Below are 72089 nucleotides of genomic sequence, written 5' to 3' on the forward strand. Positions count from 1 at the left end.
CTCTTGGTTTCAGCTCAGGTCTAGATCTCAACGGTTCCTGAGTTTAAGCCCCGCCTCTAACTCTGCACTGACAGTGTGGAGCTCGCTTGGGATTCCCTCTCTCTCCCTGTCTCTTTGCCCCTCCCTCTTTCTTTCTCTCAAAATAAATACACTTGATCTTAGCCAAAAGGCCGAGAAGCGATCTCTCAAAATAAATAAATAAACTTTTAAAAAAAATAAAGAGAAGATATTAATAACAGCCGGATAAAGGCATTATGTTCAGAGGGAAAAAAATAAGGATGATAGGAGACGTCTCCTCAGAAAGTGTGTAAATAAGAACCTACTCTACCAACATCTTTAAAGTACTGGAAGGGTAAAAAGAAAACTTCTCAACCTAGACTACCCAGACAAAATATTTTTCAAAACTGAAGGAGAAATAAAGACATTTTCAGACATAAAAAGCAAAGAGAACTCATCACCAGCAGACCCTACAAGAAATACTACAAGAAATCTTAAAGGAAGGACATCGTCCAGGCAGAAAGAAAATGATACCAGATGGAAGTAAGAATCTATACAAAGAATCTATACAAAGGTATAAAGAGTATCAGAAGTGGTAATTATGTGGGTAAACAAACAAGATTTTTCTTTTAAGTTAAATCTTTTTAAAAGATAATTGTTTAAAAAATAAAACAACATATGGTAGGATTTATAATATACACAAAAGTAAAATATGCAGGGGCGCCTGGGTGGCTCAGTCGGTTAAGCGCCCGACTTCAGCTCAGGTCATGATCCCGCGGTTTGTGAGTTGGAGCCCCACGTCAGCTGTGCTGACAGCTCGGAGCCTGGACCCTGCTTCAGATTCTGTGTCTCCCTCTCTCTCTGGCCCTTCTGCTCTCAAGCTCTGTCTCTCTCTCTCTCTCAAAATAAATAAACATTTAAAAAAATTTTTTAAAGAAAAAGTAAAATATGGAACACATTTTTCTAGAATAAAGTGGCTAATAATGAGGATGATACTTTTGAAATAGTATATGATAAAGAGAAAGAGGACGTTGAGTTTAATGGGCTCTTAAAAATTGGACACTGGTGTTAACACCACCCAGGTAAAAAAATAAAAGTTCACTATTTGCCCCTTCCTGGTTACACTACATGTTTTACTCCCAAACTGACATCACCACCGTTTGTGGAAATAATTTCCAAAATTTGCTTTGTTGTTTTACTACCTAAATATGACTTCTAGATTTTACAATTTAGTTTTGTCTACGACAGGCCTTTAGGAAATTAAAGTCATTTATGTGGGGTTTGGGGGAGTGAGGATTCATTCCTTTTATTTAAAATTATATTTATGTGAAACAATTATCCATGCGGTTGTATCTAATTGTAGTTTATTTATTTTTGTTGTGGAATAACATTGAATTGGATGAATTTACCACAGTTTATTTATCCATTCTACTGTCAATGGGATAAACGCTTACAATAATGTTGTCATGAATATTCTTAAGCAGGAATTTTGGTAAATATAAGCTCCATTTTTTAATCTTTATTAAAATTAGTTCATAATTTCAGGATTATTCAGGGTATATATTCATGATGACTCTAATTTGGCTGAAATTTTGAGGCTTTGATTTAAATAGTGATTTTGCTGTTGGTCAGTTCTAAATTTTGGATTGAGCCCAACATGTTTTTTGTTTTGTTTTGCTTTGTCTTGTTTTGCCCATGATTGAATTAGTGAGTGATTTATTTTCTAAATTATGGAAGATCATTACTATTAATATTTTGTTACTATTACTATTATTTTACTAAAATTTTGAATTGTGGTGATAAAAATATATTTTGTATGATCGCCATTTTTTCATTTATTGAGAAATTTTGGGCCTATTACATCATCTATGCTTATGAAAATTAATTGTTTCTTTGAAATGATTGTGTATTCTCTGCCGGGACAGGACTCTATCAGATTAAACTTAATTGTGTTACTTAATTCTGCTTGATCTATCAGCTTTTGAAATATTTAATATTTCACTATATACTGACTCAGCATTTTTGTTCATTTTAAAATATTGGATTTACCTTTATTTTTAAAAGCACTCATGTCCCTAATTATTATCTCTTTTGTATTGTTGTTTCCTTTTATTACTTTAAATATTTCTCTTTTTAAAAATTTTTTTCATGTTTATTTATTTTTGAGAGACAGAGAGACAGAGCGCAAGCAGGGGAGGGGCAGAGAGAGAGAGGGAGACACAGAATCTGAAGCAGGCTCCAGGCTCTGAGCTGTCAGCACAGGCCTCCAACTCATGAACCGTGAGGTCATGCCATGAGTTGAAGTCGGACGCTTAACCGACTGAGCCACCCAGGCGCCCCCTACATACTTCTCTTTGAACACTGATGAATTTCATCTTAAAAAGTATTTCATTGATATTAGTATCTTAAAAAGTATTTCATTGATATTAGCACTGTTCCACCAACTTTTGCTTGGTTGGTACATTAGTTCAGAATTCAGCTTCATATTACAAAGCTAAATAAATAAAACCATATTAATGATCTAACTACAAGTTGGTCTATTTCTCATTGAATAACAACCCAAAGTTTTTGGTTTTAACATTGTGGTAAAAAGTTAAATAGTTTGCCCATCAAGATGCACAAGATAATAGTAGGGATTTGTCGCTAACCAAGAAGGAAAGCATAAATATTGCATAGCATCTGGCAGTCCTTTAACCATTTGTATTCTTATATCTTTACGCATGCATTTTCAACCAGTCTTCATTTATTTCTTTTAGGGTTGACTCTTGTGTAGGATAAAATATATAAAATATATAAACATACAAAATAGTTAAGATTTTATTTTATAAAATATTATATATGCATACATATAACATGTTTGCGAATTTAAAATTTGAGTGTTTGTGCCTTTCAGTGACTAACTTGATTCGTTTAGCGATGTCTGAGAACTTTAGACTCGTTTCTAATGTCTGACTCGTGGCCTTCTGCCACGCTTTTCTTTTCTTTTCTAATTCTCTTTGCTTTGTCCTCAATTGATGCGACACCTATTATTCCTTTCTCCTACCTATCTGTTTATCCAGATAAACAGATCCAGGAGTTTATTTACATTTACTTTTTTGTTGTTGCTGTTAAATAAAACACACTTAATATATGTAACATGTTTCTTTTTCTAATCTGACCTGATTTAAACCACTGTCTCCTTTTAGTACAGGCAAAAGCCTTGGCATGTGTTAAAATCTCTTTGCACGTGCCCCTTCTTCCAGGATTTGTTATGTAGGTTCTTTCCATTTAATTAACCAACTTTACTGAGTATAATTTATATAGAATAAAATTCTGCAATTTTGAGCATGCAGTTCATGTTATTTAGAATTTTAATACCAGGCTGCTTTAAACTATGGAATATTAATTTTGTTATAACTTATACACAGCCAATGTGTGCTTTTTTTTCTTAACCTATTTTAGCCTTTTGTTTGCTCAGCTCTACTCCTTCCATCCCAGTTCTTCCTTTTTAACTTACTTTTTGTCTTTGCTTTAGTCTACTCAGGCTGCCATAACAAAATACCGGACTGGGTGGCTTCAGTAACAGAAATTTGTTGTCTCACAGCTCAGGAGGCTGGAAGTCTAAGACCAAGAAACCATCATGGGGCACTTGGGTGGCTCAGTCAGTTAAGCATCCGTCTTCGGCTCAGGTCAAGGTATCATGGTTTATGAGTTCGAGCCCCCATGTCAGGCTCTGTGCTGACAGCTCAGAGCCTGGAGCCTGCCTCAGATTCTGTGTCTCCCTCTCACTCTTCTTCCCCACTGGCACTCTGTCTCTCTCTCTCTCTCTCTCAAAAGTAAATAAACATTAAGAAAGCATCAGGTTGGTTTCTGGAGAGAACTCTCTTCCTCGTTTGCAGACAGCCACCTCCCACGGTGTCTCCGTATCGCCTTTCCTCCAAGACTCCTGCGTTTCTTCCTCCTCTTATAAGGACACCAACCCTATTAGATTAAGGCCCCACCCTCATGCATTCAACCTGAATTCATTTAACCTCCTTGAAGACCTCGTCTCCAAACACAGCCACATTAGAACCACATTAGGGACTAAGCCTTCAATATCTGGTTTTTGGAGGAACATAATTCAGTCCATAGCAATCTTACTGAAGTAGATCCATTAGTAGGCCATGTGTAGTAAACAGCCTGTCTTTTTTTTTTTTTTTTTAGCCCCAATATTTTTTACTTGGAAATATTATGATTTAATTAGATCCCCAGGATAAAGTTTTCACTAAGAATTAAGGATTACAGTTACACTTTTCAACACTCTGACAATAGGAATCAGTTGCCTTCTGACATCTTATTTTTGGATGAGATTTTTCATGTTATTTAAATTGACTATTCCCCTTTGGAGATTACCTCTCAAAGTAATTACTTGGTAATTACTTTCTGAATTTCAACTTGCCCTTGATGGTTGCAATTTTTCTACAATACATATAAATGTGACAGTGTATGTGATGTTCTATTGAATTCAGAATAGACTAGAAGTTGTACCATTGTTTTGTGGACCACTATTCACATGTATTATTTTAACTGGTCGGACAAATCATCTTAAATAACCAAACGCACCTTTGATTCTTTTCACATAGGTTTTATTTGAGTACCACACACGGAAAAATAGGAAGAGAAACGTTGTCTTTAGAGATGATTTTTAAAAGTTTTTACCCCAGAGCTAAAGTCAGTGTAATGCTTTGGTGAAACACTAGAAAACTCCTCATTTACACACAAAGATGCCAGTTGTCACTGCAATTATTTAACATTGTGAAGGTTTGAGGCATTTTATAACACAAACCAACACCAAAAAAAAAAAATTATTATTATAAATAATTAAAAGGAAGAAGTGAAATAATCATTACATGCAAAAGATATCATTTTTGATCTGCAAAAGACAAGAGAATAAGCGTTAAAAAAGCACATGTGACCGTTTAGTAAGACAACTGGCTTCTAACACAATAAGCAGGTAAATAAAAACAATGACCTTTTTATAGACATATTGAGCTAGTACTAAATATCACAGATAAAATTAAGCACATTAAATATAAGCACCAAGTGGTGAAGTCATGTAATGTGTCAGGACCTCAGTTTCTTCACACGAAAAACAGTTTTATGCACATGGGAAATATTAACAAGTTATGAGGTATACAGATTAACTGAGACATGAATATTATAGCTTCTTCTTTTTAGTGGGTACCTGTTACATACACTCATTGTTTATTTTATTTTGTAGCTTATGTCTTTTATTAAAATGTCTCCAAAATGCATATAGAAAACACATCCAACACATACTTGTTCAACGAATAAGTGAATGACTGAATGATCCCACGCTAGGGGAACAAGACAATCTATTTCAAACACAAAGCCTGTCCTTTGAAGATATTTCGTTGTGAATGTAAGCCATGAGTCAAGAATTTTTCATTTCTGTAAGTCAGAGAAAGACAAATACCATTACCATATGATTTCACTCATGTGGAATTTAAGAAACAAAACAAACAGGCAAAGGGAAAAAGAGAGAAGGAGGCAAAGAAATAGACTCTTAGTTGTAGAGAGAAAACTGATAGTTACCAGAGGGGAGGTGCAGGGGGATAGGTTGAATGGGTGATGGGGTTTAAGGAGGGCACTTGTGATGTGCACTGGGTGCTGTATGCAAGTGTTGAACCACTAAATTGTGCACCTGAAACTAATATTACACTACATGTTAACTATTGGAATTTAAAGAAAAACTTAAAAAAAGAATACATTTCTAAAAATATACAGTTTCTATCAAATTCAAGATTTAACAATATTCCACACAGAGTGCATGACCATGATTCCTTCTCTTTACTCCACCCATTGAACTTAATTTATTCTTGGGGCGCCTGGGTGGCTTGGTCGGTTGGGCGGCCAACTTCAGCTCAGGTCATGATCTCGCGGTCTGTGAGTTCGAGCCCCGCATCGGGCTCTGGGCTGACAGCTCAGAGCCTGGAGCCTGTTTTGGATTCTGTGTCTCCCTCTCCCTCTGCCCCTCCCCTGTTCATGTTCTGTCTCTCTCTGTCTCAAAGATAAATAAACGTTAAAAAAAAATTTAAAAAAAATTTATTCTAAAATGTTCACCTGTTTTATTTAGCTGTCATTGCTATCATCCAACCAATAATGACAACATAGACACATATTCAACGTTCATGCTGATTATGGGTTCGTTACTCAGAAAAGTTACTCTGAATTTCTGTACTGTAATCTGGTTGCTTTCCAGTCACCAGCTAAATAGGAGTACTTGATAAAATAGATCAAAAACACCAACCTCCCAGAAAGTTACATACAATTAAAAGATTATCATCACCCCCAAGATTTGGCAGTCTAATACATTAAAATTAATGTGAATTGTGTTACATACTTAAAAACTATGCTGGCAAATACAATTTTTTTCCAAATATAAATTATATATTCTTTTTTTAAAGTTTATTTATTTATTTTGAGAGAGAGACAGAGAGACAGAGAAAAGGAGGGAGAGAGACTGATGATCCCAAGCAGGATCCGCACTGTCAGCGCAGAACCCAACGTGGGGCTCGAACTCACGAACCGTCGGATCATGACCTGAGCCGAAACCAAGAGTCAGATGCTTAACTGACTGAGCCACGCAGGCACCCTTAAATTATATATATATTTTTAATGATGGTAAATGTAATCAAGAACTCTTGATTGTGAAGTTAATAGTATGGAAAGGATCATTTGAATTAAGCAGCTTCATGATTCTGAAAATCTTCTAAAAAAATTTTTAATTTATCTGTTGGCAAAAAAAAAAAAAAAATGGCAAGGGGCGCCTGGGTGGCTCAGTCGGTTAAGCATCCGGCTTCGGCTCAGGTCATGATCTCGCGGTCTGTGGGTTCAAGCCCCGCGTCAGGCTCTGTGCTGACAGCTCAGAGCCTGGAGCCTGTTTCAAATTCTATGTCTCCCTCTTCCTCTGACCCTCCCCTGTTCATGCTCTCTCTCTCTCAGTCTCAAAAATAAATAAATGTTAAAAAAAAAATTTTTTTTTTAAATAAAAAAAAAATGGCAAGAGCACAGCATCACACGAGGCAGGGGACCCCTCTCACCAGAAGCCCTGTGCCACTGCACAGGTCACATATTCAAAGAGCCGTCATGACTGAAGGGCATGAATACATGTGAGTGACACAGGGGTGGACTATATTGGACCCAAATTTGTGTGCTTCCTCAGAGTCCCTTCACTGTCTCCTATTCTTTTATTCAGCACGAAGTGTAAGCCAGGTTATGCTTCCATTTTGGACTTGACAACAACCCTACCCTGTGGGGGGGCGAGATTCCACTTTCCAAATGACCACTAAGGGGCTAGATGAGCAGAGGTATTAGTCCCACTTCAGTAAACCCTGGCCAATGGGAACTAGAAGACAGATAGGAGGTAATTAGATACATTCCTCCTCCTCTCTCTCTTCCGTGTTCCAATGCTACATGTGGTTTGTCATTGGAACCCTCCTGGAAAAGCTGTGTGCTGTGTGCACACACAGGATGACTACTATATTGCCTCTCAACATATCGTGAGTTGGTAGGCAGCAGAGTAACACAGCACAGCACCTCCTTCCACATCTTCTCTTGCCTCCTTTCTATATGTTCTCCCCATTGCTGCCCGAGACTTAACCTACCCACATAAATGTCATTACTTTTGTTAAGTGTATTTATCTATTTTTGAGAGAGAGAGAGACAGAAAGAAAGGGAGGAGAGGGGCAGAGAGGGAGAGAGAGAATCCCAAACAGGCTCTGTGCTGTCAGCACAGAACCCCGGGCAGGGCTCAAACTCAGATACCGTGAGATCATGACCTGAGCTGAAATCAAGAGTTGGTGCTTAACCACCCACCCCACCCCCCGAGCCATCCACGTGCCCTTAAATGTCATCATTTTGAGCTCTGACCTTCATTCAGGTTTTAGAGGCTCCAGGATAAGATAGTCAGTGAGTTATACCATTATTATTTATTTACTTTATGTGAGTTTATAACAGTAAAACTTGTATCTGGAAAGGATGCAGAAAATATTATATCAAAAATATTCTAGTAAGGCAGCTGAGTTAGTAAAGCAGTAGAAACTCAGTTTTTTAATAAATCAAATACAATTTTTGTGTCTACAATACCCAGCTAGAAAAAAAAGTCACGTAAAAAGATAACATTTACAATAAATAGAAAAAATATACATACAAATTAATAAAATCTTTTATATGCTTTTTAAAAACTTTTGTTATAAATGCCTTCTACCTTTGGTGTTACACTCGTTTCCACTTCACACGTGTGAAAGGGCTGTGCCAAGGCTATATTCTAGTGATATTTGCCCTAGAATTAGGAAACAGCCAGACGTTTGCTCTGAGAACTGCTTCTTGGATAAGCCTGTCGCCTCATCGTGAAACCAGAGCTGAGAAATTCATGGAATTTGCAGGTTTTGGGATACATTTTCTTTTCATTGGTTTCCCAGCTTTCAAAAAGTTCATTCACTCATTCATGCATTGACTTACTAAAAGATTGTTTTTTATTGATTCTTCTATGGCCGGCTTGCAGGTTTTGGGAGGCAGCAGTAAATATGATCCTCACTTCTTTGAAGTGTACTGGGAGAGACAGATGATAAACCAACAAATACAGCAGGTGTGGAGATGAATTGCCTTCAGATTTACAAAATTGTTAAATTGCCTAAAACCAAAATTAACAGTCGCGTAGAATTCGGTTGTTGAACAAGATTATGCATTTCTTTCCTATAATAGAACTTGCTATCAATGAATATGCCAACACACATTATTCTATTTCATTCTTATCAAAAGATTATAATAAAATATATCTTTGAGAAATCCCCTATGATTATTGTGTAGATGTAACAGATGCCACTTAATGTATGCAGACAGGTTTATTGTGTTATATACCATAATTCCTTCACTATTCTAATAGTGAGCATTTTTTTTAGATGGAAAAGATTTGAGTCTTACCTTATATTTTGAAAGAATTTTAAAAGTGGAAGATGTTTCAGATGTTTGGCGATTCGAGGCCCAGAGGTGGTTTAAGAGACAACTGACATATTTGAAATCAGGTCTCAATTTCAAAAATGGTCTATCTAAACTCAGAAACCAGAAGAAATGACGTTCCTAACTGCATGTGGAAACTTACAACAACATTCTAAAGAGTTCATGATCATGTTTCTTTCATCTTTTTCCCTGTTGTGGAACTCAGTGTTTGCTAAGCTTTCTGCCTACTTCTTTAAATCAAATATTCATCAGTAGAGTTTATTGTACACATATATAAAATTTACATGCAATATGTTGGTCATTTATGAATTGCATTGTGCACACCTTTATTCATCACAGCCCTAATCACTGTCTATTAACCGTGAAGTAGGAATTTATGATGGAATAATTATCTACCCCAAACATTCATCCTCAGTAGTGATTTAGAATTGAATACCATTCCCATGCAAAGACTAGAGATTCAAACAATGAAATCTAAGCACACTGTAATACCAATTACAATGGAAAATAACAATGATGTCCTGAGATTGCCTGTCAGTTCTGAAAAATGCATAAATATAGAGCACAAATTTTTTAATTGGAAGATGATACATAGCATATGTGACATACACACAGCTTCGTAATTCTCAGGAAATTCTTTCCATATTATGATAATTAGATTGTTTAACCTGATTAAGAAAACCGGTGAGGGTAGATTATTTCCAGTCTTCCTTATATTTTTCATACATACATGTATATAGTTTTATGAGCTAGGCTTAGGTAAGACTTCTGCAAGTGAAACTGAAAATTATTCAGTTACACACCCTAGGGAAAAACCCGCAGGAGGTATATAATGTTACCGTCTACATTAGTTAACTTTCTGCCAAGAAAGACACAATCCTCTTATTTATCTATGGAGTTGAGTGTTTCTGTTCTTTCAGCCAGTACTTCTCCTGGTATAAAACAGACAGAAAGGCCTGTTTTAGCTTCTTGTTTCCCCAAATCAACATCAGCGAGTGGATCGAAGGATACACGAAAGCAAGTACCTGGCAAAACATGAACAGTTCCTTCTGCAGCCCGTTAAAACTCCAAACTGTAACAATTAGATTCAGAACGTAACCGGCAAAGAACAAGAGAAAGGAGACGACCGTCTGCATGGCTCTTATGTGGACCTTGGTGCTGGGATCTTGGGATCCCTTGCCACAGAGCTGCATCCGCTTGAGATGTTTCCAGAGGGAAAAGATCAACAGCACAAAAGACGTCAGGGACATACCAAAGGGTATGAAGTTTGCTAGTGTGAATACAGTCATATTTGAGAGGTGTGCCATGTCCGTCCATTTGGTCCTCCAAGTGACATTCCCTTCGTATGCCTTAGTCTGCACTTTCTCATATATGCTCACTGCTGCAACATGAGAAAACAATAAGAACAAAGACCCCAGCAGCATCACAAGCACGACGCTTTTAACTCTCCACTTGAGGCGAAGGAAAATAAGGCTGGAGAAGTTGGCTATTTTGAACAAATAAAATATGCTGAGGCTAGTAGCCAGCCAGATGCTAAAATGATTGCTTACTGCCCAGGCAATTTGAAAAATAATTCTTACTTCTAAGCTATAGAAATCTGGATTGAACAAAGTTGCATACCAATTTATTATCATTACCCAGAGCAAACCAATTCTGGAGACAGCCAGAGCGGCGAGAATGTGATCAACCAAGGAGATCTTTTGTCTCTTGGTCCAGTCAATGAAGTTCACCAGTGCTATGAAGCCATTGGCAAAATTTCCTAGAAGAAATTCTATTATTACTACGATGGAAAAAATGCTCAGTAGTACGGTTACCATGTCTAAAAAGGAAAACAAACAAAAAATATCTAAGTCTAATGTCTGATGTCACTGGTTGTGCACCTGATCCCTAAGTGTGCAGTAAAGTTCTCGTTTCTTTTAAATTCTGTGACCAATGTCAAGCAGGAAAGCACCAGGGTATGCCAGTAGATGAGCTCAGTGCTGTCTTGATGAAAAACATTGTTATTCCTCAAACAGCTCAAATTAACTTCTATTCATTGACTTTATATACTTGCTGTGGGCTAGAATACTCATCACACATGCTGAAATTGAAAGCTGAATTCTCATTTGCTAGCATGCAAATAAAACCGTATTGTCTTTCAGTGTTTTGTGATTTTTTCCTTGTTTGACCTCTACGTAATTTGTATTATCAACTTTATTTGTTGTACAGAAAATTGAAAAATCCAAAACACATCTGTAGAGTGTCTTAATTGTTAGGTAGAGCTTGGCCAGAAGTAAGATCACCATCATTATGGATTTTTTTTTTTAAGATTTATTTTTGAGACAGACAGCGCAAGTGGGGAAGGGGCAGAGAGGGGGGGACCGAAGATCCAAAGCAGGCTCTGCTCTGACAGCAGTGAGCTCATTGCAGAGCTCGAACTCAAGACCCTTGTGGTCAGGACCAGAGCTAAACTCAGACACTCAACCCACTGAGCCACTTAGATGCCCTGGATTTTTTTTTTTTTTTTAATGTCGCAATTATGCAGAAAGAATTTAAGCTTTTCCAATCAAAAACATTCAGGGTATGGGGCGGGGAGGGGGGGTTGGGTCGTGTGCCAATACTCCCCAAAAGCTGGTTCTTGATGACTAACATTTATGCACACTTTTATTGTTTACAAGTGCATAAACACACACGCGTGTGCACAAACACACATGCATCATAAATACAGGAATTATTGTCCTATAATTTTCTTTTGTTTTTAAGTGAGCTCTATGCCCAGCACGGGACTCAAACTCACAACTCCCATATCAAGAGTGGCATGATCTACCAACTGAGCCAGTTAGGAACCCCGTGCATGTCTTATAATTTTCAAAATGAAAAAAATGAATCTCAGGGAGACCATCCAGCTCTTTTTTATAAGCAATTTAAAAAAAAAATTTTTTAATATGTATTTATTTTTAAGAGAGAGAGACAGAGTGTGAGTGGGGGAGGAGCAGAGAGAGAAAGGGAGACACAGAATCCGAAGCAGGCTCTGGGCTCCAAGCTGTCAGCACAGAGCCTGACTCGTGGCTTGAACTCATGGACCACGAGATCATGACCTGAGCCGAAGTCGGACACTTAACTGACTGAGCCACCCAGGCGCCCCAAAACCATCCAGCTTTAAACCCATCTTTTCTCTCATTGAGGTTTTTCAGCCCATTTTAGTAACTACTAAACATACCTCTCATGCTTAAGCCTTTAATAAAGTTTCTCTTTTCAGCCTACTTAATATTTAAATATTATTTAATTAAAACATTCAGAAACTTTCTAAACGTCCCTTGAAAACTTCAAAAGAACATGGTCTTCCATTGTAGAGTCTGCATTTCTCTATCCATACATATTGTTTCATTTTATGTTTAATTCATTTTTGGCTACTTAATATTTTAAGATTAATAGATATAAAAGTTAGCCTCTACCCATGGATTTTTTTCACTTCCAGTTTTTGTACTATAATTATTTCTAGCAGAGGATCTTAGAGCCAGACTGCCGGGGAAGAAAAACCTAGATTCTTTGCATTATATGTTTCTAATCTATTTTAATATTACTCTCTGCCTAAGTAAAATCATCAACTAAAATGCAGATGATCGTACCCTCTTCGGGTGGTTTTTGTGAGGAGTTAGTACATTATTTGTGTAGAGTGCTTTCGGTTTTAACCTTTCTGGTACAGAATAGGTGTGGAGGACTGTGGTTCATTTGATCCTGTGTGATTAGATGCTTCAGAGTTTGCCGACAAGAACTTCCATTGATGAGCACAATGTAGCAGGTTGAAAAAGGCAAGATTCCCTCCTGTAACACCTGGGATTAGGGTAAACAATTGTCAAAATTATGTTTCAAATACATCACAGAGCTGTGCAAGGAAGGAGAACCAGCCGAACTAAAATCCATCAAGAGGAGAATCTTTTCAGGTGAAGAGATGATCTATGTATTCAATGCAAGCCCTATCAACTCCTAGAAGATTTCTTGCAGGAAGTGAAAAACTATTCCTAAAATGTATACAGAAATGCAAAGCACCCAGAATAACCAAAAGAATTTGTTTTTTAAAAAAAGAACAAATTTGGAAAATTACAGTTCCTGATTTCAACGCTTGCTAGAAAGCTGCATTAATCAAGATAGTGTGGTACTCACAAAATTATATGTATGTGTGTATATATATATATATATATATATCAGTGAAACACAACTGAAGTTCAGAAATCAGCACTAATATTTATGGTTAACTGATTTCAAAATTCAATGGGAGAAATTAGGTCTCATTTGTCTAACAAATGATGCTGGGTAAATTGGATATCCACATGAATAAAACTGAGTTTAGACCCTTATTTCATACCATATGCAAAAATTAACTTAAAACTGCTGAAAGACTTCAATGTGAGAACTAAGCCTATGAAAGTTTTAGAATAAAATGTAGGGGAAAACTTTGGAAAGCTGAGCAGACCTTTTAGATGCGATACCAAAAGCATGATGCATAAAACTTAAATATTAACATATTGGACTACATCAAAATTGAAAATATTTGCTCTATAAAATACAAGTCTGATTTCATGATTGTAGAGCTACAGTAATTAAGTCAATGTGGTACTGTTGTTTGCTTATACAAGCAGATTAGTGGATTAGAAAATAGTATCTAGTGATAGACCCACACATGCATGGTCAGTTCATTTTGACAAGGGAACCAAAACCATTTCATGAGAAATAAAATTCTCTTTAACAAATGATGCTGGAAAACTGAATAACAGTATAAAAAAATGAACTTCGATTTTTACCTCTCACCATATAAAAAATTAATGTGAGGTGATCTTAGATTTAAATATAAAAGATAGGGGCGCCTGGCTGGCTCGGCCTGTTGAGCATCCGACTTCTGCTCAGGTCATGATCTCATGGTTCATGAGTTCAAGCCCTGCATGGGGCTCCATGCTGACAGCTCAGTGCCTGGAGCTTGCTTCAGATTCTGTGTCTCCCTCTCTTTCTGCCCTTCCCCCACTCGCTCTCTGTCTCTCTCTCTCTCTCTCTCTCTCTCAAAAATAAACATTAAAAAACTTTTTTAGGGGCGCCTAGGTGGCTCAGTTGGTTGAGCATCTGACTTTGGCTCAGGTCATGATCTCGCAGTTTGTGAGTTCGAGCCCTGTGTCGGGCCCTGTGCTGACAGCTCAGGGCCTGGACCCTGCTTTGGATTCTCTGTCTCCCTCTCTCTGCCCCTTTTCTGCTCATGCTCTGTCCCTCTCTGTCTCTCAAAAAATGAATAAACGTTAAAAACAATTTTTTTTAATTTTTTTGAATCTTAAAAAAAATAAAAGATAATGATTCTAGAAGAAAATTGGATTCTATTTCTGTGACTTTGGAATTTCTTAGCTAGAACATATACATGCACAATCACATGAACACACACACGCGAAAAGCTAAACAAAAAAGAATAAAAGTGATGAATGAAAAGGCACTATCAAGAAAATCAAAATGTTGGCCATAGAACGGGAGAAATATATATAATATAGATGTAACCAAGGACCGGTTTTTAAATATATGTGTATACACTAAACATTGTTGCAACTCAATACTAAGAAAACAAACATCTCAATTTAAGGAAAATAAGCAAAAGACTTCAAAAGACCCTTAACAAAAGAAGATGTGATAAACCACTAAAAACGTGTTCAACAACATTGCACATAAGGGAAGTGCAAAATAAAACTACTTCAAACCCTCTGGAATGTGACAGTTCAAGAAACTGACCACGCTAGATTGTGGCAATGATGTGAATCGACTAGAACTCTCATATTTTTCTGCTGAAAAATAATACAGCCACTTTGGAAAACTGATTGACAGTTTCTAACAAAGCCTCACATACATATTGCCAACTATTCAGCTATTCCGCTAGTGTGTTTATTTACCTAAAATAAATAAAAACGTATGTTCACAAAACGACTTTCACGAGAATGTTAATACCAGCTTTAGAGTCCATTACTGGAAACAGTTTAAATATCCATCAACAGGGAGATGAATGAACAAATCGTGGCATATTCATAGAATAAAATACCATTTAGCAATAAAAGAAATAAACTACTCGTATACACAACGATATGTATCTCAAAAAACTATGATTGAAAAAAAGAGGTGGACAAAAAAGTGCATGTAGTATGATATCTAAAACAAGCAAAAAACTAAGGCAAAAACCACAAAAGTAGTTGTCTGGAATCTGATCCAAAAAAGGACACAAAATAACTTTGGGGGGCTGGTAAAACTGTTCCATATTTTATCATGGTCATTGTTTCAAGGCGGTATATAATAGTTAAAGGTCATCAAATTACATATGTAAAATGAGCATATTATGCTATATGTAATTATACCTCACTAAGGTTAATGTTAAAAATAAAAAAAAAATAGGGGTGCCTGGGTGGATCAGTCGTTTAAGCCTGTGATTCTTGATTTGGGCTCAGGTCATGATCTCATGGTTTGTGAGATCAAGCACACCCCCCACCCCAACTCCCGCCCTTGGGCTCTTTAATTCTCTCTCCCTCTGTCTCCGCTCCCCCACCCAATCATGCCCACTCTTTCTCTCTCTTAAAACAAATAAATAAAGTAAACATGTGATAGATGATAGATAGATAGATAGATAGATAGATAGATAATAGATAGATGATAGATAGATAGATAGATAGATAGACGATAGATAAAAATAAGGGCAAAATAGATATTTTCAGAGAAACAAACCTCACCAGTGGAAACTCTAAAGAGTACTTTTCGGGGTGACTGGGTGGCTCAGTCGGTTAAGCGTCCGACTTCGGCTCAGGTTGTGATCTCGCAGTCCGTGAGTTCGAGCCCCGCGTGGGGCTCTGTGCTGACAGCTCAGAGCCTGGAGCCTGTTTCAGATTCTGTGTCTCCCTCTCTCTGACCCTCCCCTCGTTCATGCTCTGTCTCTCTCTGTCTCAAAAATAAATAAAGGTTAAAAAAAAATTAAAAAAAAATAATAAAAATAAAATAAAAAAAAGAGTACTTTTCGACTCCACCATGAAACTTGCGGGACCTCTCGGCCTGTCCTAGCAGGGATTACCTGCACCCCCAGTTCCCAAGGGGGCTCTTGCGCCCCAGTCGTGGAGGTGCAGTGCTCACCGCGGACCCCTGCCTGTGTTTGCAACGCCAGTAGAAGACTGATCTTTGAAAATACATATTTGGGAGATAGTCACGTTCTATTAAATCCTTGGTGCTGGTGCTGCCATGAAAAAATCTGGTTACGCTGTGGGTTGGCCTGCTGCCTCTGCAGGATAGCACCGCCTGGGCCCTGGGATGAGGGTCCGCCTGAGCAGACACACCATGAGTCAAGCAACTCGGGGATGCAACTTACCGTTCTGTCCCACTGGGAGGAAGCATTGAGTCCGGGGAGCTGATTGCTCAAGTCGGACGCTTAACCAACTGAGCCACCCAGGTGCCCCAAGCTGATTGCTTTTTAAAAAATGAAAAGATGGGACTCCTGGGTGGCTCAGTTGGTTGAGTGTCCAACTTCGGCTCAGGTCATGATCTCACCGTTTGTGAGTTCGAGCCCCGCATTGGGCTCTGTGCTGACAGCTCGGAGCCTGGAGCCTGCTTTGGATTCTGTGCCTCCCTCTCTCTCTGCCCCAACCCACTCGCTTTCTGTCTCTGTCTCTCTCAAAAATAAATAAACATTTTTAAAAAAATGAAAAGAAAGTTTTATTCCTGGGAGGGAGGAATGCATGAACCTTTGGGAGGTTAAGTCTTCAAAGAAGCTCAACCATGCCAATGTAGTTAAATGAAAAGAAGTTATCAGGGAAAATGTTCATCTTTATTTTATCTTCGAGGACATGAAGGAGTAGCTTTACCAGCTCATTAAAGAAAGAAATAAGTGGTTTCCTGAATCAGCTATAAGGAATATCATGTATCAGATATTACAAGGACTTGTGTTTCTTCACAAACATGGCTTCTTCCAGCGGGACTTAAAGCCTGAGAACTTTCTCTGCACCAGCCCAGAACTTGTGAAAATACAGACTTCAGGTTGGCGGGAGAAATCCGATCAAGACCTCCATACACAGACTATGTATCTACCAGAAGGTACAGGGCTCCAGAAGTGCTCCTGAGGTCTACCAGTTGTGCTCCTCCATTGACATCTGGGCTGTGGGCTGCATCATGGCAGAAGTGTGCACCCTCAGGCCACTCTTCGCTGGGGCCAGTGAAATCGACACAATTTTCAAAACTTGCCAACTGTTGGGGACCCAGAAAAAGACCAACAGGCCCGAAGGCTACCAACTTTCAAGTGCGATGGACTTCCACTGGCCCCAGAAAGTACCCAGTAACTTAAAGACCTTGATTCCAAATGCTAGCAGCAAAGCCGTTCAACTCCTGAGAGACAAGCTGCAGAGGGATCCCAAGAAACAGCCAACAGCTAAGTCAGGCCCTTCAACAGACTTACTTGCGGACCAGGCATTCACTGGGCTGCATCACATAGAGCCTTGAGGATTCGGGAAAACCACAGGAGGATGTCCTGGAAAAGGTAGGCCCACCTTCTCACATTAAGCCTGTCCACGCTACCCAGATCCCACCCAAGCCAAGTGCACAGATTTCTTCAAGGCAGCATCAAGCCCTCCAGCCTTCTCGGCATTTCATGTACCCCCCACAAAGCAGAGGCTCCCAGGCCGGATCACTCGAACCACCTTCTGGAGGACAAGCCAAGCCGTTGCTCTTCCTGTCCCTCCATACCAAGAATCCTCAGTCGAAAATACGAGCTGGCCTGGAACACAAAAATGGTGAGATCAAGCCAAAGAGTAGGAGAAGGTGGGTCTTGCCTCCTGGTCAACAAAGGAATTTGATGACTGGGTTGACTCGGTTGGATGACTTAGATTACAGTCTATCCCTCACCAGGATTGTCCTGAAAAACAGGAAGAGACAGAGTGAAGAGAGACCCTCTGCAGAACTGAGAGTGGTTTGGACCTGAAGCCCTCTGCACCCCGGTATTCGAAGTGGCGCCCCCTACCCAGACCTCCTGTCAGAGATGAGACACAGCAGCCCTGAGATCCAATGCCACACAGCACTACTTGAAGCCGTCTGGATCCATGCCTGGGATAAATCTAAGAAGCGGCATACTTCCAAATCCAGGCAAGGGTTTTATCTCGTCGAAGACGCGGTCTACTTCTGATTTGTACGGAAAATCTTCAGGAACAGTATCCGTTATCAGCAAAATACATTCAGTTGGTTCTGGTTCTACTTCTAGTGGACTAACGAAACTATATGCCCTCCTTTCTGAAAAAAAAAAAGAAGTTGGTTCCGCTACGCAGAGGGTACGCTTGGCACCTATTCCAGACCCTTCCCCTGGCTATTCTTCCCTGAAGGCCGAGCGGCCTCATCCCGGGTGACCTTGTTTCCACACCCAGCCTAGAAGCACATCTGGATTGATGCCACGGCCTCCGGCTGCCCAGCCAGTGCACGGCCCACCGGACTAGGCTTCTAAGTATGCGTCTCAGCGATGACTTTCACGAAGCTTCTGGGAGGTGGGGGAGCAAGACACTGTCCATCTGCCAACTGGTATTCGGCCGGCAAGACACTTGCCGATGGTGTAAAAGCAAACACTTGATAGTTATTCTTCTGAACCAAGACATTTCAATATCCTTTAAAAAAAATTTTTTTTAATAGTGATCTGAGTGCAATATCCTTTTTTGGTACCAAATTATTTTATTCTAGAACTTGATCCCGTTATTTTTTTTAATGTGTTTTTTTGTTTGTTTGTTTTTTTATTTTTGAGAGAGAGGGAGACACAGAATCTGAACCAGGCTCCAGGTTCCAGCTCAGATCCCGAGGTGGGCGGGGGGGGGGGGGGGGGGGGGGGGGGGGGGGGGGAGGGGCCTTAATCTCAGGAGCTATGAGATCGTGACCTGAGCCAAAGTTGGACACTTAACAGACTGAGCCAACCAGGTGCCCCCCCCCCATTATTTTCTTAAACAGCAGCATTTTGTGTATATGCATTCTGTTTTGTATTTTATACAGTCAACTTGGTAATGAACTTTTTAAAAAATTAATTGGTGTATTGCATCAGGCGTGCAACTTAAGGCTACGTGAAAAAGGGTTATTTGCTCAGTGCGTGCAGATATTTGTGACATGGTTAAATTTTAAATGTGGTGGTGCTTCTGGCTCTCTTGGACTCACGTCAGCCCTAGAGAAAGGATCCTCTGTTTTTCTCCATTTCATGTTCCTGGTTTGATTTTTTGCTACCACTGTGCTGTTCTAAAAATACTATTACGCAGCTCATTTCATTTTGTCATTGTCTCCCAAACGAAAGAACTCTCCGTAAATATTTTTGGAAATGTTAAAAAAAAGTAAATAAATACATAAAGGGCGCTTCTCAAGCGGAAGGAATCTGACTCCAGACAAAAAGTCAGAGATAGGGAATCAAGCCTTACCATCTGCTGTTTTTTTCCATCCATGAGTTAAATAAGTCATTCCACCTTTATAGCTGTAGGTGCCTCGTGCTTTCAACTTTTTAAAAGTTAAATTTTGACTCATCACAGCCAGTGGGTGCCCAAGTGGACTCACGGGCTACAGCCAGTGAGCTATACCACGTGACCCAAGGAAAGTCTGCTTTGGGCTCTTCAAGCCCAGGCGTGTCTTGTCCAGGCCCTAATTCCTGAGTGGCAATAGAATTGGATTTCCAACACCTCTATATTTCTCTTTTCTTCCTGAATCTGTGTTCTTATTTACGATTCTGAATGTTGGCCGAATTTGGTTCTGGTTCCAATTTGTGCTCTGCCAATATGTTACTCCTTATTTGTGGCAGCCATGGTGTGCAGATCCTGCCATGGCCCCCATGATTCCTCTTCCCTGTTCGAATCCTGCATAATCCCCTCCTTTTGAGTGTGGCTTTAAGTGTGTGATTTATTTCTAGCTTACAGAATACGGCAAGCATAAAGACATGTTGTGGATACTTAAGATTCCCAGATCAACTGATTTTGAGTTGATTGAAAAGGACTCTATCCTTTATGGGCCTGGTGTCATCAGATTAAGCTTCAAAAGACTATCTGGGCCTCCCTTGAGTGAGACGCTCTTGCTGGCCTCTAAGAAGTAAGCAGCCGTGTGATGAAGTGCTTACAGAAAGGGCCACAAGAAAAAGGTATTCTGCCAACAACATGAATGGACTTGGAAGTGGATTCTTCTCCAGTCAAGCCTGGAGATAAGGACACAGTATCGTCAAAATGTTGATTTCACCTTGGTGAGATCTTGAAGCGGAGAACACAGCTACGCTTTACCCAGACTCCTGACCCCAAAACACTGTGACATAATAAATGTGTGTACATGTGGTTTTTTAAATCCAGGCCACTAAGTTTCCGGTCATCTGTTGCACAGAACTAACAAGTGAGTACAGTGACAGTGATTCAGAATTTGGTGTGTTGGTCTATTTGATACAGAAGATCTTTCTTCTCTCGGGTGAGACATGTTCCACGGTTTGGTTTGCTAGGTTTTTTTTTTTTTTTTTTAATCTATCTGTTTTGTCTGTTTATGCAAGAATGTATCTTGCATAAAGGAGAGGAGAATGTCTGTATTAGTGAATTTGAAATCTGTGCTAGTGAACTTGTGTCTTCTGTATCTATTCTGTCCTGGGGCTGATGTTGTACCAAGAAACAAGCCCTCTGTCTCTGTTTGCAATTGACACAAGCCTCTGCTTGTTCGTATGGGTATGAAATGTTTACCTACCTCTAGGAATGTTAATAAAATAGATTATAAAGTCTCTTATATGAAGTGGCAGGGGAAGATAGAGATGCCCTTTGGAGCTTTAAAAAGGCCCCTATAAGAGGAAATAGTGTAAGCCCTGAGAAACAATTCTGGGCCTGCCACTGGGCCTTAGTACAGAGTGAATGCTTAACCATGAGCAACCAAGTTACCATGTGACCTGAGCTTCCCATCATGAATGGGTGTTATCTGACCCACTGGGCCATAAATTTGGCCATGGACAGTGACACTCATCATATTATGGAAGTGATATATATGTGATACAGGGCCTAAGCAGGTCCCAAAGGCACAAGTAAGTTACAGGAAAAAGTGGTCAATGCCCATGGTCCCCACGCTGCTACACTCCCTCTGTCTCCCAGCTTCCACCTCTGGCCTCCTAGGGAGTTCTCTCTCATCAGGTGCCAGAGGAAGAAAGGACTTGGGCTCGGTTTACCAATGATTCTATCTGATGTGCAGGTACCACCCAAAAGTGGACACCTGTGACACTACAACCCTTTTCTTGGATATCCCTAAAGGACTGCAGTGAAAGAAATCCTCCCAGTGAAAAGATTCCAAGCAATGTATCTGATTATGTATGCCTTTGCTTGGAAGGAGAAATGGACAGATATTCAATTATATACTCATTCACGGGCTATGCCCAATGGTTTGGCTCGGTGGTCAAGGGCTTGGAATGAACATGATTAGAAAATGATAGTAATCAAAATAGAATGATATTGACATGAAAACAGACGCATAGATCAACAGAACAGAATAGCGAGCACAGAAAGGAACCCATGTATCTATGGAGAATTAACTGGGGACAATGGCACCAAGAACATACAATGTGGCAAGGAAAGTCTCTTCAACAAATGGCGTGGGAAAAACAGGATATTTACACGCAAAAGAATAAAATTAGACTCCAATCTAACACCATACATAAAAACTAACTCAAAATGGCTTAAATATTGAACATAACTCTGAAACCATAAAACTCCTAGGGGGAAAAAAAAAACTATCGAGAATAAGTCCTTGACAGTGGTCTTAGCAAAATGATTTTTTGGATTTGAGACCAAACAAAGGCAACAGAGACAAAAAGAAACAAGTGAGACTATCTAAAACTAAAACTCTTCTGCACAGCAGAGGAGTCCATCAACAAATGAAAAGACAACCTATGAAATGAGAGAAGTCACAGATCTGATGAGAAGTTAATATCAAAAATATCCAAGGCACTCATACAAATCAATAATCTGGTTTTAAAATGCAAAAAGCTGTTGAATAAACCTTTTTTTTCCCCCAAAGAAGACATACAAATGGCCAACAGGTCCATTTTAACAGGTTGAAAAGGTGCTCAACATCACTAATCAATAGGGAAATTCATATCAAAACCACAATGAGATATCACCTCACACCTGTTAGAAGTGTTATCAAAATCACAAGAGGGGTGCCCGAGTGGCTCAGTTGTTAAGCATCTGACTCACTTTTGGCTCAGGTTATGATCTCACAGTTTATGAGTTCAAGCCTCACATCAGCACGGAGCCTCCTTGGGATTCTCTCTCTCCCCTTCTCTCTCTGCTTCTTCCATGTGTGTGAGCACACGAGTGCTCTCTCTCTCTCAAAATAAATAAATAAACTTAAAAAAGTGACAATACATAAGTTCTGGAAAGAATATAGAGAAAAAGCAATGCTTATATACTTGGTAGAAATGTAAACTGGTACGGCCACTATGGAAAACAGACCACTGTAAAACAGAATGGAGTTTCCTCAAGAAATTAAAAATAGGGGCGCCTGGGTGGCTCAGTTGGTTAGGTGACCGACTTCGGCTCAGGTCATGATCTCACGATTGGTGAGTTCGAGCCCCGCGTCGGGCTCTGTGCTGACAGCTAGGAGCCTGGAGGCTGCTTCAGATTCTGTGTCTCCCCCTCTCTCTACCCCTCCCCTGCTCACGCTCTGTGTCTCTCTGTCTCTCAATAATAAATAAAAATGTTAAAAAAAATTTTTAAGAAATTAAAAATGGAACTACCATATTATTCAGCATTCTCATTTCTGGGTATATATCCAAAGGAAACAAAATCCTTATATTCACTGCAACATTATTCACAATAGCCAAGGTATGGAAATAACCTAAGCATCTGTTAACACATCAGTGAATAAAGAAAATGTGGTAAGTATATGTATAATGGAATATTACTCTGCCTTTAAAAAGAAAGAAATCCTACCAATTGTCATAACATAGATGGACCTTGAGGGCATTATGCTAAGTGAAATGAGCCAGACAAAGGTAAATGATGTATGCTATCACTTCTACGAGGAATCTAAAAAGAAAAGGCAAATCCTTTGAAACAGAAAGCATAAAAGTGGTTTGCAGGGCCTGGGAGTGGGGGAAATGAGGACAGGTTGCTAAAATGGTGCAAACTTTCAGTTATGAGATGAACAAGTTCTGAGGATATAAAATATAGCATGTGTCAACTGTAGAATTGATAATACTGTATTGTGTAATTGATTTCGCTAATAAGATAGATCCTAAACTTTTTCATCAAAGAAAAGGTAACCATTTGAAATGATGAATCTATTAGTTTACTTGATTGTGGGAATTCTTTTGTATATAAAAAGATCATGTTGTATACCTTGAACATATTACAATTTTATTTGTCAACTTGATCTCAATAAAGCTGGAAAAAAATTTAAATCAATCAATAAATTTTTTAAAAAGTAAAGGGTCATGAAAATATTTTCCACACATGACTTCAAAATTTCTAGGAGCCATAATTGCACTATGTTTTCTATTATTCCTCTATCTGAATGGGGCTGTTTGCTGTGCTTATCCTGTCATTTCAGCTCTCTGTGTTACATCTTTACCAGGTAAATAATTTGTCTCTTAAACTCTTTGATTACCAAATTAAGAAGAGACATAGCCAAACAGGATGTAGATTATAAGATCCTAGAATTCAAGAATAATGCTCTAACTGCAGTGAACTGCATTGGACTTTGGAGGATGGTCAGTTAGGAATGAGCCTCTTTTGTACATGGGAGGAGCCTGAATAATTTATCCAAGGTAAACCAGGGTGGCTTACCTCATTTTCCAGAAATTCTTTAACCCTCACTGTAGCTATACCCTTTGGATAGTAATTTTGCAGTATCTTCTACTATCAGTGAGGGAACCACCTTGCCCGTTGGCTTGGAGCTTGATCATGGAAAATTGCTTTGATGAATTGAGAATTAATAGATTGAGACAGTAAAGATTTGAAATGGCTCCTACACTGGGTCCAGCCCAGTCTTACTCTTGTTCAAGCACCACAAGAACATGAACAGGCTGGTGCACCGGTTCCGGGAGGAGACACTTCACGGAATCAAATTTTCCCAGCAATATCCAACCGAAACTGACAACCGAACAAACTGTACCTGGTCCCCAGATATATACAGAGTTCATTTAAAAATCATTGAAATAGCTGTTTCTTTCAATATAATTTCCTCTTTTCCTCTGGCTCTTTATGAGGTTTTCTCTGGATCTTTGGATTCTTGTGGTGTTTGTAAGTTAGATTGTTTTTGTTGTCTTGTCTGGGGTTCAGTGATTTCTTAATCAATGGATTGAAACATGTTACTCATTTTGGGGAAACTCAGCAATATTGTTTTCCACCCGTTTTCTCTCTTATATATTCCAGAACTCCAGACAGTGTTAGACTTTCTGACAGTAGCCTTCCTGTGTCTTACCCACCCACTAGCCTGGATTTTCCATTTATTTGGCCCTGTATGCTCCATACTGGGTATTATCTTCCCTTTCACTAATTCTCTATTCCACTGTGCTTAATTGGTTGTTAAAGACGTGTATTGAATTTTTTGTCTTGATTATTCATTTTGTTGGTCTTACGGTTTTAGTGATAAGAAGAATTTCTTGCTCTGCTTCTAAAAGTATCTTCTATGGGGAAACTGAATAAAATACTCATAATACTACGATCTTAAAGAAAGTTTTCCTTTTCGGTAGTGTTGAGAGAAAAATGGTAACAATTCCTTCTTATCCCAAACTTTGGTCACAAAATAGATAAAATCGTGGTGTAGTCATTCTCCAAGTTGAAAGAAACTGGTAATGACTATCATGTGAGTAGCTTTCCTTGGATGACAGCTTATCTACTTCTGGGTCATCACCAGAGGCTGTCCTTATGAGGAAAGTCAAGAAGCAGAACTTGGATCTCCAAATGCCACTCAAATAAGCAAAATATAATACATAGTCACAAGGACACCATCCTCTTACAAGGCTTCATTTTTCAGTAGTCCTTTTACTTCTAATGTTAGAGATAGGTCTCTGTGCATTTACGCTGTGGTTTTCAAAGCAACTGTAAATAATTTGCTCAAGTAATACACCTAAACTAAAGAACACTCAATTTATGAAGGTATTCAGCTGAACTTCAACTTTGCCATTTACTAAGTTACCTGCAGGATCTTTAGGAAATTACTTAGACGTCATCCAACTTACATATGTAAACATGTCAAATACAAGTCATTAAATGAGATATATAACGATGGTGGTGGTGGTGGCTAAATGGGAGAACTCTAACTGATAGGTCCTTCTTCATCCAGTTTTCCAAGTGACAAGAGTTCAGTGTGATGGGATAGTGCTACCAATATTCTCCATGGTCTTATGATACTTCTTGTATCGTTCTCAGAATTGAGACTTGCTTGAAAAAACATTTTACCTACTACTTAATCAAGAATAACTAAAAACTAAACATATTTATGGTGATTTGCTTGCTAGTTTTTCCTTTACTTCTTTCTAAAAATTATGGAAAAATGCCCTAGGAAAAAATTATGGAAAAACAAGCATGGTACTTTCCTATGGACACGTATATAGCCTCTATATAATAATACAACATACAATCTTTCCTTCATATTTTAATAGCATCATTAGCAAGCAAAATTCTACCACCTGCTTGTTTGCATGCTACTGTGATTAAATCTAGGTTCTTTTATTACAGGAGTCAAAGTAGCACTACATACATACAAACATAGCCAAACACTACACTGAATATGTATTATGCTTTACAAATTTACCTTTTCAGGACTGTCTTTTTTTGCTCTAAAAAACAGCTAAAAAACATCATAGATCCAATTCGTTCATTTTCCCTGTTGTATAGTATCCTCTTGTATCAGTATGCCATAATTTATTTACCCATTTTGTCATAATGGACATTTGTATGACCTCTCAATTTCAGCTATTAAGAAAAATAGTAATATGCATATTTTTGCATATATATATATATATATATATACATACCCTGGTGCACAAGTACCAAAGATTATGGGGCTTTGAATCGAAGTGTGATTAATATGTCTTAGGAAATGCATCTGCACTTTGATTACATAATTCCCCCCTACTGCACAAAGTGGTTGTTTCCAGTTTATAATCTTATGAATACTGCGTGAAATATCCCATTGCTTCAGACCCTTTCCAAAATTAGTGACATCAGACTAATGTTTATACCTTTATATTTATATAAACTATAATTACGCTTATATTAACATTTTATATTTTGTAATCCTTTTTCTATTCTAATTTTTAATTTATCTGAAGTTCAAAAAATTGTTATTCTTTTCCCTTCCTATGACTGCGATTACATATATCTCTTCATATTGCATTGTATATGATATACATTTGTTAATATTCCATTATAGTTTTGTAACATTTCTTCCTTGTGTCTCAAAGCATCTTTTGTTACCAGCACGTGTTACTATGCAGAGATATTTCCTTTAATCAAACATTCTATCAGATCACTTTGAGAAAATAGGATTAGGTAACAGCATGGTGTAAGGGAAACTTCAGTGCTTTTTCACATCTGAAGGGACCTGATCAAAGAAATGTTGAAATTCAGAATGAACCTACTAGGTCTTTCTGTGAAGGTATTTTCTCTTAGAATACAGAAACTGCTTTCAATCTTATCTATAAAGCTAAATGTATTAGTTTTCTCAGAGAGAATTTAAGGTGCCACAGTAGTCTCAGGTCTCTGTCTCAGCTTGCTGTTTCCCTGAATCAGAATGAGCAGCCTGAGTGAAAGATAGTTGAAATCACCACGACAAACATCTTGGCCTGATTGATATCTATGCACCTTAAGAAAGATCCAACTTGCTGTTCGAGTGGGAATAAGTAAATGATGAAGAGGAGGAAGAAGATTGTCACCATTTTCATGCCCCTTTGACAGACCTCTGCTGGAGTCCCTCAAGCCCATCAGGTTGAGCTGCAAATTCTCGGTGTCTCACCAAGAACGGAAATAAAAGGAGCAAGGAGGTCAGGGACAGGAGAAAGGGATAACTTAGGTCAAGTTAGGAAGCAGACGCCATTTAAGACAGAAAGTTGTCCTTATGTCTTAATGCAAAGTCATGTTTCCTTCATGTACTTTAAAGGTATTCATCCACAACTCACCACAACGCACCACGACTCATCCAGCATTAAGAGGTTACCAGACTACAAGAACAAAGGCTCCAGGAAAAGCACGAGACCCATTCTGTTCTCTCTCCACTTCAGCCAGATGAAAAAGAAGTGGGACGAACTTGGCTACCTTAAGGAAGCAGGAAATGCTTAGGCAGGTGGCAAACCAGGTAGCTAAGTGATCCATTAGTGCCCAAAGAATAGTAATCACTTTAGCTAGTTTACCAGTGACATATGGATGTGGAGACAACCCCCTCATAAATGACTCAAACAGTGACCCACTGTTGAGTGATTCTGGTAGCTGGTAAGGATAGCCAAGCTAGGAAGGATGAAATCAGCTGGTAAGACTTTCCCATTTGTGACCCACTCAGTGCCGTTTGCCCATCCAATGAACCCATCTCCCTGCATTCCTGAGAGGATTTCTGCTGCCCCTGTCAGAAAGGAGATCTGATTCCAACTGACATTTCCATGAAAATATTTCCGATGTGGTGCCTCACTGTCAGCTTCTAGTTAGACAGTTGCAGGTTGACATCCATTTATAGCTATTTTCATTATTATTCCAGAAAGGACAGCCAAAATTCTGCTATGTGATATAGTTTCAGAGATCTTCACAAAGGAATAGTTCACTCTATTGATACCATATCCCGGTGCTAAACCAAACAGAATAGGAAGAGATACAAAGCTTCCTAAATAACCCTCTTATTATTTATAGTCAGCTACTATCTAATTCCCAGAGTAAATGCTAATCAATGTCCACTTTTCGTTGGTACTGGCTGAAAATGCCCATTTGTGTTAATGACTACATGCAAGGTATGAAGTCAGGTTGCAAATATAAGAGAGATTATTTGCCACTAATTTCTACTTTCATCTTCCCTGAGCCATTCCTCTGAATGCAAATATTTTAGATTTTGAATAGAAATTGCTAGAAAAAAAATTTTTATATAACTCAGTCATTATTCATCACTCATTGAATAAGATCCTTCTACCAATCAAGTATGTTTGCTGATTCAATATCATTTAGAGGAATAATTTAATAAAATTATTTATAGTTCAAAGAGCACACCCAAGTTCTAGAGCAAATAACTATAAATAATTAGTGCATAATATTGTAAGAGCTAAATCGGAAGTTACAAGCAACGTGCACTGGGAATATACACGAGGAAGCTGCAAATGCTACAGTGCATGATCACTTATGGTGATATGAGGATAGAAACATTTAGCTGAACTTGAACTCTTTAGGGTGTATGAAGAAATAGAAAAACAGAACGGATATTCGAGACTGATCTAAGAGCATGTATAAATTATCCAAGCGACATAAGCAAGCTACACCATGCTTCTAAAGGAGGAAACTGTTTGTTTTACGATAACTTATTGGCTATTTCGGTTGAAATGGTACTAAGTGCCCTGCGACATGTCTTAAATTCCATGTCATCTGCTTTCTGGGCTATAGAGAGGCTATGTTTCCCAGCCTCCCTTATAGACGGTTACGGCAATGTGACCAAAAACTGAACAATGTCGTAGGAGTGAAAATCATTTACATAGGAGTGCATCATTTACAGGCCCATCCCAACAAAATCTCTCCGTGAACAGTTCTCCATACACCTCTTTCAACCTGGCCATCAGGAATGGGGATGACTCCAAGGCGATCCCAACCACATGTTAAAGAGGGAATCCTTTTGATCAGTCTGATTCCCTGGATAACTGTATAGAGAGAGCTCCTCAAACACATCAGTACTGTGAAAAGAGCAATTTAAATCTGCATTATGTATGAGTCACTTTTATGTTTGGAGCCTATTTGTGGCAGCATTTTGTCTTCCCAGTCTAATACAGAAATTGGAACTGAAAGTGTGCAGTTTCATTTAGACGATCTGAATAGTGAAAAAACAGAACCAAGAAATCCGTGCATCCTGCAGATTTTTGTGGTGGATTTTGTTTTCATTGGTTTTCCAGCCATAGTATAGCTTTATTCACCCATTTCTTTGGTCATTCGCATATCATTTGGAGCAACTATTCTATGGGCCAGCTTTATATCCTGAGGAGTCAGCAGGAAACATCATAGACATGATCTACACATTACATTGTTCATATTTTACTGGGGCAGACAGATTATTAAAAACAAATGAATAAATCAGATATAGAAGTGATTTATTGGAGTTTTGATAACGTTAAAATTTCATAATGTAAGATTTATTACAGACCTCCTGAACAAGGTTACACATTTCTTTCTTATAACAGAATGTTATTAATAACATCTCCACACATTATTTCATCAATTTCCACAAGATTCTAATAAAACAAATATTGAAGATATTCCTAATATTTATTACACACATATAATAAATACTATTTTAGTATATACAGAAGCATAATTATGTATCATAATTTTTAAACATTTATTTAGTTTTGAGAAAGAGAGAGAGAGCAGGGGAGGGGCAGAGAGAGAGGGAGAGTCAGAATCCCAAGCAGGCTCCACACTGTCAGCGCAGGGCCTGATGCAGGGCTTGAATAACGAAACAATGAGATCATGACCTGAACTGAAGCCGAGAGTCAGATGCTTAATTAACTGAGCCACCCAGGTGCCCCCATATTATTTTTTTTACTATTCTTATAATGAACATATTTTTAAGACAAGGAACAGCTGAGTCTTGTTATTTGAAGCTTAAGAGAAACTTTTAGGTGGCAAGATGGAAAAAATAATTGGCAGTTCAGAGATTCAAAGACGAAAACTGAACAATTTGAGATCAGACCTCAACTTCCAAAAAGGTCTTCTTAATTCACAAACCGTAAGAAATGACTTTCCTAGTGGCATATGGGAACATAGAAGCATTGGAAGCAAGTCACGATCATTTTTTTCTTTCTCATCCCTACTGCAGAACTTGATTTTTTCTCTGAGATGTTACCTACTCGTATTAATCTAATATTCTTTAGCTTTGTTTCTTATACACATATGTGAAATTTATTCTAAATATAAGTGTCACTCTTGAATTTTATTGTGTGCATCTTTTTCTAATAAAGCTCTGATGGCTCTCTATTAACCATGACAAATTTATGATGGAATAATACCTACCCCAAACACTCATCCTCAATCTGTGATTTACAATCCAATATCATTACCATCCAAAAGACCGAAGATCCAAACAATAGAATCTAAACACACCGTGGTACATATGCATGGATCTAATTACAATGGAAAAGAGCAATTATTTCCTGAGATTAAGTTGTCATTCTTAAAAATGCATAAATATAGATTATAAACTCTTAAACCAGAAAATAATAACATAGAATATGTATATGAAATACACATTGCTTCATAATCCTGAGGAATTTCTTACAATATTTCGTATAATTAGATTGCTTACCTGAAAAAATCAGCTAATGAAATGATAATCATATAATTTTTCTTATATTTTTCACAAACACATCTGCATATACTTTTGTGATATGCTTAAATAAAAGGCTTTCTAAGGTAAACCTTTGGAAATTACTCCATGATATACTCATTAGAAAAAGAGGTAAGAAGTATACTTTTTCTTAATGTTTATTTATTTTGAGAGAGACAGAGACAGAGCATGAGCAAGGGAGGGTCAGAGAGACAGAAACACAGAATCTGAAGCAGGCTCCAGGCTCTGAGACATCAGCACAGAGCCCAACGCGGGGCTCAAACCTATGCACCGCGAGATCATGACCTGAGCCAAAATCAGAGGTCTAACCGACTGAACCACCCAGGCACCCCCAAAAGAGGTAAGAAGTATAAAATGTTATGGGCTCCATCAACTGGTTTTCTCCTAGAAGACACACGATGCTCCTCTTTGTTTCTTTCAGTCAGCACTTCAGCTGCCACAGAAATGACAGAAAGGCCTGTCTTAGCTTCTTGTTTCCCCAAATCAGCATCAATGAGTGGATTGAAGGATATAGGATTCCAATAACCTGGCAAAGGAGGAAGCCGAACTCGTTCTGCAGCCAATTAGAACTCCAAATTGTGATCGTCAGAGTAAAGAAGTAACCGGCAAAGAACAAGAGAAAGGAGACCACAGTCTGCATGGCTCTTATGTGGACCTTGGTGCTGGGATCTTGGGATCCCTTGCCGCAGAGCTGCATCCTCTTGAGATGTTTCCAGAGGGAAAAGATCAACAGCACAAAAGACGTCAGGGACATACCAAAGGGTATGAAGTTTGCTAGTGTGAATATAGTCATATTTGAAAGCTGTAAAATGTCCCTCAATTTGGTCTTCCTAGTGCCGTTTCCTTCATATACCTCAGTCTGCACTTTCTCATGTACGCTCACCACCACAACATGAAAAACCAAAAAGAACAAGGACCCCAACAGAATCACAAGAACTATGCTTTTAACTCTCCACTTGAGGCGAAGGAAAATAAGGCTGGAGAAGTTGGCTATTTTGAACAAATAAAATATGCTGAGGCTAGTAGCCAGCCAGATGCTAAAATGATTGCTTACTGCCCAGGCAATTTGAAAAATAATTCTTACTTCTAAGCTATAGAAATCTGGATTGAACAAAGTCGCATACCAATTTATTAATATTACCCAGAGCAAACCAATTCTGGAGACAGCCAGAGCAGCGAGAATGTGATCAACTGAGGAGATCTTTTGTCTCTTGGTCCAGTCAATGAAGTTCACCAGTGCTATGAAGCCATTGGCAAAATTTCCTAGGAGAAATTCTATTATTACCGCGATGGAAAAAATGCTCGGTAGTGCGGTTACCATGTCCAGAAAGGAAAACAAACAAAAAATCTAAGTCTAATGTCTGATGTCACTGGTTGTGCACCTGATCTCTAAGTGTGCAGTAAAGTTCTTGTTTCTTTTAAATTCTGTGACCAATGTCAAGCAGGAAAGCACCAGGGTAGGCCAGTAAATGAGCTCAGCGCTGTCCTGGTGAAAACCCTTGTTATTCCCAAATGGCTAAAGTCACTCCCATTCATACACTGTGTGTCCTTGCCATGGTTGGATTATTTCATAACTGGTGTTGAGGTGAAAGCTGGGTTCACATTTGTTAACATGCAAATAAGGACATATTATTTGCAACTTTTTCCTTGTTTAACTTTTCCATAATTTGTGTTCACCAACTGTAGTTGTTAGATAGTAAAATTTAAAACTCCAATATGTAGAACAAACAGTGAATGTCCACAAGCTATTTCATGGAGCTGGGTCATAGCTACGGTCTACAGTGCTATGGACTTATTATTTTTTTAATGCCAGATGTACATAGGAAGAATTCAAGCTTTTCCTATCAAAAGCATCCAGAAAAGACAGACAATTCTCTCCAAAAGCTGGTTGCTGATAATTAATACTTATATATAACTGTATTTATTTAGAAGCTCGTGAACACACACACACACACACACACACACACAAATACATATGCATCTCATGGACGGAATTACTGTTCTATAACTTCCAAAATGTAAAGTCAATGTCCAGAGATCATCCTGGTTCAAATCCCCCCTGTAGGCTTTTTCAACCCCTTATTAATAGCTATCAAATATATCTTTCATGCTTAGGTCTTTGAGAAAGTCTCTCTTTTGAGTCTATTTAATATGTATTAATATTTAGTTAAAACATTCAAAGATTTTGTAAATAGTTTTGGGCATTTCAAAAGAACGCATGTTTTCCATTGCCAGTTCCAGATTTTTTTTCATATGTGAATAGTCATTTTTATTTTGTTTCATTTGTCGTAACTTCTTTTTTAAGATTAACAGATGTTAAAATCAACCTCTACCCTGGATTTCATTCAGTTTCAGTTTTTGTAGTAATTGTTTTTAATTTTTTTTTAATGTTTATTTATTTTTGAGAGAGAGAGACAGACACAAAGTGTGAGCGAGGGAGGGACAGAGAGAGGGAGACACAGAATTGGAAGCAGGCTTCAGCCTCTGAGCTCTCAGCACAGAGCCCGACGTGGGGCTCAAACCCACGAACCACCAGATCATGACCTGAGCTGAAGTCAGACACTTAACCGACTGAGCCACCCAGGTGCCCCAATAGTAGTAATTGTTTTTAGCAGAAGATCTTGAGCTGGACTGCCAGGATGAGAAACCCAGATTGCCTGCTTCCTGTATCTCTGATCTTGGACACTGCTTTAAAACCACTCTCTGCCTCCGTATGATCACCAGTAAGATGTGGACAATAATGATACCCTCTCCCTGCAGTCTTTGTGAAGAGTTTATCTACTACCTGCGATCCTGCCTGTCTGGTACAGAAAGGGCAGGAAAGGTTGTTACTTAGTCCTCTGATCCCGTGTTATTTGATACTTTAAAGCTAACCTGTGATAACTTCCATTTAGGAGTAGAATGTAGCCGATTGGAAAAGGCAAGATGTCCTCCTCTAACGAGCAGGATAAGGAGAATAAATTGCCAAAATTATATTTTAAATTCATCCTAAATCTGTGCGAGAAGAGAAGACCACCCAAACTGAGATCTGGGATGCAGAGTCTTTTCAGGTGAAGAGATGATATATATATTCAGTGAAATCCCTATCAAATCCTAGCAGGCTCTATTCCCAGAAAGTGAAAGACTATGTCTAAAATGTATATGGAAATGCAAAGTGCCCAGAATAGCTGAAAGGATTTTTTTTTAATGTTTTATTTACTTTTGAGAGAGAGAGACAGAGTATGAGCAGGGGAGGGGCAGAGAGAGAGGGAGACACAGAATCCCAAGCAGGCTCCAGGCTCTGAGCTGTCAGCACAGAGCCCGACACGGGGCTCGAATTTATGAATCACGAGTTTATGACCTGAGCCAAAGTCGGATGCGTAACTGACTGAACCACCCAGGCGTCCCTTAGCCAAAAGGATTTTTTTAAAAAGAACGAATCTGGAGGATTTCAGTTCCTGGTATTGAAGCTTGCTATTAGCATGTATTAATCAAGATAGTGTAATACTCACATGCAGATAAACATATATATTAATGAAACACAACTGAGAGTCCGGACTAATATTGACATTCCTGGTCAATGTGTTACCAAACCCAAGTTCAGCTGCCAGTCTCTTAGAAGGCCATCACTCAGGAGGAGAGTTTTTGACGAGAAAGGAACATGGGCTTTAGTCAGAAGGCCGGCAACCTGGGGAGAAGGCAGACTTTTGTCCAAAAACCAACTCGGAGGTTTCCTGCCTGACCCAGCGGGGGTTTTAATGGGTTTAGGGTAGTTAACCAGCAAAAGGAGTGCAGTGGCCTGCAACATTTCTTGATTATGTGCAGACTTGATGATGCCAGCTCCAAATGTTATCTCAGTGCTCAGGGGTTGTGCAAGGGGGTCCGGTTCCTGTTTGTTGATGTGCAGGAGTACTCTGTTCTTTCCTCAAAGGAGGGCAAGGTCTACAGATACACAAAGGGAGGTCAGTAAAATCATCAGCGTGATCTAAACGAAGAAAAGCATTTTGCTAAAACCTTGCTAAAGCTAGTCAGAAAGCGGAGGCAGCTTTAAACAGACTTGCTGGCTGCTGTGGCCTGGGAAAGTTCGGGTCCTTCACTCCTCAAGGCCAGTGGTCTGCAAATCTCAAAAAAAGTAAATGAGTTCTTTTACAGATCAAGAGCCTTAAGTCAGTAAGTAAGAAGGGTGTTAACCTTCTTAACCTTAACCTTAACCTTCTAAGTCAGTAAGTAAGAGCGAGTTAACCCTTAAGACTGGCTGCAGGGCCGTTCCATTAATTTGCAATCAATGGGAGAGATTATCTTTCTTTAGTTTTCAACAAATGAAGTTGGGACAATTAGAGGCCCACAGTGATAGAGATACATTTGGGCCCTGATCTTCGTATCATAACAAAATTAACTCAAAATTGATCGTAGAAGCTGAATGTAAGGGGAACCACTATAAACATTAGAAAAAAAAACACAAAAAGGTTGGTAAACTTGAATTAGGCAGACTTCTTAGACCCAACACCAAAAGCATAATTCATAAAATTAATAAAGTAGTAAATTGAATTGCATCAAAATTGAAAACTTTTGCGCCCCACGAGGTTCACACCCTGTGTAATTCTCTCCCCTTAAGGGTGGGCAGGAGCTGTGACTTACTTCTAGCTTGCAGAATAAGGCAAGCATGAAGAGCTGTTGCAGATACTTAAGCTCCCAAAGCAAATGATTTTGAGTTAATTAAAAGGGAGATGATCCATCATGGGCTTGATGCTATCAGGTAAAGCTTTAAAAGAGTGGCTGGACCTCCCCTGAGTGAGAGACCCTTGCTGGCTTTAAAGACGTAAGCAGCCACGTGACAAAGTGCCTATGGAAAGGGCCACGAGGCAATGAACTCTGCCAATACCCTGAGTGCAGTTGGAAGCGGATTCTTCTCCGGTCAAGCCCGTAGATGAGGTTGCAATACCATCAAAATGATTTCAAGCTGGTGAGATCCTGAAGCCAAGAACACAGCTAAGCCTCGCTCCAGAAACCTGTGACGTAAGACGTGGGGTTTTTTTGGTTTAAGCCACTAAATTGCTGGTCATCTGTTGCACAGCAATAACAAATGAATGCAGTTGACAGTGACTCGGAATTTAGTGTTTTGGTCTGTTTGATAGAGATCTCTCTTCTTTCAGGTGAGAAATGCTCCACAATTTGGTTTGCTAGTTTTTTGTTTATCCATCTGTTTGGGCAAGAATCCCTCTCTCCTCTTCTGGAAAGGAGAATGTCTGTATTAGTGAATTTTAGATCTGTACCGGTGAATTTTTGTGTCCTATATTTATTCTATCCTGGGTCCTGTTGTTATGAGTATGAAATTTTTGCCTACCTCTGGATAAATGCTCTTACAAAAGGAGTACGGGTCTGAGTACTTTCCAGAGCTCAAGTAACACTTATGTTTTTTTAATTTTTTTTATGTTTATTTATTCAACAAAAACTAATTCAGGAGCATTTTATTTTACATTTATTTATTTATTTTGAGAGAAACAGCACACATGCACATCCAAGTCGGGGGAGGGGCAGAAAGAGGGGGCGAGAGAACCCCAAGCAGGCTCTGTGCTGTCAGTGTGGAGCTCTTCACGGGGCTCAGTCCCACAAACTGTGAGATCATGACCTGAGCCAAGATCATGAGTCAGTCGCTTAACCCACTGAACTGCCCAGGTTCCCCCAGGAGCATTTTTCTATAGGAAACCAGGTTTATATAATCCAAATGATTGTTTCATCAGATCAGACTGACTCAATACTTTTGATTCGAAGACAGGCATATGTTTTCACCTCACTTTGTCAGTGTGGGGTATGTTTTACTTTTTATAGAGATTTAGGATTGTCATTCTAAATTCCTATAATTCTTATACTGGTTTACTGACAACATAAGCTAAGATTATGTCCACATGTTAAAATGCACACAAAAAAGTAAAAGGACATGTTCAAATAAATTGAGTAGAAATTATGAAATGTTTTGTGTATCAACGGTAATTGTTTTCTATAGTATTTCAGCTTGAAAATCTTCTAAAATTCTTAGTTAAAATTTTTTTAAATTTTTTTTTTTTTTTACATTTATTTATTTTTGAGAGACAGACAAAGACAGAGCATGAGCAGGGGAGGAGTGTCAGAGAGAGAGGGAGACACAGACTCTGAAGCAGGCCCCAGGCTCTGAGCTGTCAGCACAAAACCCAACACGGGGCTCGAACCCACAAACCGTGAGATCATGACCTGAGCCGAAGTTGGACGCTTAACTGACTGAGCCACCCAGGCGCCCATAAAATTCTTAGTTGAATTTAAGACTAATATTAAATAGGGTGATAATTGAAAATCTTTGGGTTGTTTCTAGGTGAGATGGAATGCTAAAATGTGGTCACCCAACATAGTTGTTATATATGTACACATATTCTTATACATAAATATCCTTAAACATAAATATTCCTATATATTCATTTAACAAATTTATATTTGATCCAGTATGTAGAAAATATCTGCGGAAGTATTGCTCTATCAGAGCTATTTGGCCATTACTCTAAGTGAAACATCGCGTGTACACATTTTTACCAATTTTCAGGTTTTCCTCTTTTGTTCCCATTACTTCATGTAAAGATAGATTAGTGATCATTTAGTTTTATAGTTTGCCAATATTTTATAAATTACAGAGAAGAATCATATGGAAATAATGGAAGAATTGGCATTGTCCAGAGATCAGGGATTCGATTTGGATCAGGATGAAATAAGAAAATGAGCACATGTGGGGATCTACAAGTTTGATGGTTGGAAATATAACCAAATGCTTTGACACAGCTTACATAAACAGGTGGAGTGTAATTCCCCTACCATGAAATGCGGGCCTTGGCGATTTGTTTCAGTGAAGAGCTTGTCACAGAACTGACACTGCTTAACTTCCCAGATAAGGCTTAAAAAATCAGTCATCTTGGGACATCAGCCTTTGAAGTCTTGAGACACAATGCTGGAGATTCCTTGTGGGGGAAACAAAACAAAACCAAAGAGAAGCAGATTTGAGATGCCTGCGCATTTCACGTCCTCAGTTGTCTGCGTCTTCCTGGTGCCTGCACCTGCATCAGGCCATCACGATGACTCCAGCCACTGTTTGCAACCTGGTAAGAGACTCAGAGCCAGAACCGTGCGGCTGAGTCACTCCTGAATTCCTGACTCTTGGTAACCAAGAGATGATCGTGATTATTGCTGTTTTAAGCTGCTAACTCTCAGGTGATCTGTGATGAAAAACAGACACCCAATATAATGAGAAATAGTTTCTTTTGTTAGATGGGAGCAGGGATTTTTTTGTCAGTTTTCAGTGTGGGATGTGGGGTAAACAATGAATGTTGGAGAGCTGAGAAAGCCGACTACATCGAACAGGTGTCATTCTCTTTAGTCACCCAAAACTGAATCCTATTCCTGGAACCATGCCTTATTAGATCTATCTCTAATTTCAGAGAACTGCATTGAAATACTTTCCCAGCCTCCCTTGAGATTATGAAAGCCCCTGCAATGGCTTGTTGATGTGCCAATTAGGCATTTTCTAGAATTTTCTTACTAGCATGTTTGTGCTTAGGGTGTTCTACAAGGAGGAGTCTCTCAGGAGAGCTAAAGGGCATATCAGATTAGGGCCCACTCTAATGAAATCATTTTAACTTATTTATCTTTATCAAAGCCCTATCTTCAAACACAGTCATGTTCTGAAGTACATGTGAATTTTGGGGAGACACAATTCAGCCCTTAACAAGCACCTAATACAGGTATGACTTAATATTATGCCCTTCATATTTGCTGTATTTTGTTCATTAAAAGGGAGTTACTAATTCTAGCTCATACGCAAGTTTACAGATTTTTACAAGGGCACAAACACCAGACAGCTGAATCACTGGGAGCCATTCAAGGCTGTCTACCACACTCATTTGAGAGGACAACAATAACAACAAAAAATCATCGAGGGATTTACTTTCCCAGGCTTCCTTGAAATTATATGGAAGATTATGGCCAAGGATTTATCAAATAGAAGCTAGTAGGCAAAGAAACAAGGACCATACAGAATCTAGCCTACAAGGTAGTGCCACCATATTGGTGAAACCAATATCCATTGTCTATGTTGTTTGAGGCACAGCCTGTTGACCCTCTCTGCGATGGGCATCAGTGTAAACTTCACTCTATCAAATCTGCAGTGATTTGTGGTATTATAAGTGGCTGTGTAGCCTCCTGACCCCATACTTTGGCCAGACTATAGATTCTCCAAGCTATCCAATCTTTAATATATTCTTTCTCTGTTTAAAATCGACAGAGTTAGGGGCACCTGGGTGGCTCAGTCAGTTAAGCGTCCATCTTTGGTTCAGGTCATGATCTTGTGGTTCATGAGTCCAAGCTCCATGTTGGGTTCTGTGCTGACAGCTCAGAGCCTGGACCCTGCTTCGGATTCTGTGTCTCCCTTTCTCTCTCTGCCCCTCCTCTGCTCCTGCTCTGTCTGTCTCTCTTTCTCTCTCTCTCAAAAATAATCATTAAAAAAAATTTTAGTAAATAAAAATAAATAAAATAGAGTTGTTTTGTTTCCTCAAATAAGAGCTCCAGCTATAATACTGTGTTTACAACCACGTTTAGGCCATTTGGTCATGGTTAAACAATGCCCTTTGTGGGAGCATGTGTGAATAAACACATACGCTTGCCTGAACTTTGATCTCTTCAAGACTTTTTCTCTGAATCTACTCCTCTCTATCCCTGTGCACACTATGCCTGAGTTCATCTACCACCTGCAATCACCAGCCCAGTTGGGAGGCTGTTTAGATGGGTTGGGCCATTTCAGTCATGGAGATTCGAAACTTTGCACATGTCAACACTGGGAAGTTGTTCCTGCTGTAGCATCCACAGCGAGGCTCCTTCCTTACCTACCGCGTCTCTCATTGCTGCTCTCCCCAGAGCAACGGTGATTTAGTCTTACCCTGTCTGTCTTCATACTACCACTCTTGGCACCTTAAATGATTCCCAAAACTCACCAGTGTGGATGTGGTCTGTAAGTGTCAACCATGCCGGCTTGTCGTATATGTACACGTCCTGTTTTAAAAGTATAAATATATTCTTTTTTGTAATGTTTATGTATTTATTTCAGGAGAGAGAGGGCATGAGTGGAGGAAGAGCAGAAAGAGAGGGAGGGAGAGAATCCCGAGGAGGCTCCATGCTGTCATTGCAGAGCCTGACGCGGGGCTCGATCTCACAAATCGCGAGATCATGACCTGCGTCAAAATCAAGAGTCGATACTCAACCGACTGAACCACCCGGGCGCCCCAAAGGTATAAATATATTCTTAAAAATAAATTAAAATGTGTATACCTGCATTCAAAAAAATTCTCATTTTGGCTATGGTTTTCTGTTTGTTTTGTTTTGAATTCTCATTTGTGTTATCTCTTATAAAGATACGTTGCTTTTCATTTTGTTTTGTGTCATTCGTTTAGCTGTATTGTCTTTGCAGGTAAAACCATGCTAGCCTGGCAGCTATTTTAACTTGGTCTGCCTCGAAATTTTCTATCAAGTAGAGACAAATAATAACTACTTTTGTTACAGGAGGGTGGGCGAGACACTGGTCCTCGTCTCACAGAGCCGAAGAATGAATCTCACAGACAACAACAGAGATTGAGCAAAGCAGTAGAGTTTATTGAGGGAAAATATAAAGCTCGCAAGAATGAGAGAGGTCCCGACTGGGTAGCCGCTGAGGATTTCTGTCCCTGACTTCTTATTGGGACCTTATCGGAAAGTTTCTGGGACTCCACTCATGGGACCTAGCCCAGGCGGGTCTGGAATACGTTTTTCCTTTTTTTTTGGCCCAAACCCTGCTGTTTCTTCAGCCTCCCACTTACAGAGATAAGATCCCTTATCGCTCTCTGCCTAATGTTTCCCTATTCACTTTGCTGTGTGTGTGTGGGGGGGGGGGGGGGGGGGAGGGGGGGGAGGGGGGGGTTTGAGAATTCATTCGTATAAAGCTTATCCTCAAATAAATGCCTTAGACATAATAAGCTCAAAAATGTTGCCAGCTCCTACCGTCATAATCATAATCATTACTACCAACGGAGAATAAAGACACTGTTTCTTTTAATGCTGCCGGTTCATGACTCAGGGAAAAAATTCAACTCTCATTTGCCACATGAAGACCTAAAAAAAAAAAAAAAAAAAAATTTAATTAATTAATTAAAATTAAAATTAAAATTAAGAAAAACACCACAGATGTCAGTTATAATTTGGTTTAGTTTGGTTAAAGAATCTGACTTTTCTTTTTTTTTTTTTTAATTTTTTTTTTTAACGTTTATTTATTTTTGAGACAGAGAGAGACACAGCATGAACTGGGGAGGGGCAGAGAGAGAGGGAGACACAGAATCAGAAGCAGGCTCCAGGCTCTGAGCCATCAGCCCAGAGCCCGACGCAGGGCTCGAACTCACGGACCGCAAGATGGTGACCTGAGCCGAAGTCGGACGCTTAACCGACTGAGCCACCCAGACACCCCTAGAATCTGACTTTTCTGATCATGATGCTAGGTCATGTATGCTAGAGAAATATTCAATATTGCATGCAAGAAGGATGTGTGTATTGGCAATGTATAATAGGCATCAGAAGCTTCACTGACCAAGTATGTATAATAGGCTATTTTTGTTTTGCCATAAGCCCAGGGTAATTAACCAGACATAAAAAGTTACAAAACATTTTCTTGGAAGATGGGTTAAATTTATGGAAGAAAATGCCTCTAAATACTACCTTTACAGTGTTTTCTGGTAGAATGGCCTGCAGAGTGGCCTTGATTTGAATCTTTGTCACATCTCTCATTCTTATTTTTCTCAGTAATGTTACTGCACCATTGTTACTATACCAAGGTTATACTATACTACGTGTTATACTATACTTACCGATGTTACCATATTCCCCTTTTATGATTCTCTGGATCAAAGAGAGAATGTTTCCATACAACCACAAAAGGGGAAATTAACAAATACCTCATTAACTCTATGCAGGGGGAAACTTGAGAAATAAACACAGAACACAGCATAAGGACATAACCTACACATTGTAACTTTCAGATCCTGGAAGTCCTCCAGCGGAAGGAAAGAAAGACGAGAGGGAGGGAGGGACATTGGTGAATTCTAACACCAAACAAAAAAAATCTTGCAGCTCAGAAATTATGCCTTTTGGTCCTCAGTCAGTTTTTTCTTCCTAGGGTTACCCTACTTTTTAAGTTTTCTTCACTGAAGAGCAAAGTTTTCCATAAATAACAGTAAGGAGAAAGGAGAGCTGATGGACAATTTTTGAAGAACGATACAGTTTGTCTACATCTTCAGGTGTCATTCAGCACATTAAAAAAAGCATCTGATTTTATTTTAAAATTGTGAAACTATAAACACATTGTAAATTATATAATTATAAATATGCATCTATTTATTTCTAGACATATAGGAAAAATTTGATTCTAGGGCTATATTTATTTTTTTTAATTTTTTTTTAACATTTATTTATTTTTGAGACAGAGAGAGAGAGAGCATGAACAGGGGAGGGTCAGAGGAAGAGGGAGACACAGAATCTGCAACAGGCTCCAGGCTCTGAGCTGTCAGCACAGAGCCTGACGCGGGGCTCGAACCCACAGACCGCGAGATCATGACCAGAGCCGAAGTTGGATGCTTAACCGACTGAGCCACCCAGGCGCCCCGCCTAGGGCTATATTTAGAGTACAAGAAAGTCCAAGGGGAAGATTTAGGAATAGATTTTATAAACTCCCCAAACATTCTTAACATCTTTATTTTCCTATGTTTTCCCTTTGAAGAGTGTCATTTATTACGGAGTTTAAGTTTTCCTTCCTGTTAGCGAGCACTTCAGCTGCCCCCAAATCCTAACACCATAAATGAATGGCCTACTTTACCAGATGTCACTATCAGCTTGCTAGGCGACAATACATGGCTGTACACTATTACCAGTACCCCTGCTTTTTGAAAGTTCTCGTTATGCCGCTTGACTTTTCCAGAAGACCTACATTGGTTACCTGTTTTTATGAGCAGAAAGAACTCCGAAGAGGATTTTTTGCTTTTAGGAAAAGAGGTAAAAGGCAAGAATAGCATTCAGCGCTCACCCCAGCCGTGGGAGGGGCCCCACCCAGCGCCTTGCCTGGGAACCGCCCTGGGCATCTCAGCCTTGAGCCACCAGAGCCTTGAACTGTGTCTGTGAGCACCTGTGCTTTACTTCGATTTACTTTGTGCATCCCTTAGCAAATTTGGGGGGGTCGGGAATGCTCAAAATTTTTTCTATGTAAGTCAATGGCAATTGCTTCTTTGCTTCATGCCATTTCAGCTTCCAAAAAGTTTCAGAGGAATGTTCTGCTTTCAGATGATGGGAAAAATGAACTCAAACACATGCTTTATTCATGTAAACCTTCAAGTAGGCGTTTCCTCCCTTGTAACCTCATGCGCTGCAAGGCACATTCCTCCACAGCCTTGCAGGAATTATTAACCTTGTTTTTCGTTCCTTTTCCTCCCCAGTACTTGCTGCAGGAACCAGGGAGGGAGGCTACCTTATAGTGTCTGTTTTGCAGACACAAGACCAACATGTAACGCACCAGAAACCCCGGATGGAGCCCTGATGTCCAAAGCAACTTGAAATCCCAAAAGTTTTGAGTCTCCCCTTGAGAAGTTCCAAGGCCCATCCAGTTCCTGCCCTAACTCCCACATACCCTGTTAGCCCCATAAAAATTGTCCTGAGGCTCAACAAAGGCAGGGCAAATTTGGGAGTGCTCTCCTGCCTTCTCCTTGAGCTGCCTTTCCAATAACAAAACTTTCTCTGCTTCAAACCCAGTGACTCAGAGATCGGCTTACTGCACGCGGGACACAAATCTGATTTCAGGGTTTTGTTGCAGGCGGTTAGTTAGTTTTTAACAGGATGCCCGGAAGCCAGCAAAGAGAAGTCATGGCCAGCTATCAGGAGAGTCAGAGGCCTGTCCTGGCAACATCCCAAAGCAAAGCCACAAGAAGCTGGATCAAACCAGACAAGGCCCAAGATGGCTGACAAAGTAGGCTGGAAACCCTTCACCAAGTCAGGAAGAAATAAATGGTGCTGAAACCCAGTTGCCAAGAAATCCCCAGCTGAAATAATGTATATTCCACCCCCTTATTAACAACTGTCAAGAAAAGATAGAAGTTCACAATGCATAGCTCGCTTGCTCTCTCACTCTCTCTCTCTCTCCCACTCTCACATCTCGGGAGTGTATTTTTTGCTTTAGTAAACTTTGCTGCTGGTATCACTCACCCACTGTGTTGTGTCTGTCCTTGAATTCTTTCTCGTGATGAAACCAAGAGCCTTCACTGGCATCTTTAGGATGGGTGCGGCGGAGGCCTCTGGGCCCAGAATCTCCCCAGTCCACCCAGAAGTAGTTTGGCAACAGAAACCTGGGTAAGAATCAGCACGATAGAAGTCCAAAAGAGAAAGAAGAAAGAAGTCACCAGTGTCATGGCTTTTACACAAGCTTCAGCGTTAGAATCCTGGTACCCTTTGATATTAAACTCTATTGATATTAAACTTGCTATGTCTCCAAAGAGAAAAAAGTAACAGAAAAAAAAAGATGCTGTGGGAATAGGTAAGGGGATGATAATCTGAACATTGATGGGCACTAAGAAAATAATGGTTTGTGTTTCATTCATATTAATCTTTCATGATGTCTTGCTTGATTCTCATTTTAAAACAATAGGAAGTATATGGTCTATCACTGGGAACTAAAAAAGAAAAAAAGAACAAAGATCCCAGAAAAATAATAACAATCACCCTCTTGGTTTTCCACTTCAACCAGAGAAAAAGAGGATGGAAAAAAGTAGCTACCTTCAGGAAATAGAAGATGCTGAGGCAGGTGTCAAAGCAGACACTTAAGTGGTCGATCCTTAGGCAAAACAGAATAATAATTTAAAAAAAATTTTTTTTTACATTTATTTTTTTTGACAGACAGAGAGACAGAGCACAAGTGGGGAGGGGTAGAGAGAGAGAAGGAGACAGAATCCGAAGCAGGCTCCAGGCTCTGAGCCCGACGCGGGGCTTGAACTCACAAACTGCGAGATCATGACCTGAGCCGAAGTTGGACTCTCAACCAACTGAGCCACCCAGACACCCCATAATTTTTTTTTTTTTTTAATTTGACCACTGCTGTGTGGATCTGCAGAGAGCACCAGTGGACGTGAATCGATCAGTATCGTGATCAAGAAACGTATTCTGGTTATGGACAAGCTGATGAGGAGAAAACCAATGAAGTGAAGTTGATTTTCCTCTTTCTTACTCAGTTGATGCAGTTCATTATTCCAATCAGTCCGGCTCTACAAATACCTGTTATAAATTCCAGTTAAGACAACCAAAAAGACAACCAAATACCTGTTATAAATCCCAGTTAAGACAACCAAAATGTCCTGTGTGCTTGACATTTCTTCTGAGTGAAAAATGACCATCCCAAACATCACTGCTGATGAACTGATGAATTGAAAACGATTGAATAGCTTTTGTTGTGCTTTTTGTTTGTTTGTTTTTATTGTGGCTTCCATTCCATTTCAGTAGACACCAGCTTCTATTATCATACTGGTTCTCAGCAAACACTGGGAAAGCCATTTACCATTTAGGTTCATTTAAAATGTTTTAGTTTGGGGCACCTGGGTGGCTCAGTCGGTTAAGCGTCCGACTTCAGCTCAGGTCACGATCTCGCAGTCCGTGAGCTCGAGCCCCGCGTCGGACTCTGGGCTGATGGCTCAGAACCTGGAGCCTGCTTCCGATTCTGTGTCTCCCTCTCTCTCTGCCCCTCCCCCATTCATGCTCTGTCTCTCTCTGTCTCAAAAAATAAATAAACGTTAAAAAAATAAATAAATAAGATAAAATGTTTTAGTTTAAGATTTCCTTGCCGACAGTTTAAGAGCAAATACAGAGGTGAAGAGTAATCGTTTAGAATGATTGCTGATGCCTCGTTTTTTTTGGAGAAGGACTAGGATTGCATTATTTAAATATCTGTGTAGATATCTGTAAAGAGGATAGCTGTGTAGAGGATACGCAGATGTAAATATCTGTGAAGAGGATAGAAACCAGAGCCATTAAATTTTGTGGTTCTTTCCCACTCTACCTTCCCACCCTCTGGTTCGCCTAGTTATAATTCCTGATAACTTCTATTATATTCTTTGTGTAAGACCAAAGGCCACATAGTTTTCCTCCCGTTTTCTTTTCCTAGTATCAGATATTTAATATGGCCCTATTATTAACATGTTCAGTATTTTTTTCCACACAATTTGGGTTAGTGTACTCAAAGGTAGAGTTTTCAAGGGCTGACAAGAGCAGAAAGCGGTGGGAAATGGACTTCCAAGTTTTAGAGTAATTTGAAGTTGGAAAGTTTTGTGTTGACTACTTCTGTGACCTGAAGGACCCAGTGCACTATTTTGTCTTCAGAAGGGATGGATAGTATCTGTATATTTGGAATTAAGTCATACCTGTGGGAAAACAAAAACAACAACAACAACAACAACATTCAACCTAGTAAGTTTGGAGATTTAACTGGCTTTATTAAACAATTCGTGAATGGGACAGCATTCCATCTAGCAAGTAGAGGGGGCTCCAAGGAGTTGTACAAAATGGAAGGTTTTTATAGAAGGGGAGAGTGGGGGCAAGAAAGTTATTTGCAGAAGAAAAGGATTGTTCTAGAGGAGGCTGCTTTCTTGGGGGGGGAAAGCAAGGTGTCTTATCATGCAGATTATCTCATCTTTCTTTGAGGGATGGAGTGGACCCAGGAGGCAGACCCACTGGTGCTGATGGAAAAACTACTGACTGACAGGTTAAGACTCCATTTCTGGGGGAGGTTGAAACTGCAATCAGGTTGGGTATTAAGCCGAATTTTGAGCACTTGGTCAAAGTGACACCATTTTAAGTGACACCACCATCTGGTTTTCTTTTTAACAGTTCCCCCCTTTTGAGCAGACTCTCCATTTAACTGAGAGATAGGATCAAATTGTAAGGCATTGGCTCCACTCTCGGCTACTGCCCGGCAGTTGATGCTTTTTGTTGCTTCTTTGTGTGGTACCTGTAGGTCATGATGGTTTTTACTCAGCTTCTGTGTTATTCATGGGTCACAGTTTCTGATTCGCATTCTTTGAGCTTGTTATTTTCCTCATTCCTTAGATGTTTCAGTTTTAGGGAGATCATTTGCTTGGTGGTTAATGGCTGAGAACATACATTTAAAACTTCTGAGGGAACACAACACTGCGGGTAGATTATTATGTTTACTATAAGCAGGGCAAGTCCCAGTGTTGCAAGTGTACTTCAAAGCCATGGTCTCCAAGACCTAAACTGGTTACAGATCAAAAAAGTTAAGGAATGACCCTGTGGAAGGAGTCAAACTTTTTTTTCTTAACATTTATTTATTTTTTGAGAGCATGAGTGGGGGAGGGGCAGAGAGAATGGGAGTCACAGAATCTAAAGCAGGCTCCAGGCTCTGAGCCGTCAGCACAGAGCCTGACATGGGGCTCAAACTCAGAACTGTGGCATCATGACCTGAGCTGAAGTCAAACACTTAGCCGACTAAGCCACCCAGGTGCCCCAAGGAGTCAACCTTTTAAGCCAAGCACCTTGCTCAGTGATCTTAAGTACCTGAGTTTCACCTTTCCCAAAAGTGTTAATCCAGATGCACACAGACGCCTCCTTGCTCAGCTAAAAGATAGTCAAAGGCTATCCTGTTATCAGGAACAACTTTGTCCCGAGAGTTGAAGGATTTTTGTTGGGCCGCTACTATCTTTAGCAAAGGAATCTGCCTTGTCTTCGAGAGTCAGGGAGAGGCTTCTGATCATATGTTCATTTACCCTTACCCCTAACCATGGAAGCATGGTCCTACTAAAAGGAGCAAGTCTTGAGTCATGAACGCTTCCAGCTGTGTCTTCTTTTTCAACTTGACAGAGTAAATTCAGGGGAGTCAACCAATGAGATGTCTTAGTTTCCTTGTGAAAAGTTAGGGGCGCCATGAGATAACCTAAGAGGCATTGCCCAGCTATGTACCAGCTACCCAGGCATTCACGGGCCCAAGATAACCACCACAGAAAAAAACCAAACCCTGCTGGAGTGCAAACCATTCCCATTAGGGTGGCGCTGTTCACGAATTCACTCACAGGGATTGTTGCATTTATTCATTCAAGCCAACAGCTATTAAGTTTTCAGCACATACAGCAAGAAAATCTCCTAGCCTAAAAGAATGAGTTGTTCTAAATATCCTGCAAAGATGGGTGCTGTTGGTGAAGGTCTCAGAGAGTTGGGGGGGGGGCAGATGTGATTTAGATAATCATGGGAATGTGGGGGTGCACAGGTACCGAGATTCACATAAGCAGCTGCATCTAATTGGGTACGTACAGTTATAATTGAAGAAAGGTAAAGACAAGGCACAGGCTGTTCTGGCTGTAAAAGTTGAACTCAGAGACTTCGGGGGCGGGGGTTGATTGTAGTTTGCAGTGACACCAGGAAAAGAAGAAAAAATATTCACAGGGAGGACCAAGATGTCTCTAGCATCATGGACAGATTGAAATCTTTGATGACAACTCCAGCAATCTGAAAGATTACCCTCCACACACACCCCCGCCCTTAGTGAGAGCCTGGGAGATATGGATGAGGGCGTTATCTTTCCAAGCCAATGCCAGAGTGAAGGCAAGAAAAAGCATAAGAAAAGAGTTCATGTTTAGTGAAACTATGAAGTCTTGATCTGGTGTCCTGGGTGGAAATGGTCCACCTTGATATTAACTATTTCTCTTCTGCGCCAATTTGTTTCAGAGGGCTCCGACGTTTCCCTGGACCAGATGTCGGGTGGAGCCTTGTTCCGCTGTGAGATGTGAATCCAATACCTTTTAACTGGGCAGCAGTGTTTTTGGTCAGGAGCACGTGGTAAGGTTCATTCCAGTGGGGTCTGAGGACCGTTTTTCTCCGTTGACATTACCAGAGTACCTCCTCCCCAGGTTCCAGTCTGACCACCAGGATCCTCTGAATTGGAATCTGGGAAGGCTTCTTTAACCTATTTATTGATGATAGGCTTCAGCATAAGACATTAAAGACTTACAGTAGCTGGTTATCCAAGCAGATAATAAGAGATCAACAAAAGGATGGATACCCATGATGATCTCTGGCGGAGTGAGTTTGTCTTCCGAAGGGGGGCACTGTGAACAATCAGGGAGACCGGAGGCAACACCTTAGGCCACAGGAGATTTTAAGTTTGAGGACCCCATTCGTTCTCTCAGCCTTGCTCGTTGATTGAGGGTGATAAGGACATAACAGGCAACAGCCATACAAGAGGTATATATATTGCCATGGTTTTGCATGAGCATTCCCAAAGCTTGATTATCCTTTCATGTATAAATAAAAATGGAAGGCTGTAAGTAGCCCTAAGGTAGGCGGTAACTGCAGGGTTGTTTTAGCCTCATAAAAGCCTGTTCATATTTTTCTTCCCAAGGAAAGGGCTCAGCGACTGAAATTTTAGTAAGTTCATAGGGTGGGGGAGCCAGTAGAAACCAATGAGAAATCTACAGAATGCAATAGCCAGCCAAGCCTAAAATCCATGAAGCTATCCCTTAAATGAAGGAGGGCCAAGGAAATTCTTTCACTATCTTAATCCTTCTTGGAGACAGCTGAATTTCTACAGCACTTGCATTATGACATAGGTAAAGAACAGTATCTAGAGAAAAACTTTCTTTAGATGCCTTATGTCCCTTTTCAGCTGTTATAGCAAATAAATGGAATCTTTGAAGGATGGCTCTTTGGTAATTGAGCACAGCAAGAGATTGTCCACATATTGTAAAAGGGTTGATTTTCCAGAATACTGGAGGGTATTTAAATCCTGGTGAGGTCCTTGGGAGAAATAAGGGGCCTCTGTGAACCCCTGAGGCATGATGGTCCAGGTATCTTGATTGTTCCAAGTAAAGGCAAACAGATATTGGCTGTTGGGGTCTCCAGGGATGCTGATAAAAAGCTGAACCAAGATCTACAATAGAGAACCATTTGAGTCTGGTGGAACTTGTAACAGAAGGCCATGGGGGGTTTGAATAGCTAGGAAACTGGGAATAACCACCTTGTCAATAGCAGTCAAGTCCTGGACAAATCACCATCCCTGTCCATTAGGTTTTTGGACAGGCAAGATTGGCAAGTTACAGGGGCTGGTGTAGGGAATGATTAGCAGCCCCCCCTCCCCCAGGCAATTAGGCCTTTTATCATTGCTGTGAGGCTTTATATGGCCTCAGGGTTTAATGGATATTGAGGCAATTTAGGAAGAATTTTAGTCACATCTATCTGAAGTTTTATAGTCTGCACTTTTTATTCTCGCAGTGTCAGAAACAGACCACAGTTTTTTTGGTTTTGTTTTTGGCACCTCAGCTGTATAGGGGAGCTTTGTTAGGATTTGTCCTCTTCTAGATCAAGAACAGATTATAAAGAGCATAAAGGATCAGATTCAGGTTGATCAGGAAATTCTAAGGTAAAGTCTCCATTAGAAGCGAAGTGTATTGCCCTTTTACTTATTTTTTTAAGTAAAAAATTTTTTTTTTAATTTTTTTTTTATTTTAGGAGAGAGAGAGCATGCACACACACATGGGGAAGGGGCAGAGAGAGAATCCCAAGCCCCACACAGGACTCACTCTCAGCAACCATGAGATCATGACCTGAGCCGAAATCAAGTCAGATGCCCAGCTGACTGAACCACCCAGGCACCCCATATTAGCCCTTTTAATTTAGAAAGGAGATATCTACCTAATAAATTAACTGGAGCTGGATCACATAACAAAAAGGAATGGTTTCCAGTAACAGATCCCAGAGTCATTTGCACTGGTTGAGATAGAAACCCTCTGTGAACTTTATTAGATACGCTCGCTAAGGAAACCTTTTTACTCAAGAGGAATTTGTTGTCCTATGAGAGTGGGGTTTAAGGAGAAAGCGGAGCTCCAGTAGCTACTAAAATCTGGCAAGGTTTTCCATCAATGTTAATTGCAGTTTCCCCTGACTGCTTAGGGGAATTACTGGTAACAGTCCTATCAGCCCTGGGAGGGGCCCATAAAGGAGCCCACCCTTGGAGGCATTCAGGGAAGGGAAGACTTTGCATAGGACCTTTGAGGACAATTTTATTTCCAGTGCCCAACTGATTACAAACCTTTAGGCCATTGTTTTGATGGCGGAGCCCTAGAATGTGCAGGGCCCAGGTGTCATTTTAGCTCCCTGGCCTCGGAGCTGTTGTAGCTGTAAAGCCAACTTGGCAGGTTTTTGTTTCCAGTCTTACTTGAAGTTCCTTTCAAAATGCCCAGCGCTAGTCCTAAGTTCAGTTGGGTTGGTGGCCTGCTATCCTGCTCTCTGCCCTTTTATTAGCCCACTGATCTCTGGAGGCAATCCATTTACTAATAGAGCAGCTAGAGCAAGTTGGGTGACCTCATCTAGTGTATGGAGTCCAGAATGCTGAAGGAAGAGTGCCTCCAAAAAAGCCTTTAAAGTCTGCCACAGGTTCATCTTTCTTTGTTTGCATGTTTGAAACACAGACGGATCAGTGTGGGTAGGGAAAACTCCAGGAAAGGCTTTTAAAAGATTAGCTGCTAGTCTGGGAGCTTTCTCTGGTTTGTAAGAGCACCACGCTAGAGACACGGTATCTCAAATATCACCTTCAGAATTATGCCCTTCTTCCCGCATCCATTCTGGGGCTTCACCAGGTCCTACCAACAGTTGTACAAGCTGATAAAGACCTGGCAGCCTGGGGTCACAGGCTCTGATAAGGATTTAAAACTCTTAAAAAACTCAGGATCCTCCTCTTTATCTACGACCCTTAGTTGTCTTTGACCAAGAAGTGAGAGAGATCTGAGGAGGATGCCCTGCAACCTCGGGTGGTTTTATTTTTAAAGGTAACTGCTCAATTGTCTCTTCAGAGTGAAAAGGCAGTTCAGATAGAGAATTAGTAGACCACGAGAACCCAGGAAAAGAAGGGTAGAGGGGAGCAGTAGAAGTCATGTCAGTCCTGTCCTCTTATCTTAGGTACCTTTTGTGTTTTTTTCATTAGCTTTCTGTAATGAGCCTTTCAATAAGGCTATTTCAGAATCTTGAAGCCCTTTGGAAGCTTCTGCACACCAATTGATTAGGCATCCCTTTCTGTTTGCTTAATTTGGGAACCCTTACTTTCTTAAATGAACAATCTTGTCTAATTGGAATGCTTCCTGTAATGGCCATTGCGATTCTAGGTTATTTTTAGTAAAATTTTTCCATCTTGCTACCTACCTGCAACTTCTGGGGACTATAATTCTTAGATGTAAAATAAGCTGGTGTGCTGAAAGGTGGCATGCTTGACTCTTCAGGATTTAAAGATCTCATTAGCCAAGATGTTGGGTTTCTGGGAGACAAACTAATGCCTAAAAGGGATACGCCATGGCGTTGGGGATTGTGCGTGTTTTACAGTGTACCTCATTGCACAGATGTCTTCCTGAGGTTGGCAGGGTACCTCGAGTCAATCTAACCTGTTCAGTGACTAACTTACCCTATCTTGAAAGTCTTCTTGATGTGGCAAGCACTCTAACAACCTTTAAATGCCCGACCTGTGTCCACCAGTTTTTGTAGTTCTTTTGGCCTCCAAGATCCCCGCTAGCAATAGCCCTTATCTACACAAAACAAGACAGATGAACAAACAAGAAGGCCTGTACAGACTACCACCAATTCCCTGGGAAATTTGCTGAGGTTTTGTACTCTGGGACTTGTAATCTGAAAGGCTAAGGGCTTGGTTCTGGGCAGGCCTTTCTGCCAGCTCAGTTGGGCTCTGGGCATGACTGTCTGCCAGTGTAAACTGACCTGTCCTAGTTAGATTGGTGGCTCAAAAGCAACAACAACAACAACAACAACAAAGCCTCTCAGATCAAGAGGGGCTTACCCAAAGCCCTCAGAAATGGCGAGAAAGAGGAACCCAGTACTTCGAATTGCTGGTGAGGAAGTTATCATAAAGCACATCTTAAATAGGATTACAGATCATTATAATTCTTAAAACTTTATTTATTCAACCAACGCGGCAATAAAAGACCCTAAAGGCGAATGTATACCATTATATAGTTGTTATTGAAACTTAGCTCTTTCAACATTGAGAAGTTTTAACTAGGTGATTAAAGACCTGATAAAGATGAAACCTAAAGCTTTGTTTTTTTGGCAAAGAGAAAAAACCCTTTGTTTACATTGTCTTATCAAGAGCAGAACAGTCCAAGAAAACTTTGTCTTTTTGAACAGAGAGAAAAGCAGAATTTTAACCTTACACCAGTGTACTTTTAAAATTTCATTCATCTCAACCTTAGTAGAATAAAGTCATAATTTAAAAGACATGCCTATCTTAACAATATTTGATCTGTATCCCCTTAAAAGTTTACCATTGTAAATTTTTCCCGTGGAACCAGTGAGGAAATTTACAGTTAAAGGGGGTGTTTTTTGCCTTCTGACAACTTGGGGAGTAGTGCTAAGGCACTGAAGAGTCAGATAAGCAGGCCGCACCCCGGGGGTGCAGAAACGGGAAGGGGGGTGGGGGGAGAGGGCGGAAGAGGTGAGGAACCGCCTAGGGGCTTGAGGGCTGGCAGTCCAGTCGGAGGCACCGAGGGCAGAGAAAAGAGTTCACATGATCCTAAAGTCTGTCAACTCAGATAGATGAGCAGATATCAATTTTTGTTTTGTTTTATATTATGCTTTGTTTTGTTTTGCTTTTTGTTTTTGTCTTCCACTAGTGGAATTAAGCAGTCTAAGTCAGGCCAGAGAAGACAGGGAAGTTCCCCAAAACAAAAGGAGTTTCAGCAGCTGCTTGGGAATATTCCTTAAAATCTCCACCCCAAGGTAGGCTAGCCAGAAACAATTGGCTCTAATCATCATAGTTATTAATCCAGGAAATGAATGAGAGAGAAGCCTTCACATATAGTTAGAGTAACCAGAGTGTATAGGAAGAAACAGTGAGAGAGAGTTAGAGTTCCCTACATTAGGGATGCCCTCTGTAAAATCCACCGCACTATTTCAGTGCGTTGCTTTGCTGACAATGACCGGAAGCCGGGCTCGCTGCCTTGGTCGGGAATGTCGTGTCAGACAGTTGTTTCAAAGACAATGGAATAGCAGCCGCAGAGTCCTGCGTAGCACTAGTCACACAAGCATCATGAAACTCTTGGGCACAGACAGCATACTGGGCTGGGGTCCGAATGATGTTCTTAAGAGAGCCCCAGTCCCAGGCACACATGGAATGAGTGCCATGAATAGTTTCTAAAATACCGATTGTAAAAGGGCTGTGATGGACCTACTGCCGAACTGATTTTTGCAATTCTTTTACTATTGGAAAGAACAGACCTTCACGGTCACATTGCCCATTTTGCCTGTCAATGGGAAACATCTGGAATTTACTGGCCTTATGCGCTTTTTAAATGTACTTTTGCATGGGGGTGAGGACTTTATCAGAGCAGGTCAGTGAGGTTTTCAGAGGCTCCTTATCGTCCCACCCTTTTGGGGAGGGGGGAGTAGCTTCTGGCTGTAAAGGAGCCAGAGGCACAATCTGAGTATAGGGGGAGCAAGGCTTTTCCTCCTTCTTATTTACTTTTTAAAAAAAATTTTTTTTAAGTTTTATTTATTTTTGAGAGAGAGAGCATGAGTTGGGGAGAGGCAGAGAGAGAGGGAGACACAGAATCTGAAGAAGGCTCCAGGCTCCGAGCCGTCAGCATAGGGCCTGAAGCAGGGCTCGAACTCCCAAACCATGAGATCATGACCTGAGCTGAAGTCAGACGCTTAACCCACTGAGCCACCCAGGTGTCCCTTCCTCCTTTTTATAAAATTTTTTTTTAAACGTTTTATTTATTTTTGAGACAGAGAGAGACAGAGCATGAACGGTGGGAGGGGCAGAGAGGGAGACACAGAATCGGAAGCAGGCTCCAGGCTCTGAGCCATTAGCCCAGAGCCCGACGCGGGGCTCGAACTCACGGATCGCGAGATCATGACCTGAGCCGAAGTCAGATGCTTAACCGACTGAGCCACCCAGGCGCCCCCCTTCCTCCTTTTTAGATGCACTGCCGGGCTCAAAGGGGGGGAAGGGTAGCTCGGACAAAGGACCAGGTGAGGATTACTTTAGGGGGTACTTTTAGCCCCTTTAGAAGGCCTGGCCTTCATTGTTTTTTCTATTCGTTCCAACGCTTCAAGATAGTAAGTTCCTTGTTCCGGGAACCGAGGGCAATTTTTGTTGGACGGCCAATAATCTACAGAGAGCCTTAGTAATTTAGAATAGTCCCCGCTGTCTCCCCTAGGGACTGAAGAATTCAAATATAGCGCTTTTGCAGGGAGTCGGGGGAGGGAGGGAGTTTCCCATGGGAGCTCTCTCAAAAAGTTCCGCAGCAGCGAATCCTAATAGAGTTTCGCTTTATCCCTTACCTGGTCGGGTAGAGACTGTACCCGGTGCATTTTTCTTCTTAGAGCTCCTTTACCATTCCGCGGTGTCCTGCAGTCCTTGTGTCGCACCACCTGGCCACGTCGGCTCCTTGTCCACATCGGCCCCTAGTCCCCCTTTCCTTCTGTCACGCCAGGGCCACCATCCGCCATAGACTCTAAGTCTAAAGTTCTCTCTCGTCTTTTCCCGGACACTAGCCATCTCTTGCTTCAATCCTGCGTCCGCTCTTTTGTTAGACAAGAGAGAACTTTAGACTTAGAGTCTATGGCAGTTAACATCATTGACAGGGAGTCTACCTGCATGTAAAGAATACTGGGGTCACAGGAGGGTGCAGGTGTGTCATTTTATTGTTGCTACAGAGATTGAAAATTGGCTGTTAATTTTCAAGACTTATCTTTGGGCTTGGCCACAGCTATCATGTTCATCTAAATCTAACCATACAGAAAGCTGCTCTAGTCCTGGAATTTTCAGTTGTATAAAAGTCTGTTTGTGTTACTTTTCTCTAACTTACAACTTAAATATCTTTGACTACTATGAGAATATCCACACCCTGCAGTTCCATTTAAACATCGATGGTTATGTTATGAAATAGACTTTAGGTACCTTTAGCCCAGTTTGGTTCCTAATAAAGATTTACTTTTACATAAATTTAGAGCCAGTGCAGTGTAGTGAAAAGCACAAAGATTTTGGAACTAAGATAGTTCTGGACTTATATACTAGCCTAAATAGAAGATAAGCCTGAATCTCAATCTTGGCTCTGGCAGGTACAAATTCTGAGTTCTTATTGCTAAGATGACTACACAAAGCAGTAATAGAATATGGAGACATTTCTGGCATTAATTATTGAACTTCAAGATGTACCTGAATGTGGCTCAGAAGAATGGCATGTATTAGGTCTTTGCATCAAGATGCAAAGAAATATATGAAATTAGGACATTAAAAGAAAGTATATGGAAGGTGAGAAAGGGAGAGCCAGGCAAGATGACTATGGACTTGGAATGGAGGTTTGATGATGGAACATACCTTTGGATTATATTACCTATTCAATGACCAGAAAATGAGTTGAATTTAAATGATAGGTGCTTTCATAAAAAAATGAAACATATGTATACCATGTGCTATAACAGGGTCTTCAAAAGGCAAAATTCAGAGAAGTGATGCTGGGGGTGGGGGGAATCTGAACAAGAAAACTACTGCCTGCCAATATTTTCAATAAAGAGGAAGCAAGGTGACCAGTAAGACCCCAATGAAAATATGAATGCATCCCAAGAAGGAACAGAATGGAGTTATTAATAAGCAGAAAGTTGTCAGAAGCTTACACATAGGACAGATGTGGGGATTTACAGGAAACTTCCACACATACACACACAAAACAAAAACAAACAAACAAACAGAATTAGCAGAATTCCAGAAAAGGTGGCAGTGGTAATCATCTCTGTAAGTCCAAATGGAGCTAAGATCTTACTATAAGATGGAGAATTTCAGATAAGACTAGAAAACTGAGACTCGGGTATATGCAAGGCCATAAATGTCACTTAGAATTGCTTTAATGATGTATGGGATGCCGCGGTAGATTGCTTAAATTGGTCCCAATTCTTCAGCCTATCACATTCCTATCCTCTCTCACCATGAGAGGGATGATCTGTTCTATTCTTTCACTGTCCTCAGCCTTGTGATTTGCTTTGGCTAATTAGATGTTGGCATAAATTTTGCAAGCAGAATCTTATATTGCTGGACTTACATTACTGGGGCTTGCATACTGAGTCTTGTTCACTCTTGTATTTCTACCATCACCATGAGAAGGTTATGTCTAGACTAGTGAACTGGTCCAGGGAGAAGGATAAGAGATAGGAGGATCAAGTTCCCCTTACTAGCTTCCAGTTGGCCCCCAGGTAAGAACGAGAAATCTGAAAACAGTGGAGATATCTATGGCAACTCCAACATAGATCACTGGTCTCTAGAGACATATACGAAATAAACGTTTAGTGTTGTCTATCACTGAGTTTTGTGGTTGTTACACAATAAAAGCTGACTGGTACAAAAACTGGTATTAGAAGTGAGCTATAATGGCAACAATTCTTGAATATGTGGCTTTGATTTTGAGCCACATATGTGCTCAAGTTGCTGGCCGTATCACCCACTGCGTCCTTCCAGATCACTTCAACAATAAAACCCAATCTTCGGCTTCTCACGAGAAGCAGCCTATCTACACATCCAACACCCCAACGATTATGGCTGCTGCCAGAGAGATTGGCTCTGGATCTGGCAGGACTCAGCATTCACAAGTCCCTAGGGACCACACACAAAATAAAGAGGTAGCTCTAGATGTGCACACAAAGACTCCCCGTACCTATTTCCTCTGCTTACCACAAAGTAAGCAAAATCACCATTTCTCCATGATAGGGGTTCATCTCCATATCTAATGTCCTGACTTCTCAGCTGTGGCATGAAGGTCAGGCCTGCATCTGGGGACTGAAGGGGAAAGTAATTAGTAGTTCTCCAGGAGCCTGAACAGGTTCCCAAGCTTTAGGCACACTGACAGGTCTTCACATACCATCATCTACTGGGAGCCACTAAGAACCAAGACAGTGGCACAGACAATCACAAAGGTTTGAGTGGCAACCACGAGCTTGGGCCAGGCCAATTGCAAGTTCTCAAATAAACAACCTAACTTATACTGCAAGGAACTAGGGAAGAAACTAACAAGGAGCGTAAATGAAAAATAGAGACTTTATGGACAGTAGGGAAAAAGTCAGTGAAACTAAGACTGGTTTGTTCGTTTTTTAAGATAAACAAAATTGACAAATCTTTGGCCAGACTCAGAATAAGAGACAAGACCAAAGTTAATCAAATGATAAATGAAAGACGACATATTATACCTGTTAACTACAATAGTGAGAATTTACCAATAGAGTACTTTGCAGTCTTACTGGTGCTTAAATTTTTCCAAAGAATCATTAAACAGGCCATTAAAAAGTATTAGATTGGGAACATACTGTCAAAAAGAGGGGAATAAGAAAGATTAGGAAAGGTCAAGTTGGGAGTAAATGAAGTTATCAATTAGAGAAATGGTTTAGAACATGTGTTACTATTGATAGCTTACATGTGCCTATTTGGCAAGAAATGTGAACCGGTCATTTCAAGTCTAAAGGGCAAAGGACATAAAAACCACAACCATGTAAAATGTTGATCCTATTCACCTTCCAATGTCACTTTCACCTGATGGAAATCCTTCAGCAGCTCTAGAGCATTAATGTGTAGGAGTCAGAGCTTCATGACTACTCTTATTTGGCTAGTCCTTTCCCATTGGAACAGGACATCTACCTAACCATGTTAGGAGTAGGTGGGGGCTATTTTCCCCATGGGCTCAGGATTTTGATGGAGTTAACCAATGCCGGGTATAGGGGGCAGGGTAGCAGAGAAAGGGTAGAGTTGAATAAGTCCACATAGTTTTACACAGTTGGAAATGGAAGATCCAGAAACTTAATGACTTCAGTGACCCCTAATACCTCTATTATTTTTTCAAGTTTCAGGAAGAGTATATTGTACTTGTGTACTAAAATTACACATTTTCTCCTGGTTCTCAAGAGTTGTCATTTATCTTACACTACTCTTCAGAATATTTTAGGGGTGCCTGGGTGGCTCAGTCGGTTGAGTGTCCGATTTTGGCTCAGATCATGATCTCGCGGTTTGTGGGTTCAAGCCCTGTGTCAGGCTCTGTGCTGACAGCTCAGAGCCTGGAGTCTGCTTCGGATTCTGTCTCCCTCTCTCTCTCTCTGCCCCTCCCCTGCTCATGCTCTGTCTCTCAACAATAAATAAATGTTAAAAAAATTTTTTTAATGAATATTTTATATTTTTAAATATTCTGTATTCTATAAGTCCCCTTAAATGACTTGTAATCAGTTTCTCTAAGGGCTGTGCACATAATGTTGCTGGGGTGGTATTAGTACAGCATAAGTAGGCGAAATTCTTGCTGGGGAAACACAATTACATTTTACAAATTTCATGCCACAGAGTGTCCTCTGGGACACATAAATTGCACTTGGAATAGTCACCACAGCTATTTGCTGCAGGGTGAGATGCGGGATATTTGAAGAATTTTCTGAACGACTGTAATATGAATGTTTTGATCAGAAGTTACACATCTGAATAATCCTTATATACAGAAGTTGCCTATGATGAAAAATGCAGTGCTTACTAGTTAAAATGGGAGAAGTTAGAGAAGTTAACGAAGTGTGCATCATTTAAACACCAGAAGAATATGTGGCTATGGGAGATACGCTATGTTACACTAGGGTTATTCATAGTTTTTAGTGGTATTCCAACCTTTGGGGCCTAGCCGCACGTTACAGGTGCATCCCCAGGCAGAAAGGGTAGAATCTTCCATACCTAATCAGGACTTTTTCCACCTGGGTGGGAATATGATATGGTATATACGTATCAAAAAAGAAAAGTATATATGCGTATGTGTGTGCGTTTCGTTTTGTTTTGCTTAAATAAGTGTTTCTGTCACTTGCAACTGAAAGAGTCTAATACTTAAGACAACCCATAGCCCACGACTGTGATCCTTTACACTTATAGTATGTTATGAACACGGAGGCTTTGTGCCTGAACTGGAGTTCATCTGGCTCTAATATTAGGGTTAATTTTATGAAATCAAAGGGTGAGATTCCCGGCTAATAACCCAGATCACACAGCAGACAAACCTGAGTTTTAACCTAGAGTTTGACCCTTACAAACTGTGTTCTCTGGGGCAAATTACATGATTTTATTTACCTTTATTCATTTTAAAGAGAAAACCATATCTGTTTGGCTGTCCATATATAAGACATTATATATGGCATATATATAAATAACCCTTGCGCACCTACCGCCTGTTAAGCTTTAAGTGCTAAAAACCAGTAGGAGCATCAAACAGGAAGGGGCGGAGCTCCAACAGCGGCCGGGGCAGAGCGCCGTTGGGGAGGAAGCTGCGGCAGCGGGAGGTGCAGGTGTGAGTCCGGCGGTCCGTTAGCCGCCCGCACTGCGCCCCTCGCCTTCCCGGCCATTGGTCGGAGGTCGGCGAGAGCCGGGGTGACTCTCGGATCTATGCCCTGGGGGAGCGGCGACACCAGATTCATGGCCACCGCGGCGGCTCCGTCTTCCTTGGCCCTCAGCGCCTCCAGCACGGCCGGGGCCCCCAGCTCATATGGAGTCTTCTGCAAAGGGCTCTCCCGCACCCTGCTCGCCTTCTTCGAGCTGGCCTGGCAGTTGCGCATGAACTTCCCGTATTTCTACGTCGCGGGCTCGGTGATCCTCAACATCCGCTTGCAGGTACATATTTAGTGCCGTGATTACGCTGCCTACGTCCCGGCCAGGACATGGCGGACTCCCAGGAGGCCTGGCGGCGGTGAAGAAAATTTGTAAGCACGGAGCTCTGGAATCTCGCGAGAGGTCGTGAGCGCTCTGTGCGGTTGCGCTCTCGGTTCCTACCGGAGCTTCCTGGGCCGGGGAGGAAAGCGGGTCGAGGCTAGAGAAAGGAAATACGCGATTTTCCGGGGACAGCAAAGAACTTCAGTTAAGGCCTACGACAATATTTAAGATGCTTTGCAGCCTTAAAAAGAGGACGAACATGATGCCGGGTAAAGAAAAGGGCGGCTACTAAAGTTTTCAGAAAAAAATATTTTTCATGTACAAGCTCACGGTCCAAATTAAAACAAATTTCGGGAAGATGGGATTGGACTGGAACCAAGACATTGAATGAATAAGAAGGTGAAGATCTTAAAGAGATACGTGGAAGGCAAATATATTTCTTCAACAAGAGAAAACAATGACAGTCTGAAATTCTCAGTGAAAATAACCACAAGTGTACAGGAAAAACATCCTTCTAATACCAAACAACGAAAAATGCTGCTGGATTTTGAACAGGGTTGGAGTTTTAGAAAGTGGACCCTCTTGCAGTGTCCGTGTAGTTCAAGACCTTGGAACCAAAGAAAAGGAAGTCCAGTCATAGCACTAACCTTGGTTATTTTGTGAATAACACTTCAATAATCATAATAATTAATGTAAATGCTGTTTATGGTTTTTATCTTTTGAGAGAATACTTAATTATGGTTACAAAGTAGAATGCAAATGTTAACAGCTTTGATAATGGAAAAGTACAGTTTTCAAGTAGGGTTGTTGAAGGGGGAGGGGAAAGTGTATGGAATGGTAATGATATCCTTATAAAGTGGGAAGTTCAGAGATACAGTCTGTTGTTGATGTGGAAAAGAAGCATTTGATTATTTAAAGGGTACAGGGCACAAAGAGTATGCCATAAAGTTGCTAAAGTCGTAATATAACTATTTTTAAGAGGGAGGAGAGTAGGAGAGAACAGCTTGAATTCAGTAAGAAATGACTAAAGATAGGTAGAATGTCTCAAAAAGAAAAACTGAGAGTACGGGATGTGTTTGAATATAAAGACAAGAGATACTTAGTTTTTCAGAGTCTGGGGATGGATTAGTGATCTGCAGAGTTTTTAAAAATTAAGGAAACAAACGTGCCTGGGTGGCTCAGTCGGTTGAGCATCTGACTTCGGCTCAGGTCATAAGCTCAAGGCGTGCGAGTTTGAGCCCTGCATTGGGCTCTGTGCTGACAGCTCAGAGCCTGGAGCCTGCTTCAGATTCTGTGTCTCTCTCTTTACCCCTCCCCTGTTTCTGCTCTGTCTCTTTCTCAAAAATAAACAATAAAAAAATTAAGGAAACAAATTTATTATGAAACAGGACAATTCAAAGTTTTTCAAGAACTACACTGCATACTTCCAAATTATGAATAATACTAGTCCTATAAAGTCAGTCATAATTATATAAATGCTGAATACTAATACAACAAGAAATGATTGTGTAACATTGTGGGGATTGGAGAGGAGACAGGTATGTGTAATGGGGAAGAATCAGTCAAGATCTAATGTAGAGAAGTCAATAAATCAGTATATAGACATTCAGAAAAAACAATAATAAACATAAGAAGTGGTTGTCTCGAGAAAAAAATCAGAGATAAGTAGAGAAAAGATAGAGGATTGCTGTCTTTCACTACCAGTGTAACAGTACTTTGGTTTTTCTTAACTGTATATATATTTCCTTGATTAAAAATTAATTTAGGGAGACCCGAGTGGCTCAGTCAGTTGAGCATTGGACTCTTGATTTCAGCTCAGGTCATGATCCCAGGTTTGTGAGATCGAGCTCCGAGTCAGGCTTCGTGCTGAGTATGGAGCCTGCTTAGAATTCTCTGTCTCTCTTTCTCTCTCTCTCTCTCTCTCAAAAAATAATTTAAGTTTTATTTTTAGAAGTTCCCCCCCAGGCAATTGAAAAGTACAGCATTGGTTAAGAGCCACCATAGTGAAATGGAATTGAGTTTTTAAATCAGGCCGATCATTGTTAAAATACAAACTTCATTTTGTGGTCTTAGGTGAGTCCATTAATCTGCCTAAAACCCAATTTCCTCAACTATAAATGAATAAAAATACCTACTTTAAAAAATCAGTCTGAGAATTGAAGATAAGCCTGCCTTAGTGCTTGATGCATACACAAACCGTATCTGTTCCAACAGAAGATCTCATTAACATGTGAATGAAACTTAAAACTCACAGAATACCGATTGTTTTCCAGTAGAGCTTTTCAAGCCTGAAGGAAGTCCATAAGGTGCTGACCTTGGGGGTATGGGGCAGATCCTCCAGAAGGATTTTAGGTGAGATAAAAGGGACCATTGTTTGCAGAGGTCAAGGTTTAAACTGTTTGCTGTTTTGTGTTCCACTAATTGTGTCCCACCAACAAGTATACTCTAGGGTTGGTAAAATAAGTGTTCCCTTAAGCACCAGGTCTGGCTTTGGGAAATTGTATTTCCTACTCTTTATTCCTTGTCTCTAAGCTGTTGGGTCATGTCCTTCTCTTACTACTTTACTTTTTTCTGCCTTCTCTATTTTTTTTCTTTTTTTTTTTTTTGTCTTGTCTTTTTTCTTTTCTTTTTGCCTGTTGTTGATGTCACTGTTTTAATTTAGTTTTTCCCAGATTCCCCTGACTATATTAAGTTAATTTCTTTTACTCCATCCAAAGGCTGTGTTAACATCAACTTACGCCATTTTCATAGGCTGCCTCATTTTTGCCTAATTGTGCATTAGTTATCAGATGTGGATTTTTGTTTTTAAATATCCAAGAGACCGGTTTCTACAATCTCTAACCTTGGTTATTACATATTGCCCTAAGAGTGCAGGAACTAAAACATTTTAATCTAAAACATCAGAAATGTAATTTGATCAATGAAGTCTGCCAAGGGACTTACCCATGGTGAGCGTCACTATTCCCTGGATGTACTCGTGTCTTCGTACCAAAGAATGGCTACCATTAGTCCTGGTACAGTGAGGTACAGGGATGCTCCATTCAGGTGGCTACATGAACATGTGCCTTCTTCAACCTTTTTTCTTCAGATCAGCCTTTTGTTACACTAAAGAAACCACGGCACTTAGCACTTACTATATCATATCCTCCGGCTATACTGGAAACTGTGAGGGAAGATACTGTATCCTATCCAGTTTTACAGCCTGTATAGTATCAGCAAATATAAAGTAGGAACCGAGTGAAGGCTCCATGACTTACCCTTTATTCTTCACAATTGCTCTTACACCCAGTCCCTATTTTTCTTCCAACATTTATAACTTACTGAAGTTTCCCAGGGGAGAAAACACGATTTTTGCCCTGACTAAACCACTTATTATTCTAATGTGCAAATAGTTTTATTCCTTTTAGCATCCTTCTAGGCAACATCCATGAAGCCAGAAACATTCATTGCTCTGTCCCTTACCTATAGCATTGCCTAATGCAAAGTACATCCAGGCATAGTTGAATAAATGCCAAATTAGTTGGGGTTTTTTCCCACACATGGTCATCAATGAAGGAAATAAAGATATTTGCCCCTGATAATAAAGTGATTCACTTCATTGCCCATAAATTGAGCTCTTTCAGGCCACCATGAATATTGATTGGTCCAAGGATCCTGCAAGCATGGAGAAGCAAAGAGGTGGCATAGTTCTCACCAAAAAAGAAAAAAACGTTTATGAAGTGTAAATGATAAAAATGCTGGGGGATGAGGACTGTGTTATATTTTAACTATAAAAGGGAAATGTGATCATAGAATATAATATAACTTAAAAGGGAACAAGAAGTTAATATAACTTTAGTTGAGAGCAAAAATACTTGTGATTGCTTGGCTAAAAGGGCATATCATTATTGCCAGCATTTTTAATTTGATTGAGTTTTTACTACCAGGAACTGTGCAGTTATTTACATACAGGGTCTCCATAATTCTCATGTATACCCTATGAGGAAGACCTTTTTATCATCATTTTTCAGATAAGGAAACTGGGATTTAAAGAGGCTAAGTAATTTCCCAAGGTCATAGTAATTGGCCAAACCACAGTTTATCTCTAAAGATACTTTTGATGAGAGATTCAATTTTTTATGATGTATAAGTAATTCTGAATAATCCTGTTTCTTAAATTTTCAAACAAAAGTAATTCCTGGGTAATAGTTGGCAATATCTTTTTTTTTTTTCTTTAGTGTAATTATTGAGGGCTTTATGTATGAGAATATAAGCATTTGATATAATTTGATATTAAGTCCAGTATTTTATACTGTCTGCTGCCTGAAGTCATTTGGCCTGTTTGTAGGGAAGGGGATGAAGGGAGACAGAGAAAAAGACATTACCCCTAGAATGGAAACACTTTCCCCTTAAGGTGTAGAGATCAGCTAATCATGAATTTTGAAACTGTCCATCACTGCTTTGGGGAGGCCTAACTAAATTTTCTGTTAAAAGTCTTACAATCCTATTCTAATGGGGACTTTTCCTGGTAGAGCATGAATAGATTTGATAGAGTCAAAAAGAAAATGGGACTTACACGTGGAGACATCAAGGGGCAGGAATGAAAGTTTAGGCATACAGGAACAAAAGGAGAGGGGATGGAAAATGCCAGAAACTGAGCCTGGAAAGTAGTCTGAAGAATAGACTTGGAAGGTTTCGAGCAAGTGAACCAAGAAAGGAATCCCTGCAATAAATAGAATTTCAACAGGTTTCAGTTGAGTCACATAAATCTGCTTGGATTACCATGAGTGTGGGAATTTCATTACAATTTTAATAAGAAATCTTTAATAACCTACTGCCCAGCAAGATTACCACCAGAACAAGTCATGAATCTTTACAGCTAAAGTCCACTTCTCCTCACCTCTCCTCCACACAAATACCAATCTCAGTCATGCTCTTGGAACAATCAAAAGGCCAAGGACATTACTGAGTGCCTACAACAAATGATAAGGAACTATGGAATCCTTAGTAGTTTTAGCTGCAGTACATCTGAGGCCAGGCAATCCTACCAGTTCCTATCCTAATTAGGGATCTGCCGCATACATTAGGAAATTTTGCCCATCTTTATGGCTTTCCAATACTGTGGATTTATTCACAGGAAGGTAGTGGAGGGCATCCATGAACAAAGAAGAATGAAAGTTGTTCATATACTGGGTGAAATAGATTCAGTATACCTTTTCATAGGAACCAAAGTGAGGAAAAATAAATTATCACAACCAAAGGTAAAAGTTGCTAATGAAATAGTGTGCTTCAAATGTCTGCTCTGAAATCATAGAGAGTGGGGCCAACAAATAAATAAAAAGAGGTTTAATTTGAAAAAGGAGATTTTTTTTTTAAGAAACTATCTTAGTTTGCCAATTAATAAAAAGAAAACTTTGAAAGCATTTCAAACTGAAGTCAAAGAGGACTATAATTAATAGGAGGCCTTAAAATTCAGAGGTCAAGTTAGATCTATATAAAAGGAAAAAGAAGTTATTTTTTAAACTGTCTCATTTAAACATGGTGCCAAGGAATAGAGGTACCAGTGCCTTTGTGTTATAAAGCTGCATGGATGTTGGTGTTTCCCAAAAGTGCTAAAATTGAAAATAGCCCAAGGGTGCCTAGGTGGCTCAGTTGGTTAAGCGTCTGACTTTGGCTCATGTCATGATCTCATGGTTTGTGGGTTCAAGCCCCACGTCGGGCTCTGTGCTGACAGCTCGGGGCCTGGAGCCTGCTTCGGATTCTGTGTCTCCCTCTCTTTCTGCCCCTTTCCTGCTTGTACTCTGTCTCTCTCTCTCAAAAATAAACATTTTTAAAAAAGAAAGAAAATAGCCCATCTGTCACCTGTGATTTTTTTCCTACAAATAACCTCCGTCAATAACTTTCTTTCTCAATTGTTCAAACCAATCATCTGATCAATTTTTTAAATGAAGATTTATCCTGAGAGCCGTCCAGCATATGGCATCGATTCCTACAAAAAGCATTAACCAATGTCGCAGGTGAGTGGAGTGTGAAATTATGGGTTTTGCACATGGCCCCCTTGTTTCCGTACCTCAGTTAAGGAAGTCCCTGGTTCAGAGCACACGAAGTTCAATCCAGAACAGCAGACAAAATACCTAAACCATCAGAAAGTCGACAATGTCACCTTTGAATCCGTATTGATCCATGCATATTTCCATTGGTACCTTTTCTTTTAGTAAATTTCAAGACCATATGGCTCGAAATTAAACTATCTTAGCTTGGGCAAGGCTCCAGGCCAAGCTCTACACCAAGGGCAAGGGCTCAAGCAAAAGCCTCTTTTGGCATTGAAAACAAGTTATTTGCAACTCTCCTGGTCTCAGGTGTGGGCAAACTGAAAAAAATAAATAAATAAAACTTAGTACATTAAGACTATAAAGAGTTTCTTTAAGGGGTACCTGGCTGGCTCAGTCAGTAGAGCATGTGACTCTTGATCTTGAGGCCATGAGTTCAAGTCCCATGTTGGGTGTAGAGATTACTTTATTTTTTTTTAATTTTTTTTTTAACGTTTATTTATTTTTGAGACAGAGAGAGACAGAGCATGAATGGGGGAGGGTCAGAGAGAGAGGGAGACACAGAATCCGAAACAGGCTCCAGGCTCTGAGAGGTCAGCACAGAGCCTGATGCAGGGCTCGAACTCACGGACTGCGAGATCACGACCTGAGCTGAAGTCGGATGCTTAACCGACTGAGTCACCCATGCGCCCCTGTAGAGATTACTTTAAAAAAATTCTTTAAAAAAAAAAGTTCCTTTTGGAGGGAAGTGATAACAAGAAAGCAATGGCAATCACTGGGAACAATAACTTGGTCCCAGAATAAGATACAGTTCTCTCCTGATTGCATGGGACTAGCTATAGATGTGATAGGTGTAGCTTTTCTTGGATCATGACTAGAGTCTCTAACACAGGCTCTTGTTACAGGAAGGGGGAACCATAGGCCTCAATCTCAAATTATCTTTTTAATAGGGAAAATGCAATACATCAGTAGCCACTAACCAGTCTACAGCACAGGTCTCACATTTTAATAGTCATTTTCTGTGCTGCTTATTGTCGGGAATAGGTTCCTGCTTATAGCTTCATCCCCCCAACATTACTACATGAGAAGTGAAGACATAGTCCCTGTGAGACATTTACTGCTAAATCCCACTCGTAATGGTTGTTTAAATCATTTTCATCTTGGTCATTAAAGTTGACTGATACCAGAGTGTAAATCTAAAAACGAAAACTAAATATGCTTGTTTTCTAATAAGCGCAAAGTAATCTAACTTTCCTATTGAACAGGATGCATTCTAAAGCAAATTATCCTCAATATCTGAATCTAAATATAACCAGTATTAGAATTTCCCCCTTCCTTGAGCAAGATAATCCCAGGGACAATCATTAGGAAATGTCTTCTCTTTCCATTTTATAGAGATTTGGTTGACACACAGCACTGTATAATCTTAAACTGTGCGCCATAATAACTTGACTTACAATTATTGCAAAATAATTACCACAATAAGTTCAGTTAAAATCCACTATCTCGGGGCGCCTGGGTGGCGCAGTCGGTTAAGCATCCGACTTCAGCCAGGTCACGATCTCGCGGTCCGTGAGTTCGAGCCCCGCGTCAGGCTCTGGGCTGATGGCTCGGAGCCTGGGGCCTGTTTCCGATTCTGTGTCTCCCTCTCTCTCTGCCCCTCCCCCGTTCATGCTCTGTCTCTCTCTGTCCCAAAAATAAATAAAAAACGTTGAAAAAAAAAATTAAAAAAAAAAAATCCACTATCTCACGTAGATCCCCCCAAAAAAGTACTTTTCCTTGTGATGAGAACTTTTATGGTTTTTTTTGTTGTTTTTTTTTTTTTTTGAGAGAGACACAGTGAGGGTGGGGGAGGGGCAGAGAGAGACGGAGACAGAATCTGAAGCAGGCTCCAGGCTCTGAGCTGCCAGCGCAGAGCCTGACGTGGGGCTTGAACTCACAGACCGTGAGATCATGACCTGAGCCGAAGTTGGACGCCCAACTGACTGAGCCACCCGGGTGCCCCAATGTTGAGAACTTTTAGGATCCACTCTCAGCAACTTTCAAGAACTTTCAGGATCCACTGTGATAGCATACCATACAGCAGTGTTAATCATAGTTCCCATGTTATACATTACATCCCTAGTATGTATTTTTCTTATAACTGGAAGTTTGTACCTTTTGGTCACCATCTAATTCCCCCACCCCCCACCCAGGAAATTTCTTATATAGTGTCCAACATAATGAGTGAAGTTGAAAAATATAAATCTTTAGGTGGCCTGGCTGGCTCAGCCTGTAGAGCATGAGACCCTTGATCTCAGGGTTGTAAGTTTGAGCCCCATGTTGGGTGTAGAGATTACTTAATAAATCTTTTAAAACTATATTTTAAAAAATCTAAATCTTTATGTGGGTCTTATGTGCATGGGTCCTAATCATCATGGTTACATCAGATGGTTCCTGGAGTAAGACACAAAACCCTTATGGTTTTTATATTCTTCCCAGCATCAGACCTGACCTACTGCTCCATCAAAATTGACTTATAACCCACATGTATTCAACATTGATTATCTAATTTGTTTTTGTTTTTTGTTTGCTTCTGCAATTGAAACAATGACAGCCATTTAAAACCCTACAAAGATCTCTTCATTGTTGATAGTTTTAAAACATGTTTAAAATTATAATCTCTAAAAATTACTATATATCAAACTTATATTCACAATTTCCATATCATTAGCAAGCACAATTTTGCCACCTGCTGACCTTAAGATTATATACATTTTCAAGTACTTTGATTTCATTTATTTTAGGAGAAAAGTCAACCTAGCACTACATATATACACACACGTTTAAATTTTATACAAATACACAATATTCCCTTGTAAACTTTCCCTTCTTATCCCTGGCAAGTGAGTTGGTTGTGTTTGTCCTCTTTGACAAGATACACAAATGTTCATGTAATCAATCCTCACACGCAGACACACACCCCACACAAACTCAGTGTCTAAGTGCGTAAAGTAGACATAAAAGCATTATTCTACACTTAGGGATAATTATTCAATTTCTTTTTATAGATTAAGTCAATTTTTTTGTCTTATTCAACAAATGTAGTGTCTATTCTAGCTTGGATTCATAGTGACAGTCTGTTCCTTTGTTTTAAAAGTTATGTCTTTGTTATGGGACCGTGCTTCCGGCATTTTTATTCCTTTCTTTTTAACTTAGTATTGTACAAATATTCCACCTCATTCAACTTGGAGAGGATTTTCTTTTCTAAATAATCATTTTTTCTCACATATGAATTTAATAAATATCTGCTAGCATGTGTAACATTAATACATGTTGCATTATAAATTTTATATTCATACTGACTCAAGTATTTTCTTGTTACCAGCAAGTTTTACAATGACAATCATGTTTGCTTATTAAGTTTATAGGTCATTCTAGGGAAAGTCTGTGATGTTTAATAGTATCTAAAAAGCATCCAGCGAGAAAAACAAAAGTTAAAATGGATCTTCAATGTTCATCATTAATTCTCTTGGGTTATAGAAAATTCTGGAAATCTATGAAGCTAAAGGTTTCACCATTTTCAGGTGGCAATTGAGATGCCACAGTAGTCCTAAAGCAGTTTGTCTCAGCTTGCTGTTTCCAAAAATGAGGATCAATGAGTGGCCTGAAGGAAAAAAAGCCGATGTCAACGTGACCACCAAATTGGCATGATGTTTCTTCAGTAAAAGGATAATCCAACCTGTTAACTGGATGGAAAAAAAATGAACCGTGGAGAGGAGGAGGAAAGATATCACCATTTTCATGGCCCTTCTATGGGCCTCTGTGCTGAAGTCCCTCGAGCTGGAGTTCAGTTGCACGTTCCTGGTATGTCTCATCAAGGAGAGAAATAAAAGGAGCAGTGAGGTCAGGGACAGAAGGAAGGGGATTAAGTAGATGAAACTGAGAATAACCAAGCTGTTAAGATACACAGTTTTACTTACATCTAGGGGCCGAGTTGAGTTTCTTTCATAGTTGTGGTAGATGGTAGCCCAGAGATCAGAAAATCCAACTAATAATTTGTAGTTGAAAACCAGTAAGAATAAAGACCCCAGAGGAAGCACAAGGAGCACCCTGCTAATTCTTTGCCTCAGCCAGGTGAAATAGCGGTGGGAGAAATTGGCTATCCTAAAGAAATAGAAAACACTCAAGCAGGTGGCAAACCAGTAGCTAGGTGATTGGTCACTGTCCAACAGATACTAACAGCGGTAGCTAGTTTCTCAATGTTATATAGATGTGGCCAAAACACCATTACAAGCGAATCGAATAGTATCATCCAAAGAAGAATGATTCTGGAGACAGCCAGGCTGGTGAGGATGCAGTCAGCTGGCGAGAGCTTTCGATGCTTCACCCAGTCAATGCAGTTGACGAGTACGATGAAACCATTCCCCAACATTCCAATCATGAATGCTCCTACTGCTGCTGTCAGAAAGGTATTTTCGATTCCAGATGGCATTTCTGTAGAAAGAATCCAGGAAGCTAGCCCTATGTTTCACTGATTGTTGTTGTTGTTGTTGTTGTTCTGTCAAACGTTGGAGGGTAAAGTCCACTTTGATACTTTTCACTTTGATATTAAAAATGCTCAGATACTATCTCACTGATCTTCACGAAAGATCTTTCTCTTTGGTTCCAGCTGTAAGTCTGAGCTTTACACAAGGAGATCCGGTCTCACAGACCTAAATGAAAAACTTTAATGTAACTTCTAATCAGCTACTGATTTCCAAATTAAACAGTAAATGTTCCCACTCATCACTGGCACTGACAGCAGTGTTCCGCTTGTGAGGACATCTGGAAGAATAAAGTCAAATATGGGAACATGCAAATACGAGGCGATTTCTTTACACTGATTTGCACTTTCCTTTCTTTTATTTTTTTAATGTTTATTTTTGAGAGAGAGAGAGAGAGAGAGAGAGCATGAGCAAAGGAGGGAGAGTAGAGAGAGAGGGAGGCACAGAATCCAAAACTGGCTCCAGGCGTTGCTGCTATCGGCACAGAGCCTGACACGGGGCTCGAACTCACAAACCATGAGATCATGACCAGAACCGAAATCGGATGCTTAACTGATTGAGCCACCCAGCCGCCCCTGTGCTTTCCTTTTCAATGGAAAATACCATTTGGGCGGCACATGGGTGGCACAGTCAGCAAAGCGTTGGACTCTTGATCTCGGTCCAGATCATGATCTATGGTTTGTGAGATTGAGCCCAGCATGGGGCTCTGTGCTGACAGTGTGGAGGCTGCTTGGGATTCTCTAAATAAATAAATAAATAAATAAGAAAATACAACTTGGATTCAGGTTGCTTAATTTTAATAGAATTCTCAGGCACTATTCATTAAATCCATTTGATAAAACCCATCATATTTCAGATACTAGTATAGATGTGGTAAGCGTAATAAAGAGAAGTAACGTCAAGGAGCTCACAGGGTATGAGGAAAAGCAACGTCAAATAAACTGTTACCATTGAATGTGACAGAAGTTTGACCAAAATGTAACTTGCCACACAGAGAAGGGTGCTACAAAATCTACAGCCAAAAGTTCTGGTTTCACCAGGATAGTGATGACTGGATGGGATCTTGAAACTTTTTAGGATTTCCTGAAGAAATAGACACAAAGGGAAATGATCTTCCAGAAGGGTATAAAACCATATGCAAAGGTACCAATATCAGACCTATTTGAGCTGTTACTCTGAATTTTTTGAGCTTTCTTCTCAATCAGTTACTGCCTATTTGATTCTGAATAAGCTCTTGTCAACTGAGAG

General features: G+C 40.1%; 4 protein-coding genes and 1 pseudogene across 4 annotated transcripts; 2 read left to right on the forward strand and 3 right to left on the reverse strand.

Moving 5' to 3' along the window:
• Positions 1–9887: 9887 nt before the first annotated feature.
• Positions 9888–10814, reverse strand: LOC122225570 (taste receptor type 2 member 46-like). Its single transcript, XM_042948424.1, has one exon. The coding sequence runs from the start codon at positions 10812–10814 to the stop codon at positions 9888–9890; it is 927 nt and encodes a 308-aa protein (XP_042804358.1).
• Positions 10815–11515: 701 nt separating this feature from the next.
• Positions 11516–18482, forward strand: LOC122225352 (annotated as a pseudogene).
• Positions 18483–30949: 12467 nt separating this feature from the next.
• LOC122225571 (taste receptor type 2 member 20-like) lies at positions 30950–31849 on the reverse strand. Its single transcript, XM_042948425.1, has one exon. The coding sequence runs from the start codon at positions 31847–31849 to the stop codon at positions 30950–30952; it is 900 nt and encodes a 299-aa protein (XP_042804359.1).
• Positions 31850–59886: 28037 nt separating this feature from the next.
• SMIM10L1 (small integral membrane protein 10 like 1) lies at positions 59887–60983 on the forward strand. Its single transcript, XM_042945812.1, has one exon. The coding sequence runs from the start codon at positions 60023–60025 to the stop codon at positions 60257–60259; it is 237 nt and encodes a 78-aa protein (XP_042801746.1). The 5' UTR covers positions 59887–60022; the 3' UTR covers positions 60260–60983.
• Positions 60984–69851: 8868 nt separating this feature from the next.
• Positions 69852–70789, reverse strand: LOC122223778 (taste receptor type 2 member 42-like). Its single transcript, XM_042944695.1, is given in 2 exon segments — positions 69852–70501; positions 70504–70789. Coding segments are annotated over 2 exon segments (936 nt in total).
• Positions 70790–72089: the final 1300 nt, after the last annotated feature.

This window comes from Panthera leo, chromosome B4 (genome assembly GCF_018350215.1).
Source record: "Panthera leo isolate Ple1 chromosome B4, P.leo_Ple1_pat1.1, whole genome shotgun sequence".
NCBI lineage: Eukaryota > Metazoa > Chordata > Mammalia > Carnivora > Felidae > Panthera > Panthera leo.

What these genes read in the sequence shown, in the direction of transcription:
- LOC122225570 (XM_042948424.1), bottom strand. Translation starts at nt 10,814, where the DNA reads ATGGTAACCGTACTACTGAGCATTTTTTCCATCGTAGTAATAATAGAA.
- LOC122225571 (XM_042948425.1), bottom strand. Translation starts at nt 31,849, where the DNA reads ATGGTAACCGCACTACCGAGCATTTTTTCCATCGCGGTAATAATAGAA.
- SMIM10L1 (XM_042945812.1), top strand. Translation starts at nt 60,023, where the DNA reads ATGCCCTGGGGGAGCGGCGACACCAGATTCATGGCCACCGCGGCGGCT.